We start from the raw sequence: 70,399 nt of genomic DNA, 5'->3' as shown, positions 1-70,399 counted from the left end.
GACACATTGAAAATAGATATCTTGAAACTGGTTCAGTCCTGAGAATTTGTTCCAATTGGATACGCCTTGCGAACTCGGCGGCTATAATTCGTAGATTGAAATATGTGCCGTGAACTAATTAATTAAAAAGTTAATTAGCGTAATTGTGTTATTTATTCAATTAGGTGTTTTGGTTTCTCGTGGAAGTAATGGCTGCCTCGTTGAGTAGTTTGGATCAAGGATTATAATTGTGCTATCTGCCACAGGCAATTTTTTAAAAATTTGGTGCAGCTAAAATGCTTCCTGCAAAGAAGCATAAATGCGCTAGCGCCTCTTTCCTCTGTGCAACCTCTTCTCTCTCTCTCTCTTTCTTCGAAAAAAAAAAGAAGGAAATAGCAAGAACAACAATTAAACAGCGTATCAAGCCCTATTTGTATTTTCATTTTTCGTTTCTCCTTGTCGCTGTTTTATCTGGTGAATGCACACATGTCAAAATGTCAGAACAAAATTCGGTTCTCTAAATTCCAAGGATTTCATAAAATTTCCGAGCGATGAGTTTCAGAAATCCTGAATTTATGGATAAGTTGTCAAAACCCTAGTTATAGATTGTACGCAAACCGTTTCTGACCAATTAGTAAGGAGGGCATGTCTGAGCTAGTAGAGCCGGCTGAGCCTGCTCTCCTATTTCTACAGGATGCAAGACGCAGACGTCTTAGTGAAAGTAAGGTCTTGGTATACTGCAAGGTTGCGCCGCCGCGATAAGAATCAAGACACACGGACGCTGTCACAGGCCAACTCACGAGGCCTGCGCCGAACGCATTCGCTCGGGACAAAACGTGCAACGCAAATTATACATCTCGTAGCGCCATCTGTCGAGGCGCGTGGAAAACACTCAACAGCTTGCTTCCATGTGCGCATGCGCTGAGTGGCGGAGACCGGCGGCGACGGCGGCGACGGCGGCGCAGAACGGACAGCGCGGCACCCGCTGAGCGTGTCGTCTGCTACAAACGTGGACCGTCGGCCGTCTCAATTTGACAGCAATCAAACACAAAAAATATATGCGTACAAATAATAAAAGCGCAAATAAACACGCGGTAGCGCTTTTATGCACGCATACGAAACATTTTTAGATGTCTTTAGAGGGAACAGACGATAAATGATGCTGTACAAAAAGACACAACACAGAAGTACTTGTTTTTCACTCCTCTACGTCTGCGCGGAAGCGAAGGTGCGAAATTTTCGTCTTCCTTGCTTTGTTTACCATGTCTGCAGTATGTTTATTCATGCCTGACGGAACAAGGTATCTTGATACTTGTGCGTGAAGAGACTGAGCAACAGGACAGTGTTTTGTTCCCGGCTGTAAATCTGGTTATGGCAAAGGACGCGATAAGTTTTCGCTCTTCGCTTCGCCATCTGATCTTCAACTACTCCACCAGTGGCGTCAAAAAATGCCTCAAATAAGCGAGCACTCAAAGCATTGGACAAAATATGTGCGCGACACTTCGAGAAGCAGCTTATTTTGATAGTTACTTCAGCAAAGACAAAGGTGATGTCCTACTAGATGTAAAGAAAGTGCCTCGACTTCGAAGCGGAGCAGTTCCTTCAATTTGTTTAGGGAAGCCTGGCGTAGCTCAATGATGCTGAATGCCAGGAGGAACCAGAAGACGCCAATGCGGAAGGACGGGAGGAGCTAAATTTAAATTTCTCTTCAACTAAACACAGTGCAGGTGCCTTTCCTTGCCCAGAGACATGCCGTAATGTAGAGAGAGAGAGAGAAAGGGAAAGAAAGCCAAGGAGGTTAGCCAGTGTAAATACCGGCTGGCTACCCTGTAAATTCTCAGCCTTGCCTTCGAGATGATTCCCCCAGTTATGCAGACACATAATCAGAGCTTCTCTTGTGAAATAATAAGCAGGAAACACTGGCAGGAATTCCCAATTATTATGTTTATAGAGAATGGCGATTCTGCTCGCAAGAGAACCAGACGACACGAAAAGCACCTCGAGAAGCAAAGAAGCAAGCGAAGCATCTTAGCACTTGATGCGTGCTCAGATAAAAAGAGCGATAAACGTCAGCTTTTGCGTAAAAACTTCTTTCGCTGTCGTCTTTCATTGCTTGAGACCACCCGAACTGCCGTTATATCGCCTTACCATTTGCTATAGTTTTTCTTTCCATCTTTGTTTATTTTCTGTTCCTGTGCCTTGTAAAGTTCCATGTAGGCCACCTGACAAATGCCCTGCATTTGGCTGGAAATAAAATGATAATGACTTGCTCTCCTGATCACTTCGTGAACCACAACAGATGCGCGCTACACAGACGCGGATAGGCAAGCAGACGCCGCGACAGACTGCCAACTGCCAGGAGCCGGCGTTGCGTCGGAGTCGGCGCTCCTGCGTGCTTTACCTTCGCTCGCTGGCGTCTGCTGGCGTTGGCGGACTCGAAGCACCCGCGTTCGGTATGGAGTTATGGGATGGCAGGGCGCGTTGCCGCAAGCGATGTGGCGACAGCGCTTTTGCGGAGTGCCGGTAGTATTGAGAGAGAAAATTTCAAAACAGAAATTTATGCCGGGAAGAACCTGTGCGTTTTGGACGTCGCCTAGCGCATATGTGTAAGCGTATAAGGAGACGATAAGCTCAAACGCGGGCACGCTGTAACGCGAGCACAGTCCAGCGCGGCCGTCATCAGAAAAATCAAACGTCGTGCTGAAAGTTGAACACAATATGTGGCGGCCCGTGATAAAAACGATTTGTATAGGCACATTTACAAGCGTGTGGGGTGAATTATTTGCGTCGGAACTGTCAGTGTGTTAGTAATTGCTTGCCCCGGGCCTGCCAGCTGAACTACTGTAGTTCAGTAGCTGTAGCCCCCGTGCCTCGCGCGTGGCAGAAGACGGTGCGCTTCCGCCCCGTCTTCCTCCTTCGCGCTCGCGAGATTCAGCCGCGATCGTCGGCTATCTGACATTCGCAAGCTTTCACTCGCACATATATACAGCGTACTGCGCGCGGCGACGGTGCCATCGTGTTTGGACTTTATACGGAACGTCACGGAGACGGCAGAAATGCGCTTGGAGTGTTCATATAGTTGATATCGCAATAAAATGTTAGTCGTTACGTTGAGAGACAGGAAAACCTGTAATGTAATTTAATATAAAGCTGCATATTACTCAGCCCCATAGAATGCTGTTCATGTGTTACAACCGCAAAATATGTGTATATGAGTTACGTATAGACCTTTTCACTGATTACAAACATAGGCCCTGCACGGCTTCCGGTTTTGCCCACTGACGTAGCTGCTAAATGTAGCTGGCAAAGAAGCAACCATGCGTTAAAACATAACCCCTCAGATTTGCAACACTTTTACCCTCTACATACATAACCATAGTTTACAAGTTCAGTTTCCAGTGAGCTATAGCACGCAAAAAAAAAAAAAGTAAGTATTAGCCTTGAGACATTATGCGTCATTCTTTTATTTGAAAACGTAAAAAGGGACTTTCCGTAGACTGAAACAGCTTGGCAACATGTTTTTTTGTTGCCGCGTACGGCAGCCCACATGTCATACGTGACCGAAAGTGGGGCGGCACAGCTCGCTGGTAGAGCATGACCTATAGATATATACATAGCTTTACTATATATATATAAATATATGCTATGTTTATCTTCTGCGTTTAACGCCAAGAACTCTTACTCGAAAGTCCTAAACTTGGCGAAGAAGATTGATAGCAGCTTTCTTTGGTATATGGATGCTAGATTTGTTCAGGACTCTTTAACAAATATTTTGGGTCCCGGAGAGTGTCTAAGGTGCATTGTACTGTTCAGGAAAGTCTACAATCTGCGATAAAATTCCAAGTCCCACTGTGCAAGTGTGGGCACTATCAACTTTGCAATTTTCAAACACTCATTGAAGATTAGTGGTCCATCTGTTTGCACCAATTCATGAGTTGTCGCTCTGTGACATGTTTTGCGACGCGCGTAATGTAATATAGGATCGAGGACAGTTTATTTACTGTATAAAATTCGACTGTACAACGTACGTGCTTGCACGTCGTTCTATTTCCTTCCGCTAATTACATGCTGCTCGCTTTTGGAACGGCAGGTGCCGCCCGTGCACCTAGGGTACAATGGATAGAAGTATTGAAAGCAGTACATCTTGCCTTCAGTCTTTATGTCATATTCTGGCCTAAAACTATCTCAAGTGAAGTAAAAGCTAAATCCTTGCAATCTAAACTTCATTGTAGGGATTTAGGGCCATTAAACGAGAAGAATAAATAATGAGAACGTACGCGATAAGCCACCAACGGTAATACAGTTTTTTTTGTGTGTGGCACAACTTATTTGCAGGAATGTTGGTTGCAAAAATATTTCGTGCGACCCTTGCCTCGCATGCTCGCAATGCAAATTTGATAACGGTGGCGAAGGTATTCGGGAAATACCACTACGTGATAATAAATGTACGGGCACATCTCTTTATTCATAAGACACCTACTTATAACAAGTTAAGGTATGTAGCTGCATTTTCGGCACACCAAATAACACAAGGGCAGTGCGACCGTGATTTACACAAAGTCACGTAGCACTGCGGCATTATTGATGATTTTATTTAATAAACGTAATTTTGCTCATTTTCTGAGTCGTACAAGGTGCATACCCACGCAAACATCCCGGCTTGGCGCGAGCAGACGGCAGCAAAAGTGCGGTGCAGATGGGGTAACTAGTAGCGCCATAAGGCTCGTAGTGGCAGAAATATGAGCTAGAGCAGGCGCGCTGGCGTTCCTCTCGCTGGTCAGGTCAGTAGTACAGTAGGTCGTGGTTGTCGCACCCGTTGTCTGAGCCAATTAGTAAAGGAGGCATTGTCTGAGCTAGTAGACTCGCCTGAGGCCTGGAAGCTCTCCGATTTCTACCGGACTGCCAAGACGCCGACGGTCTTTGGTTGAAAGTAGCTGCTTGGGTAGTTCTGCAAGTCCTGTGCGGTCGCCGCGATAAGAAATCGAAGACACCAACGGTGACGCCGTCAACAGGCCAACTGCCAACGCTGGCCAACGTCACGCTTTACCTTCGCTCGCTGGCGTCTGCTGGCGTTGGCGGACTCGAAGCACCCGCGTTCGGTATGGAGTTATGGGGTAGCAGGGCGCGTTGCCGCAAGCGATGTGGCGACAGCGCTTTTGCGGAGGGCCGGTAGTATTGAGAGAGAAAATTTCATAACAGAAATTTATGCCGGGAAGAACATGTGGCGCGTTTTGGACGTCGCCTAGCGCATATGTGTAAGCGTATAAGGAGACGATAAGCTCAAACGCGGGCACGCTGTAACGCGAGCACAGTCCAGCCAACACCACCTAGACTAGGAGACTAGGTGGTGTTGGTCCAGCGCGGCCGTCATCAGAAAAATCAAACGTCGTGCTGAAAGTTGAACACAATATGTGGCGGCCCGTGATAAAAACGATTTGTATAGGCACATTTACAAGCGTGTGGGGTGAATTATTTGCGTCGGAACTGTCAGTGTGTTGGTAATTGCTTGCCCCGGGCCTGCCAGCTGAACTAGTGTAGTTCAGTAGCTGTAGCCCCCGTGCCTCGCGCGTGACGGAAGACGGTGCGCTTCCGCCCCGCCTTCCTCCCTCGCGCTCGCGAGATTGAGCCAGATTGAGCGAGACAGCGGCTAGATCGTCGGCTAGCTGACATTCGCAAGCTTTCACTCGCATATATATATATATATATATATATATATATATATATATATATATATATATATATACAGCGTACTGCGCGCGGCGACGGTGTCATCGTGTTTGGACTTTATACGGAACGTCACGGAGACGGCAGAAATGCACTTGGAGTGTTCATATAGTTGATATCGCAATAAAATGTTAGGCGTTACGTTGAGAGACAGGAAAACCTCTAATGTAATTTAATATAAAGCTGCATATTACTCAGCCCATAGAATGCTGTTCATGTGTTACAACCGCAAAATATAAGCAAACCACCGCATACGCGGTGGTTATGCTTATATTTTCGTGAATTCGGCTATCTCGAAACTCTGCTTATCTCGAAATTCTTTCCAGCTTTTACTACTTCGAGTTAACGGGGTATGTGTGTATGTATGTATGTATGTAGTATGTATGTATGTATGTATGTATGTATGTATGTATGTATGTATGTATGTATGTATGTATGTATGTATGTATGTATGTATGTATGTATGTATGTATCTATGTATGTATGTATGTATGTATGTATGCATGCAATTTACGAATTTTAGCCGGCGTGTTTTCCAGACGCATCCACTTGAAATGAATTTCCAGAATGACACCAGTTTCGACATATGGTTTCCCAAAGTGCGGGACGAAATACGTGGGCGTTACAGTTACTTTTGTGCTTCAATGTATAAAACAGAATTTTGGCAAAAAAGAAAGTGGAACAACAGTGCATTTTTACGACGAGTTTGATGGCGCATATCTCCAAACTGGTGTCATTCTGGAAATTCATTCCAAGTCGATACGCCTGACAAGTTGACCGGCTACAATTCGTAAATTGCAATGTGTCGTAAAGTAATTAACTAAGAAGTTAATTAGTGAATTTTCGTTAATTAGTTGAATATGTGTTTCGATTTCTCGTGCTACTAACGTCCGCATCATCGAATAACCCAGCTCACCTGGCGCAGGCGATTCCTAAAAATTTCGCAAAACTTAAAAATGAACACCCTGCATAATATATTAGGCTGCGATTCTGCAAGGTCGCACAAGTCTTTTTCAAGCAAAGCTTGTGTTGCCTCATTCGTGTCGGCGTCGATGTTGGCGTACGGTGTTGATGTTGGCGTGCGAAAAAAACCCAAGCCACGCGAAAATAAAAATTGCTCGTCGGGCTACGGAATCGAACCACTGACCTCCGGGTTGCGAGACCACCTCGCTAACCGATTCAGCCGTTGTCGGGTTTTTTTTTCTTTTTTCTTTTTTTTTTTTTCTTGATTGCCTGTGGTGTAACACCATGTCAAACAACAACTAGCAGCTGGGAAAACAAGATATGATAGTAAATTTTCAACACCAATTAAGTGTTCAAATTCCAGGCCTGACTATTTTAGAATTCTTTGAGCGCGTTCAAGGGTTCCACCCTCGACAGCCACGCAGGTACAGATTCTTGTGCTTTCTGAATTTATACAAATCTGGACATGCATCCTCGAAAACACATTCGTGTGGGCCGAGCACCCAGCTCGCAATGATACCCCGCCATACAGGAGCGCCATAGGCAGTGAAGGCTACTTAGCATAATAAGGTCAAACGGCAGTCCATCTTCGTTTTCTATAGGTAAGTATCTAATACCCTGTGGATCTAACGGAAGAAAAAAAACTTAATTGAAAGAGCCGACAGTTTGGCTTTGGTGGCACCCTCCCAACAATGTAGAAATCAATGTACAGATCAATGTACAGATCAAGCAATGTGACCCCCAGGGTAAGAAAAAACCACGATCTTCTAAAAAGGTTTTGACAGGTAATGTGCCAGTGCGAAGATTAAAAAAGAAAGATTTGGTCCCTTGTGTTACTTGCATTCTTTTCATCCGCTTAAGCACCTCTTGCCCTCGGCCTCGACTGTATATATGTCCCTGTACATTGAAACAGCGAGAACTACATCACATACATCGTTGTACAGTTTTTTGTTTTTTTACGTTTCACTGAAAAAAAGTATTCATTCGAAAATCTAACGGACGAGAACCGTCCGTACACTTAAAATAACTTTCCTTAAGAAAACCGCAAACAGAACCGGACATATTCTCTGTACAAACTGCATAGCTAGGTAATGCGCTCCTTAGCCTCACTTGGCAAACCGTGCGCAAGAAAGGATCGCTTAAGTCTCGGAAAAATAAGAGCCGGTTTATGACCTGTCGTATGAGCAGGTGCGTCATTCCCAAACCTCCGTCCTTAACTCGTCTGAAATTCGTGCGACTGCCTCGTTCCCAATTCGAAGCCCACACAAATACTGCGAAGACTCGGTGCAGCTTCTGTATATTTACCCTTGAACAATGCAATACCTGCAGTTTTGCGACGAAAAAAGATTTCAAACTGTAGCTCTTGCAAACATGGACAGATTACAAACGGCACCTTTCCACCTGTTCGATTTTAGCCGTGTTTCTCTTGTTTACTCTTGCCAATACTCATCGTTATTTGCGCCCTTTAAAGCGGGGTTTTATTGACCCTTTTCGCGACGATCCCGTGGGTGCTGCCATGTTTGATCATGTGGTGACGCGTCCATTGCTTGCCTCAACTGCCTCCGTTGCCTCCTTGTTTACAATGGAAGTGTATGATGCCGGCGCGGCTTAGAAAACTTCTGTTTCGAGAAATATCGTAGACAGTGACTGGGTGGACGACAGGAAGCTTTGATCACAGTTTCAGAGAACATGCAAAATCGCTTTCGGAGCTGATTAAGCTATGTCCAAACGGCGCAAGCAGCGTATATTGAGCTTGTTCTAAAAGCGGGGCTAAATATGTATTCCAAGCTATCCAAACATTCCGCTCATGAATTGAATGAGGATTAGTGTGTTTTGTTTTGTTCTTTATTTGGCAAATATTTTGAAGCAGCGGCTTGTCAGTTTCTGACTCAGTGAAGTTCCTTCCGAGTATTGTCTGCCTAATCGCTCGCGGATGTGCTCAGTTCCGATAGATTTGTTCTTGCTGCGCACGAGGCTTGAAACATATATACCTGTTTTGTACATTGTAATACCTTGTAGCAAATATATATTACCGCTAGTAACTCGCTTACTCTTGTGGACCGTCACGAAACATTCAGCTTCGACCATTCGTGCGCCATCGGTGTAGTCCGTCATTTATTGTGCGTATATAGTGCGCCTATATTTGTGCGCCCATTCACTCATTCTTGATACGTCGGGCGTTGGACTGGGCGTAAGTTTTCCTGCCATTTGGGATAGATGTGTATAGATAACGTGCGCGAAACTTACTATATATATGACATGAAACGGCACTACTCCCTTTGTCATTGTTTAATGAGTGCCCCAGAACGTCGGCACTCTTGCCGACGTTCTGGGGCAGAAGCCCTTTCTTTGAAGGTTAGCGATACAGTGCTGGCGGATGAGCAAATTTCTGTATCCTCGAGGAAAGCCGTACATCTCGAAGTCCCGGTAACACGTTCGGACAGTTGCAGCAGCAGTCCGCGAACTTGGCCACACAGATTCATTCCATTCCTTAACATGCCAGTCACTATTTTTGCAGCCAACTACTGCACACGTCTTCAATCCACATGATTCAATCTAGCATGATTGGAACACAGTGCGTGAGCGAAAACTCAGTTGCATTTCCGAAAGCTGATCGCACAGAAGCAAGGTAGGAGCGGTAATAGTTTCGTATTCGTGCGCGGTCGCTGAGCAGACGTGGGAGGGGGGGGGGGGGGGGGTGTTTGGTTCTTTCTGCCGAAGAGCAGGCTGCGTTGAAGGAACGGCAGCGGGCCCGGGAAAATGTCAAACGCTCAAAAAGCTAACCAACCTCTTCCCTAGGGTTGGACAAGCTTCGCGTGCACCCCTGTTCCCGGTAGAGGGGTATTAAGCTTTTTTTTTTTTTTTTTTTTTCATGGCATTCATTTTCGAGGGCTATGGATACGACTGAGTGACGTCTACCAGCCTCCCTTCATGTCACTCGCCAACGCGTGCTTCCTATCACTCACCAATCAGCCTCGGTGACGATTCTAGGAGAAAAATCTTTGTTGGCGTTTTCTTTTCTTTTTTTTTTTTATTACAACTGGTTGAGGCGGATATAACCGCCGAGGCGTCACTCGAAATCCCCGCGGGAATGCCTTCTCAGCACGATGGGTGGCAGTTGCGGTGGCCTGTGGTACGTGGGGTTCCTCCGCGGCTGCTGCAGCTCGGGTGCTCTGTTCAAGCGAGGCGACGGCAGCTCCTGCGAACAGATCGAATTATGCAGATGCGTTTTCTGGGTCACGAAGATGAAAACGATGTATGATGATCGTAGAGGGTAGAATTGAGAGGGGTACATGTAAAACAATATTATCGTCAGCTGTTATTGTCAGCTGATTGGGCCCGCGCACGCTAAACTACGAACACCAGCTGACGACCTCAATTCTCTGGTGGTATAAGGGCACTGCGTAACACTAACGCTACAACCTGTCAGCGCACTATGAAAATAAAAGTAGCGAGCGAAAGAGAGCTTGCCCAACTCTGACCGTCGATGTGCACTCACCCTGCGCAGCACCGTGTTGGCGAGGATGAGCACGATGGACACGATCGCGGACACCGCCGGTATGGCCACAAAGACGAAGACTGGTATGAAGCCTGCAGTGACACGAAGAAAGAATGACCCTGAGCACCAGAGTTTAAATTGCATTGGAAGCGCTTGCAGTTAGAGCTTACGCACAACTGCGTGCGCACGCACGCACGCACGCACGCACGCACGCACGCACGCACGCACGCACGCACGCACGCACGCACGCACGCACGCACACACACACACACACACACACACACACACACACACACACGCACGCACGCACGCACGCACGCACGCACGCACGCACGCACGCACGCACACACACACACACACACACACACACACACACACACACGCACGCACGCACGCACGCACGCACGCACGCACGCACGCTCTAACCTGGTGAATTTCGGTATAACTGAACAGCCAAAAGAAACAGAATCTGTTTTGCGTGACAAAGTTATTAAAAAAACCTCTTTGAAACAAAATTAGGATTGAGCTGCACGTCAGTGGCTCGAATTCATAGGCTCGGTAAACCTTCCTCAAAGCGACCAATTATCCTTTATTTTCAGGATTTTAACGAAAAAGAAGCAGTCCTTAGAAATGCCAAGCTTAAAGGGACGGACATAAGTATTCAAAATGATTACTGCACAGACACACTGCGAAAGAGAAAACTGCTATGGGATTGCGCGAGGGAAGATAAAGTCATTGACTATAGTACATGATAAGATCCGTATTGACGACAAGATGTGCACGTGGGACGACACTTCTAATTCCCGTAAATCATTACTTTTCACAGATTCTAAGAATTTCGAATGGCGTCCCTTAGGTTAGCATTTTAGGGCCAATCCTGTTCAATATATACATAAATGATATCCCTAGCATCAATGCAAAATACGTTACATATATGCAGACGACACCGGTCTATTCTTCTCTTCCAATGACATATTTACAACGCTTATAGGAGATACCGCAAACCGCGCGCGCTCATCACTTGCCACATGGTCGTCAGTTAATTCACTAAAGAGAAACAAAAAGAAAACTAAAGCAGTATACTCTTTCTCCCTAAAAGAAAACAGGTATTTTACCGCCCTTCTTTATACCTGAGTGGCACTGTGATCGAGTCCGCAGACACTTTCAAATCATTGGGAGTAACATTCAGCAGCAGTACGATGACATGGGATGCCATGTTAATAATATTTCAACACTTTCTAGAATCATCGGAAAGACTTCGCGTAACAGGTGTATTTTACCTACCAAAACTAAGATTACTTCGTATTATGCATTTTTTTTATTCCCACCTAAGCTATATATTGTCTCCTTGTCTGGGGTAACACAACGGTTAACGTTATAAAACTGCAAACCTTGCAAAAGAAAATGCTCCGCGCAATTGTCAACGGGTCGTATGATTCGTCCACTAGGCAAGTTTACCTACTTTTAATATTGTACCTGTCAACAAATTAGTTGACTACAGATTTGCATGCTTCCATAAAACAATAATAATTTAAAAAATAATTCATTTATTTCTCAAATTGTTCCATGTCTCATCCACTTACATGTCGCCACTCATCGTATGACATCAGAGTAGAGAGTAATTTTGTATTACCAAAGTGTAGAACTAACTATGGGTTTTCTAAGCTACCGTGATGCCAAGTTTTTGCATGTTAACTTACTGTACCACTCTGTGTTATAGCTTTACAATTACTTGCATTACTTATCGTTGCCGACTACGAGACATACAAGTGTACATAGACTTGTACACTTTTTTTTGTGTGTGCAGTGGTTGCTTTTTGCCTTGTGCCTATACTGCTGACTTGTAGGGGTGGTGATCGAGGCCCGTCAAGCGGTGTATAATTCGCTGCTTCTTTCTCGCCATCCTCTGTTTGTATGTACAAACTGAAATAAAGATTTACTTATATGTGTAAGAAAACCCTTTCTAAGGAGTGCGTACAAACACCTCGCATAAAGGGAGTTTGAAGGGCGCAACAGCGGGTGTATACGTAAAACACCCATTTAACACACTTACGGGCACGAACATGCTACTGCTGTACACTCTAAAAACAGTTTACACCCTTCGGTGCGTGTCTTTGTCCCCCAACGATAATCGTCATCTTTCTTGCTTGCGTTCCTTTTCTTGAAAACTCTGCGCTCGCTACTTTTCTGGCAAGAATGATATGTTATGCTGAAAACGCGCAAGCCGTTCGTGACCTTAAACTGCGGGGTGCGCAGCGTTAAAGAAAGGAAAGATACGCAAGGTGGGTGACGATTACTCGTATTACACTCTAGAAAATGTTTCACCCTTGTCTGTCTTCTTTCCTTAATTCTTTCAACGCTCGGATGCATCGACGCTCGGACGTGGCAAATCGGTTTTATACATATTTCACAAATCCTTAACGCTTACTACACGCGTTAGCTTCTCATGATGCTTTAGTGGCAAGTGTGACAAGCCTGCATGTCCTCCGTCAGGAGCGACGGCTACATAGACGACAAATAATTCAACACAGCGATTTAGGTTGAATCGCCAGATAAAGCGTATGGCTGACAATCCATTGGGACCTTCCAAAAGAGCAAGGTTTGCTGCGACCGGCATTAGGTGGCTAAAACTATGCAAATCTGCGGCCACACGCTAATACACAACTCAATGCGATATACTTGTAAACCTAGTTGTGACTACTTTCACTGTTCCGATGGTATACTCAGCCGCGGCTTCTGTGGTAATCCGATTTGGTACAGAAACCGAATAGTCGTAAATTTACTTTAACCATCATTATTCTCCGTCTACCTAAATTTTTCTACATTGAAGCAAAAATAAAAATATTGTAGTTCTATTGATAACGGAAGCCCGTATTTTTTTAATATTTGTATTTGAATTGATTACAAGATCTCATTGTTCGAGCACTCCTGCTATGCACTACCAACATAAATTAAACGCGAAAAATTCTGAAACTACTTCAATGCGTAGTTCCATTTCCAGATTCATCATCTGTATTTGTAACAGTGGCTTGTTACAGAGTCCAAAACGTGCGCTCAGTATTATATACTCCATACTTATAAACTGGCTCCAGAGCGATTACGCGTTGTACTTACATGTATAACTACGCGTAAAACGCGTTACGATCAGTTATTCGATTCCTGCTTGTGTTTCAATTTATGCACTTCTACATGAGTCTCTGTACGTGATCTGGAACTTTAGGCAAATTTTCTACCTGTGCTGATTCATTCGCTGAAAGGCATCCAAATTCAAAACTATACAGTCAACTCCCGGTTAGGGAGCGTATACATGCACAGCGCTTGCATGCAGGCTCTCTACTCCTGGTAATTTGAAGCGGCCATCTAGAGTCCATCGTCATCTTTACCGGCCGCTTTTTATTTATGGCGCGCTCAGGTGCATGTGCATGCGAATGTACCTCATCCCTCGTGCTGCATGCTGCGAGGTTAGAAAAATAGAAGAAAAAAAAAGTTTCTTCTGCTCCTGCCATCGGCCTGAACGGTCCTTAGTTCTTTCGCTCGCTGGCTCACGCATTGTTATAGTGGACCTAACCTCGGTTCCTATATGAGCAATTTATTTATTGACCTCTATGGGACAGCGCTGTGATTGCCAGGCGACATCATGCTGAGCAGACGAAGCAGACTACTGAATACGCATGGGCCGTAACATGAAACAAAACAAGAGGGAACGGATGGCTTCACGGGCAGGAGCGTCAGCCACTAAAGGATAAAAATAAGACAGCTTCACTCCTGCGGAAGCAATAGCGCCGTCTGCTGAATTTCTTTTGTTTTCAAGATTCTTGTAGCGCTAGAAGGGGGCGCGGGTGGGGGTCGTAATAACTGAAACGACATGCTTTCTCGTTTAAACTTAAACGAGTTTTTCTTCCATAACCAATTTATTGTTTCTCACCAGGGCTTTAAGTGCATTCGAATTAAACAGAAAGCCGAATTAACCGAAGTCTAATTAACCAGAGTCGACTGCGCAGTGATATATGAAACACGTACGAAAGGGGTATGGCTATATACCGTGGAATCTCGTTCATACACGATTCTGCATAATACGTCTTTCGGGATAATACGTTTCCTTTTCTTTTCCCGATAATATGATTTGGCTGGATAATACGTTTCCTTTTCTTTTCCCGATAATATGATTTGGCTGGATAATACGTTGGATGATACGATTTTCGGATGATACCCTTTATTTTCCGGTTTCCGTGAAGATCATATCAAAGAGATTCTAGTGCAAATAGGTATGCAAATATGCGTCCTCTTACTCGGGTTTATGAGCACGATGGGCTGCGACTTGAGGGGGCGGCTGAAGAGCCTCTCGGTCTTGTTGGCATCCAACCAGCGGTAGGCGCGCATGCTGAACACGTACTTGGTGAACGCCTGCAGGTGTCGAAGAGCAACCGAGGAACCACTCACGTCCGTCGAGCAGTTCTCGGGCGGCAGCGCGGCTGCACCAGCAGCGCCGGCAACTGCGGCGTGGTGGCTGCCTTCGGCGGAGCCGCACCAGCTGACCACGTAGCCGTCGCTCGTGTCATCCTGGGGCCACCAGTAGAGCCATATCTCCGACCAGCTTTTCACCACGCCCGTCGAGAAGCAAGGCCGGTCGGGTGCTGCGATTTTTAGAGCCGTAGCTCTACTATACTTCAGGTACAAACCCAGAAAACGCCTCGTTCCGTACATCTGACCTTCAAGCTCAGCCAAGGTCAAACTCGGACTTAGCCTGCCACTACCGGCGGCTGCTGCGTCCTTCGCGTGGGCACCCATATCTTGAAAGCGATCTGCGATGTGGACGAAGTGTGCGGTGGTGCGGACCTCATCTTAAAAGCTATCTGCGATGTGTACAAAGTGCGCCGAGTGTTGGTAGCTTCGTATGCGCTGTGCTTTCGACGCTTAGTTCGCGTTGAAGCGAGATGCAGCTGCAAGGTCAATTCGCTCGCTGCTGCTGACGCGCCGAGCAGCGTCTGCATGTGTGTTGTCTTGTGGTGCAATTGTAGACGTGTAGTTGCTGACGGCGCCGAACAGCGTGTGTATACTTCCTTTCCCAAAGCAAGTAAAACCGTGCTATCGCTCGAAAAACTTGGTTTAACCGTGTTCAACCACGGCCAATTTTTTGTTCAGTGACGACGGACACAGACCGAACTCTAAAATAAGGCTTCCTTACTGGTTTCCGGCAGTGCCGTATGTGCATGTACGCGTGCTCTGACGCGTAGCCTTATACGTAGCAGTTTGCGTGCTGGAGTTACAATGTTCCTTAAGTCAATGTATACGTTTAAGGTCAGGGATCAAATACACAAAGTTGTTCGTTCATATAATACATCTGTTTGCAATTTGTCGGCCGCATTCGTTATTAACATGACCCTACTTAACGATTGGCTAACACTTGCTCTCGCGAAGTTTCTTTTTTTTTTTTTTCGATACAGGCCCTCATAAACTCTGATGGACAATGGACTGGCAAGGTGACAGGAGGAGGAGTGGAGGAGGTTTCTTGAAGCTCAGGCTTCGTAAACTTGGTCTATGTAGTTTAAGTGCTTCGGTCGGGGACGCCTCGGCATCAGGCTTTAGCCGCAGCCATGCGACTCAAATGTGGATGTTGTTTGAATCTGTGAGTGATTTCCTTCAAGCAACAAAACGTTTGGCATGGTAATTCATACTTTCTCCATTGTCCCTGTAGTGTTTCGTCACAATGATTTTTATTTAATCGTTCAGTGAATCTCATTTCCGCATCTTTTAAGTCTAATTGTCCGTTCATCTAGCCTAAATACTGAATTTCACGTATACACTCCTCTTGCTGGTTTGTAAATTTTACTAGCTCTTTCTTTCACACATGTAGTTATAATAATGTGTGCGCTTTCTACAACTAGCACATTTTTGGCCCATGTACCGTAATCTGGGAATACGTGTCATTAATGTTTAACGTTCATCATCATCATTATCATCATAATCTTCATGATAAGACGAAGAAAACGCCTGCGGCGTGTGTTGTAATTTTTCGCTTCATGTACTTCCCGTGTGTTACCGAGGCTGACGATGCACTGCGGAATCATCTATTCCGAGATATGCGGCGCCATCAAACTCGCCATAAAAGTTCACTGTTGTTCCACTTACTTTGTTTTAACAAAACGCTCTTTTATGCATTGAAGCACAAAAGTAACTGGAACGCCAATACATTTCGTCCCACACTGTGGGAAATATCTCGAAACTAGTATACATGTCGTAAAGTGATTAATTAAGAAGTGAATTTCCGTTAATTCGTTGAATGTGTGTTTTGATTTTTCGTGCAATAGCAGTGTGTGCCTTTTGGAACAATATAGCTCAGGGACAAGAATGATACTATCTGCCACAGGTGATTAAAAAAAATTCTTATAATTTAATAATGACCACCCCGTGTAGTGTCCTTTGAACGTTACCAGTGTCACAACGCTACACCTCTGCCCCCATTAGGTATAGATGCTCCCGTCAGTTGCACTTAACACGTCTCAATCATTATGTTTGGTCGTTTTCTGTTCCGCAAGCTCTGCACCCCGTGTACAGTACACAACAGCAACTGAAACAGCGCACGCACCGAGCCTCTTGCTGCGAAAGTTTTTCTGGTAGAGCGTGGTGCCGTCGTGGCGGCGCATGTAGATGGCGATGCGGAAGCGCCACAGGTCGGTGGGCACCAGGAACTGGCCGCTGTCCCCGCGCACCTGCTCCTCGAAGCACTCCATGTAGCAGTTGCCCTCCGAGGCGCACACCTTGGCCGTGAACGACTGGTCGGTGGCCCGCGCACCACGCCAGCGGACGCCCACCGCGAAGTCCGACTGGGCCACCGGCTCGAACTTCAACACTGCGCGTGTACGCGTGTGGCGGCGACACAAGGAAGTGAATGAAACTTTAACTTAAGGAGATGCTGGTTACAAGCGGTGCCACGGGACATTTTAGCGGGGAAGGGGAAATCTGGGCTAATTTCGACCACGCGGGTTTCTTTTAACTAAATATACTCAAAGCGAACGGTTCGTGAGCGTTTTAACGGCGGAGCTGCTTAAGCCGGCCGTAAGTTGTGCTGCGAGCCGCAACACATCGCCGAGCTATGACGTCACTGCGATGCCTAGCAACCACCTCGGGGAGCGGCGTGTGCTTTGCCCCCTCTCCGTGCCGTGCCAACACCACCTAGATTCTAGGTGGCGTTGGCCGTACACGTGTTGCCGTACACAGAGCATGCGCGCGGCGCGCGCATGCTCGGGAGAGAGAAAGAGAAAATGAGAGTGAGAGAGAGAGAAATAAATTGTAGCAGCATCAACGAGGCAACGCGCAGAGCTGCTGCTGACGCCGTCCGCGTTTCCCCGCGTTCGCGCCGAACGCGCGCGGTGTCCGTGACTGCAGCAGGCGCCTCTGGCGGCGGCTCGGCAGGTTTCGACCAGCCACGCCCCGGCAAGTGTGGAGGCGCAGCTTGGCCGTGACGTCACCGGGGAGATAAAGCTCGGAGCCGCCGCTACGGCGGCAGAACTCTCGTTGACTTTGTGGCGAGTACATGTATAGCCTTGACATTGGACGACCAAAGAAGATCTGGACACCCGAAGAAGAAGCCGCTCATCTTGAAGCGCGTCGCGCGGCCAAGCGAGAATCTGCGCGTCGGCGGCGAGCCGATTCGGAATACCGTGCCCAGCAGCACTTAGCATTTCCTAGCAAAACTTAGCCAAGCCTAGCAAAACCTGGAAGAAGCTAGGTCGATCACCAGCTCCGCTGTTTACTCCAGCCTTGCACTACTAGTGCAAGTTACCCACGTTTTTTTTTTTTTTTTTTTGCGTTTGATTGACCTTCATCGGAAAGCGGCCGTCGCGTCCGCTCAGCAACGGAACGCTATATACATGTATATACAGTCAAACGTCTCTATAATTAAGTGCTTGGGACCTCCAAAATCCTTCGTTATACAGGTCACTTCGTTGTAAAGGTCGGGCACCGTACTGCTCACGCTTGAGCATGACTAAGCACGTTCACCAAAAGAAAACCTTAATTTAAAATGCATTCAATAGATATTAAGTCAAATAAGTCACTATTTTTTTTGTGTGTACACACATTATCTGGCAGAATGTGCGACTGCAGCTAACCTTATTGCACAGAGGCTCACAGAATATATGCTCCGCGGCGAAACGCGGGAGTTGCGCAGAGTAAAGCTGCAGATCGTCGAATGCCGCTATCGCCTTCCCTGCCGTCAAAATTCTTGGTTGAGTAAAGGATCTTCATCACTCTTACCTTCAGTGACATTCGCGTCCTTTCCCTGCTAACTGACTTTGAAGACGTCATCGGTAATTTACGGTTACATCATCACGTCGTCATTAACTGCGACGCATTGGTCAGTCGTCGCACCCGCGGATGTGCTACAACAAACTGCGTACGAGTTTAGCGATTCCCGAAACGGTGCGGCAGGACTACTACTGTCATCGGCGCGCTATCAAGTTCGTCGCTATAGCGCTGCCGTTAGCGCTAGCGCTCAGCCTACCTTGGTGACGTCTGCGGAGGGCAGTGGCGGCACCGCTATACGTGGCGTTCGTTGTAATTAATGCAACAGATCAGCCGTCGGGGACGCCTAACTTTCTTCGTTGTACAAGCAGATTCGTTGTCGTGGTCATTGTTGTAGAGGGGTTCGCAATACATATGAGAGATAGAAATTCGGCCGGGACATAATGAATTGTTCTTTATACATCTAATTTCGCTGTAGACGTTCGTTGTAGAAAGGTTCGACTGTGTTGCTACTGGGCCACCGCGGCGGGTGTGTTTTGATGGAAGCAGAAGGTATACTGCAGGCGCTGTGCAAGCCCAGTAACAATATTCTCACTTAAATAAATCTCTTCAACACGAAGGCCTACAATATACTCTAGGCACCGTTCATACATGAACTTGGGTAAGTTTTTTTTTAAAACATATGTCTTTCTCCGAAACCAACCTCGGAACAATTTGGGGCAATGAGTATACACACCGGGTATATGTGCCGCTCTTCAATGAACCTTTTTTGACTTCAACTTGGGTTTTCGGTGCTGCGCGGAATCTCCCGTGCTGGGAGAAATCAAACCTGCTTGTTGTACATTCAGACAATTTTAATTGTCTGAATATATTCACACACGAGCCACGTGGGGACTTCCCGGCGGCGCCGCTATAGATGCCGCCAGAGGGAAGCGCGAGAGATGAGCACGGCTGTATACAAGCCTCACACGTGACGCGTTTCGGCGGTGCATGGGGATACGGTGCGTCGCTACATTGCTTCAATGCTAATCGAATTAACGTTATCGTAAGATGGGTTCTGCGAGAATTTTTCGCAGTACCGGAGCCTTATGCCATATTGGCGAGGTTGTGAACGATGCAAATGACGACGGCGGGAGATTGGGTACAGACGTTCACTAAAGAGAAAAAATAAAAAAAAATCCACCCGTGGGGCTAATCTTTTCTTCCAACAATGATCGTCATCTACCTTGCATGCCTTCCCTTTCTTCAACGCTACACGCCCGGAACTTTCAGGCAACGAATGACTTGCGAGTACAGCGTGACATGTAGCGTCCCCGACAAAGAAGCAGCGAACGCAGTTAAATTACTGTATTCTAATACATTATAGCTAAATAAACGAAGTGTACGCATTAATGATGACGATTATCATTGGGAAGGGGGGGGGGGGGCAAAATAAGCCGTAAAGTTCGTAAAATCTCTTTAGCGTGCTGATATATAGCACGCGCTCACAGGGGTCTCTAGTCCAGAGCGACGTGCAGAATGTCCTGTTGCTGAAGCCACCCACGCAGCGTCGGCACACGTCCACCCCGCAGAAAGTCAGGTTCGTGTTGCCGGGGAAGTCGCCCAGCACGTCCGCCGTCGTGTTGTCGATCAGTCGGCATCGGATGGTGGCCGCCGCCGCCGCCGCCGATCCAGCAGGGGGCAGCGACGGAAGCCGCGCGGGGATCACGAAGGCGCTGCGCCGCTGTGGCGACGCCTGCGCGCAACATCGTGTACTGGTCAGGTATGTAGTACGCGACATCCAACATTAGTAGCATGCTTTATTTGCACAAAACAAAATACAGTATTGCGGAGGGAAAGTGGGGAAAAAGCTGCTCGCGGCAGTTTTACCATGCCCCAAATGCCCGTAAAACAACCCTAAACAAAAGCATTGCCTACGAGATTTCGATGGCCGTATACATCTAATGAGACTCTCAGGAGCAGTTGAAAAGTCAACATATATGCGTTACAATCCACACGATCTTAAAATTCACACATCGCGTGCGTGCGTGCGTGTTCGTGTGTGTGCTACGAAGTATACATTGGCGTTCCAGTTAACAGTTTTCAGTTAACAGTATTATAAAAACGCGCCTCTAACCGTTGGCGACGACCTTGACTGGAACGCCGACGCATTGTTTAGCAGATTTCGGTGCTCATAAGTGGTGCTAGTCTTAAAATTTATGCTAAGCGGACATGCCTTCACTACTCCTGGGCTTCAATTTCGAATTTACATTATATGCCCTAAAGCTAGTAATTAATAAGTTAATTAAAATATGTTCGTCAATTAACAATATTACCGTCTTTTTTTTTCTGATGTTCGCGTGCTATGAAGCCTCTGCAAAAGCGGCAGGGTCCTAGATATAACAGTTTCCTTAAAAAAAAAGAAAAAAAAAAAGGACTTCACATAATATCTTCTTGTAGACGCGTATACGCTAGTATACGTCTCCACTACGCTAAAGTTTAAGTCACGCAGGCTGTCTTGCGTACAAATGCTGCAGTTATTTTAAATTAATTTGCAGAACTCGTATATCTTCGTGATAGCCTTCCCCTTTCTATTATATCCTCTTTACATACTCTTCCTCCTTGCCCTTTACTCCCATACCGGCCCCTACCCACCTCTGCTAGCCGGAGTTTAGCAGCCAGCTACACAAGCTACAGACCGTTGCAGTGCTGTGAGCAGCTATTTCCTTGCTTCCTCTTTTCACAGCTATGAAATGAAATAAACCACCGACTACTATACTTGGTCTCGAGTTACTTTACGTTCTATATAAGCAGAACCTACATGCGCATTGCAGTTGCCATCGCGTACCTGCGCTAGCTCGGCATTGCCGAAGCAACCGGCGAAAGAGTCGCGCACGTGGCACAGCGCTCCCCTGCGGCTGGCGCTGCAGTTGAAGGCGCCGAAGTGGCGGCTCATGGCCGCCGACGGGCCATAGCAGAGGCAGAATCTGTCGGCCTTCGGGTTACTGCGTCGCTTCCAGAGGTACAAGATCGACTTATTCATGAACAGGAATTCGTGGACTTCGAAAAGGTTGGAAGAAGTCCCCGGTCCCGGTAACTGCGGCAGAGAGAGACGGGGTGAGAGATGGACTCTGCTGCGACACACGTCACTCAGTTTGTGAAAGCATAACTTTTCGTGACGAGTATTCCTAATAAGACAGCTAAAAAAAAAAAAAACACACACACAAAAAAACGCGAGCGACAATTTACACAAGGTACAGCCGAGAAGACGACAGCTAACTCTTCGTCAGTGCCTCTATCATTCACGGCCGGATAGATGATGGGCGTCGACGTTAGTGTTGTTCATTGCGTCATTCTCGGACAGAAAAGTGCAGTTGCCTACGAAAGAAAGTAAGCTATTGAGACGAAGATACCGCTGAGATAACTGTCATTAGAGAGACAATTAAACGAAGAGGGAAAGGTAGGGAGGTTAAACAAGAAAGTGCCCGGTTGGCAACCCTACACCTGAGGAGGGGGAAGGAGACGAATAGATAAGAAGAGAAAATAAAAATAATAGAGCCAGTCATTCGAACTGGCGGGCACCTAGCTTTCGCTAGGTGTATGCCCACCAGTTAAAACCGGACACAACTCTTTTGGCGAAACTTTTGATGAAACGGTATCCAAGCTCGCGAAATTAGGGTAAATTACCGAGAGAAATGCCATCGCCATTTTTCAGTAGCACACGCAAAAAAAAAAAAAAAAGAGTACCGTTGTTTGGCACCCGCTCGTTGTTTATTTGGCAAAAGATTTGTCAAACGAAAACCACACGTGTCCAATGCTTTAGTCTTGCCATACGTGACTCGTCGATGGAACTATAAAAGAACGTGCTGGCCTGGTTACTCACCGAGGAGAGGTAAAGCAGCAAAGTTGTGAGACCGGTGCGCATCTCACTAGAAACAGGAAGAGAGAAACGCGACACACAGAGGGATTAGGGCAAGCGTAAACAGTCGAGCGAGACAAGGAGAATAAAGACACAATCTAACCTGCAGTTCTTGCTGGCAAACGGAGGAAAAATACCTCGAGCGACCTTGGATCGCGCAGCGAGTAGGCTTCTTCTGCCTCTTCGTCACCTCTTTCGCTGCGCACGTGCCCAAAGTAGAAGCGGCGATGGATCGCTACTGCTCGCGTGATTCTATGAGTAAACTTCGGCGTTTTCACGTGAAACCTAGAAAAGCAAATGGAAAATTCAGTTTTGCCAGAAAAGGAGCGCAGCATCTCAAAAGGCGCCCATTCCGCAGTATCTAAGGTATATGCATGCGCAGTACGCATTCGAAACTCCCGCTTTCACTTCCACGTCATGAGGCTCCGTCTGCCAGCCGCTGTACAGGATGTCTTTTTTTTTTTTTTTTTAGCTGCACCAAATTTTAAAAAAAATTGCCTGTGGCAGTTAGCAACAATTCTAACCCTCGATATAAATTACATGATGAGGTGGTCATTACTTCTACAATACATTGAAATGCTTAATTGAATAATTAACATAATAGCACTAATGATATTTTTAATTATTTATTTTACGGCACGTATTTTAATCTACGGATTGTAGCCGGTGAGTTCGCATGGCATATACACTTGGAACGAATTCTCACGACTCCACCAGTTTCGACATATTAGTTTTCAAATTGTTCTACGAAATGCAATGGTGTTTCAGTTAATTTATTGCTTCAGTGTATAAAAGAGCCGTTCTCACAAAAAAAGTAAGTGGAACAACAGTGCATTTTTTTTACCGCAACTTTGACGGCGCATATCTCGAAACCAGTGCTATCCTCAGAATTCGTTCCTAATCGATATGCCTTGCAAACTCATTAGCTACAATTCGGAGATTGAAATATGTGCGCTGAAGTAATAAATTATAAAAGTTTATTAGCGTGATTATGTAAATTATTCTATTAAGGATTTAGCTTTCTCGTAGAAGTAGTGGTCGCCTCATATCGAGTTATTTAAAAGATCAAGGGTTAGAATTGCGCTATTTGTCACAGGCATATTTTAAAATTTGGTGCAGCTAAGAAAAAGACACCCTATATATCAGTTGCACACAACTTGTAGTTACTGTAAGTTTTGAATTCCTGCTGCAAATACCCATTGGTTCGCTAAGCATCGCACAGGGTGCACACGGCTGCACGAAGAACCCCCTACCTGAGCGAAAAGGAGTGCAGTTTACGGAAGCGGCAAAATATGTGCGACTGTATTTCGCGAAAGGAATGTCTAACATGCGTCAGCCTTTTAAAGCGAAGATGTCTTAGCGAACCCTCCCGGACTTTGCTGACCATGGATGTTAAGTGCTGCAGCTGTCTTGCCGAATAGTTCATACAAAGAAAATAAGACAAATACGTGGCTGAATGTGGGATCGAACCTGTCTTCCTTACAACCATGCGCTAGGCTTCTTTAAATGCGTAAGCATTTCTTTGGATACCCAACGAGAAAACTGTCCGAGCGTCCGTCCGTCATGCGCGTAAGACGATCGCTTTCAAGCCAGCTGTGGAAGAAGACGACGACGAACGCGAGGGGCAGTATGGGAACGCAGGCAACAACAACAACAACAACAACAACAACAACAACAACAACAACAACAACAACAACAACAACAACAACAACAACAACAACAACAACAACAACAACAACGCTGGCACGATAAGTGCACCGGAACCAGCTGTGGCAGAAGACGCGAACGCGCGAGCAGTGGCACGAGGGGCAGTATGGGAACGCTGGCATAGGGTGTGCTCCAATTCTGGCTAGCATCGGAGACTGTCTACGTAGGCAGCTGAGGAGGCAGCCGAGACAGCTTGGAGGCCATGTAATGGAACGCGTTTCGAGCCGTCTGGATGACGTATCGAAGACGCGTCTGCAACGAGGCGCCACCTCGCGGCGACAAGAAAAAGTTGAAAAGAGCACGCATTATTTCTGTATTTGAAGTCCTTGCGCCTGCGAACCTATGAAAAACACGATGTGACTTACATTAAGGGCGTAGGAAAGCACGTCTACGTTTTGTTGTGCGCAGACGACCTTCCTGTCGGCTTTCCATGCATCCTGTTCAGCCGCCATCTTGTTTGGACAGGAAAGTAGCCTGTATCGTTTCCGATTTCGATGCTGTCTTCGCGAAGCTGTCTACTTTGACGCCTTCGTGAGAATTGGAACGAGACTTAAGATGGCCGCTGTCCACTTAGCCGTCTACTTTGCCGCCTTAGGCGAGTATTGGAACACAGCTGCACTAGAGCCAGCTGTGGCAGAAGACGACGACGACGACGAAGGCGCGGGCATTGGCACGAGCGTGTCTCTGTGACCACGTGACGAGTGCAATCGGGCACGCTCTAAGCACACCTTTAGTAAGCCAGAACAATGCATCCTATATTGGCCAGAACTGTGAAACAGCCGTGGCTTCCGATCGGAACGTCATAAGCGCACCTGGCGACACCACCTGCAGTAGTTTGCTTGCCTCACGGCATTTGACAAACGCATTTGACCAGGCAAGCTGCCAACAACCGCGCTCGTCGTTCGTTCGACCGCACCGTCGCTTATCCCCACACGGCTCTGACCTTTATGCGCCGTGCATTCGCCGCTCAGTTTCCGTTGAAGCGATAGACCGCACGTACCTTCGCCCGCTGCGCGGCGTATGCGCTCGCTGCCAGCGTTTTGACAGTCGTTGGCTGCAGTCATTCAGTGTGATCTATTCATGTTTGTTTGTGCGCGCTCACACCACGCTTGTTCATTCACTTAGTAATAGCCGGGCCACATTTTCCAACGCACGCTACACATGCAATGCTGCCCAGATCGGCAGTGCAGCACTACAGGTGTGTCCCTTCGCACGCGCTGCCCACGGTAAGCGCTTCTCATCAACACCACCGTTTCACACGCGCCTTCTCGTGGTCATCGAGTCTCTCTTCATGTCGGTCTACTTACGCCGCAGCACACCTGCTTACTTAATCAGCTCATGTTTACTACAATTCATATTGCTACCAAGGCCGCTCACCTTACTTCGTATGACATTGCTGTGTTGCTATCGCATTCATTGCTTCGCCCTTAGGGCGAAACTGTGACATTTTTATCTCTCTCTTCCACAACAGTATGCATACTTCTCCTGTGCCAACGCCAAGTATCATGCTTGCGAAAAAGCACACGGGTGCGCGCCAGTGTTTTCATTTGTCCACAGACGCTGGAATGAAACGGGCGAATGATAGTCAAACTTACCACTGTCTTTGGCGTCACCTCTCCTCAACATGATTCCATGGACAAACATCGCTTTCGTCCTCGTCACTTTACTTCGTCGGCGTTGCTAGTGTGCATTCGCATGAACAGCTGTCAGCGTTCCGGCACTAACTTGTGAACTATGTAGTCAGTACACATAAACATTGCATGACATTACTAAAGTAGCTAACTGTGCGGGGCGCGAGCTTAAACATTGCGAGGTACGGGGCTTACTCTGCAGTTGGCCGAACAAGAGCCCACGCTGGCTTCAAATCGTCGTTTTCTTCACACCATTGGCCTCTTCGTCATCACTGACACTGGTCGTTAGTCATATTACTAGACGCATATAGTACGGCAATGCAGTTGTACACATCGCAACTTTTGTAACATTTCATTAAGCACTTCACGAAAGCTTCGCGTCACATGGATTCCAACATGTGCGTTAAATCTGCACACTATTTCTTTCTTTTAATGATTAGAAAAGTGTGACGTCACGTAGAATGGAGCCAAATGTCGTAAGCTGGCGATTTTAAACATTGATTAGGCATTTATTGAGGAATAACTTTGCAGGCGAACTTTCCCTTCGTGTGTGCATGCGCGCTTAGCCCGCCGCAAAGCGTCCTAGGAAAGCTGGCTTCTTCACAATAACGGACTTTGTAAGGAGAAGCCTACCTTTCTTGAAATCATGTTGCTGCAGTTTTTGAGGAATAATCGATGCTATTGGAAGTCCCTCGGAAAATGACCGGACAATTCAGTGGTGGTCAAGCGGCCGTCGTTCATCAGACTGTCCCTGTCTTCCAAGCGTCCGACAGATGACAAGGACAAGGGCAATCTCATGCTCCTTCTGCGAGGATCATACCGTGTTGCTGTCTGCGGCGCCGGGTGCCACATTTGCCATCGTATGGCCACGAATATTTGGCCGGTTGACCGAATATTCTTAAAGCGAAACTTTATTTGCCTACAACGGTTAACACAAGCGGTTGCTAACTAGAAAATAATTCCGTCTCCGATGGTGGGTCTCGAACCCGGGTCCCGTGCAGTAGGCCGACGCTGTACCGTAGGAATGGGCTAATTTTATGGAGTGTTGGTACCGCGCCGTATAGTAAGCGTCCTTTATTCGATCTACGGCAGCTGAAAAAAAAAAAAAAAAAAAAAAAACAGAAGAGTTAAGAAAGAAAGGCACCTCAACAACGTTTTTCTTTCTTTCTTGTTTTTTTTTTTTTTTAATGGTGAGCACCAGTTGTTTATCCAGTATTCTAGTTTTAGGAAAGGGGGGGGGGGGAGGGGTGCTACCAAAATGTCGAGTGTGTATGTGTGTGTGCGTGCGTGCGTGTGCATATGTGTGTGTGTGCGCGCGCGTGTGTGTGGAAAGAGAGAGGGGAGAGAGCGTTTATTAAGGCTCATTCACGCTAGGCCAACACGACACCAATTTTGGTCTGCCGACTGTTGGCGATAGCAGTTTACAGGCTGGAAAACGGTGTAGCCAACAGTTTAAAGGAAGGAAAAACGCTTTCGCCAACAGTCGGCAGACCAAAATCGGTGTCGTGTTGGCCTAGTGTGAATGAGCCTTTATGCGCTTCTTCGTTATCCTGCATTTTATCATCAGCCACATATATGTCATCTCCTCTTAATCGCCGATGTATGTGATCACCGTCATCGTGGAGGTGCTGTGCCTTCGCCGAGTCTTTCGGTCCGAGTAAAAAGCTGTACGCACTCCTGCCCCAAATATACGGGGCGACCATTTTGACGAACATTAGCGCGAACGAACAATTGGGACGAGAAAGAAATACGATACAAGCACTGTTTCTTTCTCGTCCCTTGTTTTTTTCGCGCTATTTTTTGTCAGTATGGAATACCAACTCGCCCAGAATTCATTACTTCTGTGACCATTTTTAAGTTTTACGGAATATTTAAAGATTACCTGTTGCAGATAACATAGTTCTAGTCCTTGACCGAGCTGGATTATTCAGAGAGGCGGACATTACTTGCACGAGAAATCGAAATACATGTTCAACTAAATAAAGAAAATTACCCAATTTAAGTTTTTAATTAATTACCTAACGGTGCATATTCAATTTACGAATTGTAGCCGGTGAGTTTGCAAGGCGTATCCACTTGGAATGAATTTCCAGAATGACACCGGTTTCGAGATGTACGCCATCAAACTTGCCGTAAAAGTGCACAGTTGTTCCACTTACTTTTTTGACAAAACGTTTTTATGCATTGAAGCACAAAGGTAACTGAACCGCCCATACGTATTTCGCCCCACACTTTGGGAAATGATATCTCGAAAGGGGTGTCATCCTTGAGATTCGATCACTTCAGGTCTTGCAAACTCACCGGCTACAATTCGTAAATTGCAATATGTGCCGTAAAGTAATTAATAATAAGTTATTTAGAAAATTTGTTCATTTATTTAAATATGTGTTTCAATTTCTCGTGCAAGTAATGTCCGCCTCTCTGAATAATCTAGCTAAAGGACTGCAATGGGCATCTGCAATGGGCTATTTTTAAAATTACGGCAAACTGAAACATGATCACCTCATATATGTTGTGGTAGAAATGGCTGTACGGGGTTAATTAACGTGAAAGCATCCGCTATACAGTTGGTTATGCATTTTCCGGCGGCGACAGCGCTATATAGACATGAACACAGGTGAAGGCACATGGAAAACGACCAGTTGTGCTGTCTATCAAATGACTTATTATTGCGACAGAAAAGCAAATGCGCTAGAGTGAGTCGTCAAATGGATATATTGCACGACAAACATAAATAGAAGCATTATTACCAGGGTCACTTGGTTGCCGTTTTTTTGCTAACACTTTACACTTTTCGAATTAAAGTAGGCAATCGCATCCTTACAGTGTACGACCACTGACTGCTTCTGTCACGTCTTTACGGTTATCCCACTGAGTATGTGCCTATCCCACTGGGTATGCGCCCCTTGGGGCACTGCGCATTCGCCACTAGGTTTTAGTTTGCTTTCATTCTTATATCTCAACACTAGAAACATTCTATCTTACTTATCGTAAAGATAAACACCTCGTTCTCTTCAGAACAGTTACATTATTACGTAACTGTGGGCAGTTACGAACATGTGGGCATTACGTAAACGTGTTCAACTACAGTTGAGTCATGGCTCCACCTGGGTGGGTGTTAAGGCGGGAGGTGGGTGTTGTATAAACCACTACCCAGATGCAAATAGCTGACAGCTACGAAAATATACTTTGTGCACCCGCGCGTTGCTGCCAGCATCTTTCACCGTTGCGCAAATGTGGCATCTGCAGGCCCTTCCGCCATAGAGTTCCCTACGAAAATCACGTGACGGAACTCTGGCGCCGTTCAGATGCCATGGCAATGATCAGTTGCACATGGATTTGTACAATCTTCGTGATTTTGTGGCTCCAGCCGTTCTTGTCGCGTTATTTATATTATTCCCCATCTTTCTAAATCTCCTAAAAATCATACTTTCAAGATTTTTAAAAATCACAGCAAGGTAATATACATGCGTTTTCACTGCAAGATGTTGCATTTATCAAGCAGTATTTTGGGGAGAATGCTCAATTCGCAAATCTACAGACCTGTATGATGCCAGAAGGACAAAGCTTAGGCAAATCCATGTACGTATATATCCATCATCCCCATGGTTATAGTACCGGATGCCAGAGTGGCAAACGACAACGGTCCCAGGCCACTTCCAGAGTGTGGCTTTGCCAGGAGGGAAAGCGCAACGTTACTTCGACTGCGCATGGGCTGTGTCTGGACGGCGGCGCGGCTGCACGCCAAGGGACGCTATACATCACCGGCCTGCGAACGTTGCGGCGACCCCGAGACCCTCGAGCACCTTCTCTGTGCTTGTCCAGCGCTGGCACAGGACCGCTCAAGGGTCATCACTGCCTACAGGCCTAGGCAACAGGGTCTACCTGCTGCGACAACCAGCGACCTCGCGTTCCCGTCGCCTTCCCCACCTCCGAGCTTTCCATAGCCTTTCGGAGTTAGTGGAATTGAACGGGATCACCGCCCATCGCTAAGCGCTCTCCCCCAGCAGGCCACCGCCTCCATCACCAGCCTCCTCCATGATCAGATGAGACTCTTGCTGCTTCTCCTTCTCTTCCCTTCCTTTCAACATATTTATCTCCTTGTTCCTCTTCCCCTGACGCTGCGCCGTGCTCCCTATTGGGCAGCAGAAATAAGCGTCATTTTCTTCTTTCAATAAAATCACTACTACTACTACTTTAGATCTTGGTGGACGGATGGATGCTATGAGCGTCCCCTTTGGAACGGGGTGGTGGGTTGCGCCACCAAGCTCTTGTTATTATATTGCCTAATGTCCTACCTGCCATTAAAAAAATAAAGAAAAAAAAAACACGAAGAATTCTTATTACCAACTTTCTGAACCCCTATTGGGTACTTTGTATTTGTACACCTCCTATTGTCTGTCGTTTCCCTACTTTTTTTCCACCAATCTTCCAATCGCCCCCTATTAATCTGTATTGCATGTATACATGTTTACTTTCCCCCTGCTCTCGCTGAACCCCGGGCTTCAAGGAGGCCAGAGGTGCCTAAATCGACCGCTTGGCAGATATCTTCACATTCTAATAGAACATGCTCCATCGTTTCCCTAGTTTGTTGTTGTTGTTGTTGCCTCAAAACATGGCTCGTAACTTTACCGCAGCAAGCACATATGCTTCTTCTTATAAGTGCGCGTTCTTATTAAGGCATCCTGATCTCGCTTTGAAAAGGAGCTTCCCTTTGAGCTATCGTAAATTGTTTCTTTCCCGATTTAGTTTTTTCCTCTTGAGTAGTTTCTCATAGAAGGCTTCCTTTCCATTGCCGCCACCCATGGTATTGTCAGCCTCTCTGACTTTGCGCTTGACATTCTTTGTTGCCATGTTACTATAGTATACCGGTCGCTACTTGCTGGTAAGCTTCCTGGTTCTTTTCCTCCACTGTGAATCAATGTTCTTCCTGTACAAATATCTGAACACTCTCCCAGCCCATTTACTTTATTCCATATATATACCTCAGTCGTTGTTCATAATAAATTTTACTCCGCGCTTCCCTCATTTCAAAACTTGTCCAGCTCATATCATCGTGCACAGCTTCATTTGTAGTCTTCCCGTGAGCGCCCAGTGCGAGGCGTCCCACTGACATTTAGTTGCCATCGAGTCCTGATTGTACCCCGCATTTCCAAAATGTAAGTCCTGTAACCATTACACCTTCCCACATACCCGGACAACCACGTACCTATTGTATCACCATAGCGCTCTGTGTTTCATTATGGCCGCCTTTCTCTTCCCCATTGCTGTTATTGTTTTTCCTGTGTTTCCATATATCGATTGCTTTCGTTTATCCGTGTACCAAGGTGCCACTTATGATTGACACCGGGGCGGCGGTGTCAATCATACACACCATAACACCTTATATTTAATGGTAAATTTCAGACCTAAATTCTCCCCTTCCTGTCCACAGATATTAGACAGACGTTGCATATAAATTAGGTTTTTAGCTAGCAACACAATGTTGTCAGCATAAAACAAACCTGGAAGCTGCTGCTCTACTATTGTACTCACCTGTTTGCATGAGAGATTAAACTCGATAAGACTTCTCTTAGGGAGCCTACATGCCTTCTCTGGACTCAATGCGCCAGCGCCGCCGCCGCGATGTCCGCCATTGGCGCGTTCCTGATTGTTTCATCATCATCATATAACAATCAGGCACGCGACAATCAGGCACGCGCCAACGGCGGACGTCGGCCTGATTGTTTATTCAGGCAAAATTATCTCAAGTGTTTGATTCGACCAAGGACCGGTTAAATTTGAAAGGATATTTAAAAATTTAATAGCGACACACAACCAGTGGCACATATCCAGTGAGACCAGTTGGATCAATCAATCAATCAATCAATCAATCAATCAATCAATCAATCAATCAATCAATCAATCAATCAATGGCTCATTGCAGTTAATTCTAACATCACTGCAGTTCAATCTCAAACGTGATGACACCAATCGATTGAGCTTTTTCAGGTTTCTATGGGGTCCCCAGCAACATTTGATTCTGTGAACATTCTGCATATGCACGATGATGGATGGATGGATGTAAACAGGCACGATGATGCCTGTTTTAATTCTAATTGCGACTGAATGAAAAAGACGACATAATCCGTGTAAAACTGCTACCTAAACTCACTCTCCTTTGCTTTCCTCACTTTTGAAGACACTGCAGTTACGGCATAGAGTAACATAGTACACGATTATGTACTCTATGGTTACGGTATCAGAAGGTATCAAATGGCATTCCTGAACGCGAGCGATGGTTACGGTATCAGAAGGTATCAAATGACATTCCTGAACGCGAGCGCGCATCCGCAAAAGACCGGGCATCCTGTTTCTAAACACTGCACGGAAAACTCTGTCAACAAGTCAGCAAGCGCATTAACCAATGCGCTGGGGTAGAAGTCATGTGACATTTTGTGGGTTGTGGTTGAAGCAATTAACCAAACAGCAAAAAGCGCGTATTTAAAAACAAAACCAGAACTAATGCTTTTCTTTTCTAAAGTGATTACAAATATGTACAAAATAGTTATTGTTTCTAATATATTATACTTATTTAGAGTGTTTATTGCTTAGCACTAATTTTTTTTTTACGACCCCACCAGCGCAGCACCAGCGTGTAATAGAGGGGCTTTACGAGCGTGTAACTTACAGCGCCCTCTCACTGGACAATTGGACTTTTCGTGCTTGACGAGGTCTGGAATGAGAATGTGAACTTTGACTTCCAGGTGATTGAAGTAACATCGAAAACTTTTGCTTGACTGTGTTGGTCAGTGTGAAGAAAGTGTGTTGCCTTTTTATTGGAGGCTCAAGCGGATAATGTAGCATACATGCGCGATAGCAGTGGACACAGTATAAACGACTGTGTTTCTGCGTGAAAAGTGCTATGCTGCGCAAAAAGTTTCCACTAGCCAGCGCCTACAACTCGTGAAGCAGAAGACTCGTGTCAATGTAAGTTCCGCGCACTAATTTTACATTTAATCTTACAACGTCTATTACTAGACATGCTTCTAAAAGGAGCGATGGTCCACGTATTTTCCATGTGTTGCGCACTTTTTCTTAAGTGGGCGTGTAAAACGCGTGAGCTGTGATTATCTCATGCATATGCCACTAACCGGCTGTCGAGAAGATAAACAATCGCCGTGTTGACTTTCCCGTTGTCTGATGAATGTTACGAAAAAACTAGATGGTGAGTACAAGCTGCTCTGCAGAACATCCCTGATGTAATTATGCGGAGACGTGTAATTGTTCATGTCGCAGAAAAGACAGTTTCGCTTTTGGCGTTTCGTGTAAACTCCGACATGTCCCTTGTGTATTTCGTTATCGGCGTCTAACTTGGAAAAATAAAGAGCGCTTATTTTTGCACGTCCTTAGTGTGACGATTACTCGGTGAGGGAGTTTTAGAGTCAGTGCATGCACCTGTCATAGCGGCCACACTCATCCGAAAAGAAACGAATACGCTCGAGACACGCACAAAAAAAGGAAACCGTGAAGGAAGTTCTCAAATATTAGAACTGGTTTTTGGAGCGGGCGCGCGGGTCATCTCTGGCCGAGCACATCGGCTTTATTTTGTTGCTCGAAACGTCGCATTTCGTTATCTTTTTATTCTTTTTCGTTAGGCCGCACGCCGTTGCGAGCCCTCTGCACCCATGCGCCGTCGCGAGCAAAACAGACAGCTCGGACGAAACCTGCCGGCACTCGTCACTCGGAGAGCTACGGTAGCAATTATGAGTGCCGTGCACGCAACGGATAGCGACCCACATAGCCAAGCGGTGACGTGATCTCACGTGTGCGATGGCGCCGGTAAAAATACTTGCGTTAATTGAACATCGGTTGTTTACGCATTTCTCAGTGTGGAACATGACACTCCTAGCTGAGTTTGATGGGGGCGCATAGGGACTCGACTATTTCGCAGCGTTATTGTGACCATTTGACATGAGCAACGAAAAAAAAAAAAAAAAAAATTGCACCACTGTGCCAGTGTTTACTGCGTTTGCTTTCGTTTTCGGAAGCTATGGGACTCATTTGTGTATAAATATAAACGTCCCGAGGCGCCTTCTGCAGCAAGTTGTGGTGCCTGTAGAGTTAATTTGGTGTAGATATAGCGTCATATTTATTTATCGATGTGTGTAGGCGTCGTGTGCAATTGCTGAGCCATTACTGAGTCCTAATTATTCAGTGCAACTTCCTATATGTTTTCATTGAACAAGCATAGAAATCGCTACCCTAATCTTTTCTCATCAAAAATTGTGCAATGAGAGATATTTTCATCACCTTAGTTAAGTGGCCAAAAATGCAGTCACTGTTGGGAAAACATCTCTTAGGGGAAGTTATAATGCCAGCTATATATAATTACTAATTTATTGAGTGCGCATTGCTGCATATTGCTGCATGAAGAATTTTATATGAAGTTGTAATGGTATATATATATATATAATTATTTTCATCTCTAATTTATTAAGTGCACTTCTAACTTCAAACATGTCTTATGCACATTTGATATAATTTTGCTTGTGCCATTTAAATCATATGATTATTCACATTAGAGTTTAACATTGTGGGTGTGACAGAGGTACACCAGTGTATGATGCATGGCACTCCCATGTATGACACAAGCAGCAATGTCATACAATACAGAAGAAGAAAGTACTTTTACAGAAATTTGGAGCTGTTTACCAACTGACCTCACCCACTGTAGTGGCCACATTCTGATTGGGGTGGAATGCAAGAACACTTGTGTACCGTACATTAAACGCATGTTAATAGGTGGTCAAAATTAATTTGGAGCATTCCACTGTGGCATCTCTCATAGCCTCCATGTTTCTTTTGGATGTTAAACACATATAAGTAAATAGATGAATCTATCGATCAATTAACCATTCCTTCAGTCTGCATGTTTGAAACCAGAAGTAATTGCACAATGGCAACTTAGTTATTGCACATTGCATATGTTGGCCATTAAAAGGACCCTCACCAGGCCCTATTGCAAATTTTAGTTATACATTCGAAGTTCTGAAACATTATCTAGGGGTCGTTTTACAGAAACAAGTTTTCAAATCATTTTATTATTGTAGAAGATAGAATAAATTAACTGTCCTGTTATCATACCACCAGGAGCTGAACATGACTGCCAACACACTCTCTCACTCTGCCTCCAGTAGCGTCTAAAGTGACGATCCTTCCCTGTCTTCTCCCATACCGGAGCCGAGGGACCGCATTGAGTTCATGTGATGATGAACCCCACAGCCTTTTTCTTTCTTCTCCTCCTTCTTTGCGGAGTGACAGATTTTCGGTGTTGGTGTTGCGTGTTCTGCATTGTATGATTTACCGGAGTAACGTGCCATGTTGAGTAACGTATTGGACTGTGTGCGTCATGGCATTTGTGCGTGTTATCTTGACTATCTGACTAGGAATGGTGCTTCATTGAGAGGGAGGTTGCGTGGCGTTTGGTTTGAAATTTCAGCTGTTTTTGTGGCACACAGTGCTGTTGTACTTTGCAGACATAATCGTCAGTGTGTGTAGTTTCATTGTGCTTGTCTTTAAAGTCACCAAACCTGGTGAAGGACCCTGACACTTTCTGAGCTACTGCAGGATTATATCTGCAGACCTTGTTAGGCTAGTTGGTGAAACGTAGCTAATTAGAAGAGGGGCACATGCAAATCGGGTCCCATCCTGTCTATTTCATCTGTGTACATGTGATAATTTTTACCCCTGTTCTAACATCTGCAGTCCATTAAAAAAAGACAGCTGGCTTCAAGGGCGTTTATGTGGTTTGAATGCAGGACCATGGGCGAACGCCAAGACAGCCTCGATGGATGGGTGGCCATCCGAGAGAACCTCTTTGACCCTGTGGATGTTCCGATGCACAGCTCGTCACGGTTCATTGTCGCCTTCAACCGTGTGGAGTGTCAGTTCGCAGTCAGCTACTCGGAGGGCGAGCGTCATGCTTGTGACAGGGACAACTGTGCCGCACGTGCTGCGCTGCTTTCCTCAGATGCCCTGCGCGACATTCACAGACAGCTCTTGCTCATGTGTCCTGCACTTGAGAATGCTTTCCCACTGAGTATATCACAGACCAAAGGGTCTCGGAGCTTCTTAGGGTTTTTCTCAACAAAGAACGGGGTGCTTGAAACACTGGATCCATCTGTTGAAGACAAAGTGTGCAGGGGGCTGGAGTACTATTTTAAGCAGGCGCTTGATGCAACAGGGAAGAGGTTGCTCTTCGCTGTGGTGTTTGGTGAAGAAGACTACTTGACTGATTATGAGGAAGATGTTCAGGTAAGTGAATGATAGTGAAAAGCTCTGAGATAAGAGTCCTATATTCTAGAATGTTTCTTTACTCACCATTTTACCTTGACTGAAGAGAGTGGATGGCAGCACCACCCCTTGACTAAAGTGGTTACTGCTTTTCAATGACACTCCATTAAGCAATGACACTCTTGAGCAATATTTTTGTAGCCAGGTGCCCATGGCAACTACACTAGTGCACCGTACCAGAGGTGCTTTTCTCAAGCAACTTGACATCAATAGATTTACCGCCACAAATTAATTCTGCTCCTTTATTCTGTAGAAATCTCTGAGGAGCGTTATTTAAGTACAGAATATTCTTCAGTTGAAGGGTTGCGCTGCGCTTCACTCGGTGGAGTCGAGAAAGAGCATTGAGTTGTGGCTTGCTTGAGAGTCTGAGGGCTAGTGTAAAAAAATTTTACATTTCGCCTTATTTGTTTGGAATGATAGAAATTGTGGAGTCACTATTAATGAAATATTCCAGTAAAAGAAAAAAATCCACACTTCTTTTGAGTACTTTCAGTTCCAGCACTCTAAGGTGCACATTCACATTACGAGCCAGTGGTGGCAGAATCTGACACATGTTGCTGTACATTTCCAGATAGCTCCCACTGCATGCTGTTTCATATTGACTGTGTTCTGTCGAGGACGGAATCTAAATCTCTATTAACTTAGGCTTGGGCGCCAGCTAGAGGATAAGGGGTGGTCAGAATTATTCTGAAGCCCGTCACCATTGCTTGCTGTGCAGCTTTTGGACGTAACACCCTGTCAGTTATTACATACCTAATCTGCTGACGTATGGGTTGTCACAAAGTATCTAAATAAGTTGGAGCAAAAGAATGTGTTCGTTGTTGATCTGGATGCAGGAGTTGAGACTACGGGGTCTGGAGCGTACCCTGGAGCGCTCCTATGGTGACCTGATTGAGATACTGTCTCTCCGGTCACGTTCTGAGACTATGTTGGAGCTGTCAACGGTGTATGCTCTGGAGGACCAGGTGGTGGCCAACATTTCCATTGCTTTGGCTGAGCTCTACAACTTCCAGGTGAGTGTTGCTGCACAACTTAGTGTACCAAGTGCTTGGTTGCTTAGAATAATTGTGCGAAATTGTTTACAGTTGTAGGTCCAAAAGTGGGCAGCGACTATTGGCAGCTGTTTTGAGTCCCATGAGCACCCGAATTGAGGCATGCACATGCCTTCTAACATTTATGATTTTATCATAAATTGCTCAAATTTTTAAGCTTCTTTACAATTGTCATAATAACAGCAGTAATCTTATATTTTTGCTTTCATTCCACTTAAGAAAATGCAGGTCTGAAAGAAAGTTGCTGTTTTGCCCGAAAGGCGAAGCATTGATTGTGAGAGCAAATTAGTAGACAGCTGTATGAAGTAAGGATAGTAGTTTTATCGGCCCTATAAACTTGTAAACATTTTCTTACTGACTAAATTAACAAGCCTGGTGTCGTGCGCACACGAGCAAATATGTACAAATCTTACTTGATGACCACGGAAACTCGCTGCCAACATGATGGAGTAGGAAGCACAGTAGAAGCAGCAAGCGAATTGACCTTTGTGCTGCCTCTCGCTTCAACGCGAAGTAAGCAGCGAAAACATGGCGCACACAATGCCGTGCCATACGCAGCAGCTGTCGGAGTAGAGCGAATAAAGTCCAAAGGTGACGATGTATCGCCCTTGGACTTTATACGGAACATCACGGTGATGGCATAAATGTGCCTGGAGCGTCTATATAATTGCTATTACACTAATAATAAAAATGTTTCCCTCCTATGAAATAATTTTAGCACGTTTACATTTCAGTGCAGGCAACCATTGCGCTCGTTCACCTCCGGACTTCATATTGTCATAGACATTGCTCTCTCTGGGTGCTATGCATGGTGTCATGTGTGCGTTTTTATAGTTTTGTGCTGCGCTTCTTTGTCCGTGAGGTGCGTCATGTGCTGCGGTGCGGTCACGGAACTTCGTACAGATGTTGGAGACGGCTGTTTCAAGTGTTTATTCCAAGTTATGCTAGAGATTTCCCACGGATTTAGAAGTTTCACAAGGGGGAGAAGTATGCATTTTGCAGTCTGTGCTGTTGCAACATTATTATTTCCCATGCCGGTCATTTGGATATCTTGGTTCATCTAAATACGAGGAAACACAAGTATTTTGCCAAAGTTGTTGAAAGCAACAAAAAAAAAAGTTGGGTGGCATTCTTTCTTCAAAGGCAGATCATTCTGCAGCTAAAGCCAAGTGCCTCTTCAAGGCATTCTTTATAGAACATAACATTTCCTTTGCTGCGACTGACCGTGCCAGGAATTTGTTCTGGAAAATGTTCTCCAGGTAAAGAGAATCATAGAACTATGCCTGTGCCCACATTAAGACTGTTGCTATTGTGAAGGCAATGGTTGATCAAGTTACAAGCCAGTTGTCTCCATGTTAGACCGTTTTCCATTGGTGTGGATGGTATTAATGATACTGGCAGTGATGCCAAACTTTATCTAATTAATAATGTTCCCCGACAGAATTGCTCGCACAACACTGTTCACAATGCCCGCTTTTGAACATTACTCATCTTTGCGTTCACCTACCACCTCTGCAATGTCTGCTTAAAACATTTATTTTCTGTTGAGACAGTTTTGAATGAAGAGTGTAGTATTTGCTCCAATTAATTGACCTTTAGTATTTTTCATCAAATTGTACTTTTATTACCTACCATTCTAGTATATATACAGCTTTTCAGGGTTGGCAGGTATGCTTGTGCCTTCCTGCCTCCCTACTGTTTCTGTGCTCTTTCACTTTTCATGCTAGTATACTTTGAGGTCTTATTGTTATTTCTGTGTAAGAAACACAGTGCAACAATTTGGTCAGTTGGAAGATGTCAGTCAGGAAGATGTCTGGAAAGGCATGGCTCCTGCACTCATAATTGTATTTGCATCTGTGGGATAAGGACATTGAGATCACCTCGCATGTTCTTCAGACTTATTGGATTTCAATAAAGGGTTGCATGTAGGCTAGTTTGTTCTTGATCACGGATGCGAAGCTGCGCAGCATAGTTCTAACAGGACACACAGGAAGAAAACTCAATCATACCTGATACGATGCACAAGCTAACAACTGTTTTATTTACCTTCAGAAGCCAAAATACTATATACTATGTCTGCAAAGGACAAGCAAAAAATGTTAAGCATGTATGCTCATTTACAATATGTGCCACTTATTGGTTTTGGATTTCGCTAAGGATGAAAGGTTCCACCTTGTAGGTTCTGTATTGAAAAGACGGAAGGGGGGGGGGGGGGAGGAAGAGGCAAACAGCAGTTTCATAACCACACTTTATCATTACTTGCTATAGGGGGCTTCTTAGAGAACTCTTTGCTACTGGAATTGCATTGTTTATTGTGCATATTATAAAAATGTGAAAAACCTGGTGAGCTATTGCTTTGAGAATCACTTTTAAATTAATTGCAGCTGCATTTTTACTCAGTGGCATTGTATCTGCTTATTTTACTAGTTGATCTTCATTGTTTGGACTGCTAATTATGTCTGAAACCCACACTTCTAACTCATATTCAGGTCACTACTCGATTAGCATCAGTTCCATTCATGAAGAACCATTATCTAATGCAGGCTGCCTCTTGCACTTGTCATAATTGACCCTCGCAGCTGAACCTTTTTATATTTTCCTGACTACTTTTGCTTTTGAAGCCCTGCCTGTGGTGTAACCTTAACTTGTGCTGTGTTTATTTGCTAGTGGCTTGTGCGCATCTGTCAGCCTTGTGGCATTTTTGGATGGTTGTTTTCGAGCGCTTCAAAGTGCTTCCAAAAGATGGATATTGTTTGAATGGTTGAAAAGGAGTGCTCTGGCTACATTCGGATGGTCTTTCACAATGGCCTGTATCCAGATCAGAGCACCTAGAGGCACTTCCATTTTTGCTGTCGTAGCTGCTCAGAAATCTGGTCGGTTTTCGGTCATATGACCCCACTTGTTCACATGATTGTGCTGGTGAAGGGGGCTCTCGCTTTGTTCACGGTGACAACCATTATCATCCACATATGCCTCCCATCACTGCCATGTTTCAAATCTAAATGAAGCTGGTGGTGGCAGACCTGGAACTTATCTGGAAATTCACCTCATCTTTTGCTTCCTTCTCTCTCACTGCTCTTAAAAGCAGCTGGCTGTTCGATTGGTGTAAGACATCTACTTGGACCCAATGTGCCTCCGGAAATAGTCTGCTCCGATTTGAAGGATCGCTGCAACCATCCAAAGATGTCATTAGTTGTTCCTGCTGACATTGCAGCGGATCAGCTTCATTTTGATTAATGACAACTTACCTGGGCCTTAAACAGCGGCATTGCCACGCAGTGTGTGAAACTTTATTCCCGAAACACATTGGAATTCTTCGTGGTTTGTCGGTGTGCCTGTGGCTATTTGAGCACGGTAACCTCTTTGAACTTATCGATATGATGCAATTAATTAGTGTCAAATGAATCCATGAATGCACAACATTTGGTGTGCCATGCTGCTTGTCATCACCATGAGTTCACCTTGCAGTTGGGGCCCTTCTTAGAACTGCGTGAGCTGGCAGCTGAACGCAGTCGTGCATCGCGCCTTAGGGCTGACGATGGCCGGCTTGGGCCTCGTGTCAGAGCTGAGGCAACGAAGGAGCTCGAAGAGTGGGAAGCTCGAGCGCAGTCTGCCAATGAAGCCACTCAACACCTTTACCAGGAGTACTATCGGCGTACCGTGGAGCTAGTTTCAGGTCAGGTTATTTTCAGGGCATTGTTGCGGTCAATTCACAAAATGGACCAAACATCTAATTTGAAGTGCGGATGTATTGTGGCGCAAAAATATTTTCTGCTATTTGACATGTGTCAGTAAAACTAATAAAAACATGCAAAACAGGGATTCATGTGTGATTGCAATCACTTTCAGGTGGTGGTGTAGTGCTGTTTGTAAACCCTCAAATGGCTGTTTTTTTGTTTTTGTTTTGTGAGCTCCTGGTTGCATCCTGCAAGATTTTTCTTCGCTTTGTGTAAAGGGACCCTGAAACGATTTTGTACAAACGTAGTGAGTTGTTAGGTTGGCCCTTCTCATCATTAAGTGATGCATTTAAGCGCTTCATGTAAAGCATGTAATTTATTATAAGATTTTAAAAATATACATTGCTACTGATTGCAGTGGCATCGCTCCCCTGAGTTTGCAGCCGCCCCTGACCAAGGGACGCGTGGTCACCGTATAACGTCAGTAGGGCAAGCTATCTGACTGGCTGCCCAGGGCGCGTCATTGATAATTTTTCTAACTTTATGGTGACACATAATAGTTCGAATTTTAGTTAATTTGTTTCTGTAAAAAAAAATGCACAAGGACAATTAATCACTACATTCAAGCACTTCTGGCACACAGCAAGTGTCGTTTTCTTGTGTTACAACGCTGATGTGAGCTGCGTGGTCTGTGTTGATCTCGATCTGTCTTTTCGCGAGCACCATGGTTCGCTCTTGCATTGTGGGCTGTAAACGTAGCGATCGGCGACATATCAAGCTGCAGACATCATGTCCCTCTGCAAGGCAGATACGTGAGTGGAGTGGCTGCAGTGCTGGTTGTCGGTATCCGATCGGCACCAGCATCCATGCGTTTGCGGCCGTCACTTCACGCCGAAGGATTACTACCACAATAGTATTTCGTGTGTCCGGTATTCGGGCAAATGCAAGCGCAAGTGTACTGGGCCTGGGCGTTTTACGGGATGAGTGGAGGTGAAAGTGTGAATGGCCTGCACGTGCAGCCACCTGGTGGCACAGAGCTCAACCAAACGCAGAGCTTATATAGCAGTAACGAAGTGTATTCTACTTTGCTGCTGGGGTAAATTTTTCGCAGATGAGTAATCATGAACACATTGTTTTTCTACATGTTTAAAATGTTTTATACAAGGTTACAACAATATTGGCTCTTTGTTTGGCTGGTTAAGCTCTGCGCCACCAGGTGGCTGGACTGTGCAGACCGATCTGGCTGCTTGCGTACGTCTACGCTAAAGCTCCTTCATCACAGCTATAGCAGTATGGAGGGGCTTTAGCTAATGCCTCCACCCATCCGTCAAAATGCCCAGCTTGCCTGTGGTCACCGGAATACCGGACACGCTCGGCGCTGCGACAGAATGCTTGCAATGCACGCTGCTTCGATTGCTATTGCTTGGGATCCACTGCCAGGCGGAGAGGTTGGAGAGACTTCGCGTGCTGGCTCCAAGCCACCCCCCCCCCCCCCCCTCCGGCAGTGCTGATGAAGCTGGATCACACGACGGACGTGATTGCGTACGAATCAGTCACGTGACATGTGACCTGAATCAGATAACTTTGCAGCGCGGACAGAGCAGCCCTCGAACGGGCAACAGCGATGGAGCAGATGAGACTGAACTGAAAATCCCAACAATGATTTGGCTCTCTGCCGTATCGCAAAGCAGGTCCGCGCAGACTGAGGAAGCGCTGCGGGCATGGGTGACGTATGAGCACGTGATACACTACCGCAATCTTAAATTGCAGTCTTCTCCGCCATGTGAATACAACTTTATCTTCAGATTCTGCTGGTGCTAGGATGGCTATTGGGCGCAGCTTATCACGATCTGGGTTCTAGTTTGTGGGCGCCGCGGGCACTTTTCGCTAACTACTAAGAGCAATATGGTGCCCAGTAGAGAGAGAGGAGAATGGGCAACCGTGAAGGAGGGGAGGAGGGAGCTTCAACACGCAGGGGTGGAGAGAGGGTGGGGTTCCTTATTTTTTTATACATAGGAGATAATGAAACATTGAATGCAGAGTACCTTGCCTTGTTGTGTGGCTGCACGGCAGCGTGCACCGCACTGCGGTGAAGCCACACCGTGAAGGCAAAAATCGCATATACCCTGCGCCCAAACTTCATTGCTAAATTTTTTAAATTTTCAGTGCGGCTTATACGTGCAAAACTACGGTACATATGACACTTCGTCCCTGAAGCTTTCCCCTAATTGTGACAGAAAGTGGTCTGTGAGCATAGTGTCACACACTGCCAGATTTCATCTTAACTGGTGCTAAATGATCAGTAAATCTTCATTAGGAACTAAATAAGGGTCCTTTATATTCATTTATAAACACTTTTGCTCAGTAAAAAACGAAATTTTAAATAAATGTGTTTGTTTGGGAATTTCAAGGGAAATTGCAATTACTTTGTTATATCTATTAGTTCATTATAACCTTTTTCAGTATAACAAGGTTTGACAGCGTGTATATTTACTGTATTCATCATAGGTTAATGACCATATTATATTTCGATCTCGGAGTTGAGTTTTATATTTGCTTGCCTGCCAGATGGCTGCTTTGTGGAATGATGAAAAAAGAGAAAAGGGTTAGTATTTGGGGCTGCGAAATTGCCACAAAGTTCTTGTCGCAACACAGTTCAAGTTGTCCGAGTTTTGCTTGAAGTGTGTTTCGTGCAGCTCTCTTTCATCACTCTTGAACAGCTGGCTATGGCGAACCTGTGCAGGTCAAAGAAACAGGATGCTTGAGGACCAGTCAAAGTTTGGTCGGTCGACATTTGAGCTGCATGGTATGCAGCGCCTTCAGAAGCTGGAAGTGTTTGTCTGCCAGGAGCGGCTGAAGTTGCTGGGTGCCATCAAGAGCACCCGAGAACTACAGCATGGCAAGATCACCCAAATGGTGAGCTGCAGAGGAAAAAGCTGTTTTGTAGTCAGGCTAGGAAGAGGGATGTTGCATGCCCCGTTTTCCATGTGGGAGCACCTTTCAAGTTGCCGCTGTATCCGTGATAGCAAGTCATAATGTTTACAAAGCAACTGAAACCTGTCAGGTATACCGGGTGCTAACATGGATGAAGGAAAAGAAAGAAACAGAAAGGCATAGTTTTTTGTGCAGATGAAAGCAACTCTGTGTCATTAGCAACCTCCTGGAGAAGCCACCAGTATTTGTTGGTGTCAATATTAAAATAATTAATGATTAACTAACCAGCTTTTTAATTAGTAAATTTAAAGCTACAACAGTTAGTAAAAGGGTTGTTGAACACATTTGAGCTTTCGACTGTTTGTGATGTGTTACCTTCCATGTAGCCCTTTTTTTCGCATTTAAAGGAAAGCTGCTGTGGTACACAAGTGGCAGGTCACGACAATTTTTGAAATATCTTGCAGGCTTTCTTTTAAGCATGGAAAAGAAAGCTGCATGAACAGTAATGTGTCGTAAGCAAATGAAAAGGATGTTTTGAAATGTGCTTTACAAACCTTGTATATTGACGTTGGGGTTGTAAAGTCAGTAATTAAAATTTTTAAATTGTGTAATTGGTACTGATTACTCAAGAACAACAAATAAGCACTGGGGGCTTCTTCAGGAGGTTGCCAACAACATGCATTGTTGTTGTTGGAAGGCATTGCTTTGTTTTTAAGCTTGTTCCATATCAGCTGGGACACTGAATGGTAACAGCATGCAATAGCTCATTGCTGGCGTGCAAGAAGCGCAGTATAGTGGACGTGCAGTGCTCCATCACTTGGTGGAATGCGCAGCTTGACATGTTGTTCTGTCTTTGTGCTGCAGCTGGAGCAGCAAGCTCTGCGAGGTCAGTGCACACTATTGGAAATGGAGGAAGAAGTGTACAGCTCTCAGTTGGGCATATATGACGTGAGCTTGGAGATGCTCAAGGAGGAGGAGGACATGTTGCGAAGGCAGAAAGACATCCTCGACCGTGCTTGGCAAGGTGAGGCACCACATCTCGGAAGGGCATTGTGACTGTCATTCCTAACAGGTCGCATTGTTATTGATAAGATACAGTCACACCTCGATATATCTAAGTCGGTAAAATCAGCACCTTCACTTTGTCATGCTGGAATGTCATTATATAGAAATTTTGTTGTGTTGAAATTCTATCATTTATGCAGTTGCCAATGGACTTTTCTTATCCGTAAGGGGCTGTCGAGATTTTTGAATTATTGGGCAATTGGAAAAAAATGAATTTCAATGGTAGAAAAGTCGCTGTTCTGCCCAAAAGGCGAAAATTGATAGCGATAGCAATGTATTACACATATACATAATATACGTGTAAATTGTAGTAAACATTTGCTTACTATTTAAATTAGCAAGCATGGTTCCATGCACACACAGGCAAGCGTGAGCAGATTCACTTGATGACCTCAGGCACTCGCTATCACAACGCTGGCATGATGAAGAGCGGTGGTCTCTGTGAGTGAATACTTCGTGCTGTCCTCTCGCTCCAACGTGTCTCCGAAACTTGAGATTACGCTACTTCCAGCACTAGGTGCATGCGAAGACAGCGCATGGGCGTGATCGTGTAGTGAAAACAGCCTGTGTAGAGAAGACATGTGAAGACGTGTGTGGTCTGTGTATCCGCAGCCACGGCAACACGCGTGCTTTATCACGTTACCGCGTTGAAATGTTGAGTTTCAATATAACGAAATTTTGATATGGGGAAGTAAACTGTTGATTTTATTGACTTTTTATATCGAGGTTGAACTGTAAATGTATAAATTTCAACATTTTTCCTCGGGTTATGAACTTTTGATTACAAATGTTCTCCTGCGTGTGTATCATTACACAGTAGTCTGTCAAGTGATTTCATTTTATATAAGAGCGTCAGCTCAACTGTACAAAGCTATTATTCTGTCCAATTTCCAGAATTAACATTGACTTGCACCGACCTAGAGTTAAAAGTTGTTATTGTATCTGTTCATCTAACTGCACTATCTCATTTTATATCTTTGACAATACTGTCTTTTCGGGCTTTGTTGTGCAGAGGAGCTGGATGAGGGCATCTTTTATGATGCTGTGGAGGAGCGAGACCAGTTTGAAGACGAGCTCGAGATGGAAGGCAGTGGCCCCATGTCAAGGCGAGACCGACTCAAGCTTCGACTCAACAGGCTCTACAGGAAGCGAGCCATCCTCAGAAACAAGCGGGTGGGCGCTCGTGTTTGCTTCTTGGTTATTATATACCCTGTATTGTGCTTAACAGGCAACACTGTGGAAGCTGTGCGAATAGGGCAATCATAGAAGTCTCAATCAATGTGTTTTGCAGTGCTTTTGTTTTCAATTTACAGAGCTTTCTATGAAGTAACTACTTCATATATTGCTACTACAACTTGTGGACATAAAGTCATATCAAATCATATATTATTTGTGCACCTTTGTGCTTCAAATGCGCGGCACACTATGTTCTGGTTACGGGTGCAAGTGGTGCTCTATGGCTGCTGGTCGCAAAACGTGTTACTTCGGTTGTTTGGTGGCAAATAGGTTCATATCTGCAGCACATTCTGTGTAATAAATATGTTGGATGTTGATACATAAAAGTATAAGATTTAATGTTATGTCAGACTACATGACGCATACCTAATCTTTCTTTCTCATGCGATGCAATATTTCTTGGTTGCGAATGTGAGCTGTGCGAGGAGCCTCTGTAGCCTTCATAGCATTGCCTGCTATGTATAAAACGGAGTACAGTCACCGGCTGAGAATTTGGACATGCTTGATTATTCAGACAGCTCCGCAGAACTGCAGCACCACCACTGGTCCCGTAGATTTAATACCTAGTTTATAAAGATGATCAAAATTTAGGGCACCTTACGGCATGCTGTGGGATAATTTGTACTCCAACTGGGTGATTGTGAGCAGAAATAGTGATATTTTTATTTTGATATGTCGCCTGCACCTCCTTGAAACAGAAACTAGCGAAGCCTAGTCGATCTAGTAGGCGCCAATGAAAATTTTGGGCATGCATTGACAGTAGTTTCATCTATCTGTAGTGACAGCATGATAATGGTAGAGGTGCGGGTCATGAATTCGTAGCAACGCCTTGCACTTGATGGCATGCTGGTCCTGTTGATAATGTCCAAGTGTTGCTTAGGCCACTGACGAAACGTGAAAAGGAATAGCATAAAAGACATTGCTAGAAAATTCTGTCCGCAGGCTGTCTAGGTCAAAGGCAAACGTATGTGTGCACACCACTGCATTGACAAACTTTGGCCATATGCTTGGACGATCACTCTTGAAGATACTTTCATTTTCGTGATATTTCATGTGACGAGCACCAAACGCATCGACAGGCGGCAGTGTTTCTGCACTGTGATAAGATATCGAACTTGGCACTGTGTCAAGAATGCCGTCACTCGTAGACGCCGATGCTTCTTGCAGTGGTCGTGCGAAAGGTAGTGTGCTTGGCACAGTGCCAAGAATGCTATCTCTCGTAGACACCAATGCCTCTTGTGTTGGTTACGCAAAAGATAAAGTGCTTGGCAGAATGCCAATTGCTCGTAGACACCAATGCATCTTGTGCTGGTCACGTGAAAAATATCCGTGCTTGGCACTTAGCCAAGACATGATGCGTTTTGCTGTGATAATGTGAAAAATAGCGTGTTTGGTACTGTGCCAAGAATGCGGTCACTCATAGCAATGTGAGAGATCGGGCTAGTTGGTAATTCATGATAGAACTTTTTAATGAAAGAACTTGAACGAGAGGTGACACGGGAAGGACATACACAGGTGTTCATAGACTCCGCTGTGTCTTGCGCTAGTCATGCGAAGGACTCCGCTGTGTCTTGTGCTAGTCATGCGCTTGTCATGCGAAGGGGAGCACCAACTGCGCATTGCGCAGCCGTGCGCACCTTATCTTGAAAGTGATCTGCATCGGAGGCTGAGTCTAGCTGTGTGACGGCGGCTTATACCTTTGTGCGTGCTCCTTTCTCGCCGCTCATATGCATTCAAGCGATACACAGCACTGAGATCACTTTGCTCGCTGATGCTGCCGCGCTTCCTCACGCCAATGTTTTGACAGCGAGTGTCCGTGGTCATCGAGTGTGATGTGTTCATGTTTGCCTGTGCGCGCAGACACCGTGCTTGTTAATTTACATTGTTAGCAAATGTTTACAACTTTATTAGGTCGATAAAACTATTATAAAAAGTCACTAAAAATTTTACCCCGCATAATGAACACACCCCCAAGTTTGCACATATTTTTCGGGAAAACAAGTGCGTTTATTATGCGAGTAAATACGGTACTTGTTTAGCGACAGTGTGCGGACTGCTTCTTTAGGCGAGCTGCTGCTTAGGACAGCCTTTCTAGGAACCTGGCCAATAGACTCTGAGACGTTTTCGAAAGGACTGAGTTGTGCATTGGGAATGGTGGTAACTGCTTTACAGATGTGCCATGGGCGGCAAGCTAAGCTTTTTTTGTGCTAGAGAACAATGTGCATGGCGAGACTTCTGTGATGACTTGTACGAGTCAGGGTGTGTTCTCTGGATAAATAGCAGGCTTCCAGGCCACGTCTATAAATTCCTGTGTCAGCTGCACAAACAGCTGCAATGTCAGTGGCCCTTGCCTTAGCCTCTTAGATTCTCCAGGCAAGCTCAGTAATGTGCGCTGGCATGTGGCAGACAACAGAACAACCTTGTTTATGACGGGGCCTTTGACATCGTGTGCACTCTCCCAATCTCAGAGACCAAGCAGCACATGACCTCTCTTCATTGTCTGATGCGTGACTGTGAGTGTACTAAAGGTTATTGGGAGGTGCTGATGTCTGAGGCTATGTCGCATGTGACCTCCCTCCCTTCCTTATCTGCCATGTGGCCGCACACGTTACAGATTTCGCTGAAGACGACTCTTTTCAGAAAAGGCAAGCACACCAAATTGGCAGGCCACATGCTTGAGACTTTTGCTCTGGGGAAGTTCTCTATGTGACAGCCAGACAAACAGGCAGTAAACCAGAACAAGTGTGGGCTGTTTTTATTCTTACACCCGCTAACATTAGTTCAGTAAGGTAGACCGATCACCTTCATTGGTTACTTGTGGTAGATGGGTGTGAAGGCCCATTGTAAAGGTTTTGTGGCACCCACAAGCTTACTGTGTTATCTCATAAGCAGTTCAAAAACTCTAGCTTTAATTTAAATGTTTTCTTCACATTATACTTGGTGGCAGATTTTAAACCACATCCGAAACGGACACCATGTTGTTTTGTTTGATGGCTAAGGACATCCCGGATTGCGAAATTTTGGAACTGCACAATGTACTACCAGAGCAACCAAGTAGAACACAAAACAAATGTTTTCTGCAACAACTACAGTGTGTACCTGTGCTTCACCCCTTTCTCTCTCTCTCTTTTTTGAGGTCTGGACATATATTTGTGTGGTTTGAAACAACTTTGCAAAAAATTTTGTATTTGATAAAAGAAATTCTGCATTAGTAATGAAGGTTGTTTTGAAATGTACATCATTGCCGATTTGTTTAGCTTCGTTTTTGCACGTTACAAAACCCCAGGTGGTCTAAATTAATGCAAAGTCCTCTGCTACAGCTTGCCTCATGGTCAGATTGTGGTTTTGGCACGTAAAACCCCAGAATTAAATTTAGCTTTGTATTTATGTATAGCGTAATAATCTAAACATAACTGTTTCTCCAGAAAAATACTTTCATTAATAGACTTGTAAGCAGGAACTTTCCCCATGAGCAGGGCACAGTGCGACACAGCTGAGTGTGTGTTCTGTGTTTGTGGCCTGGTGCTTAACATGAGCTTGAGTGATTGACTTTGCTTCTAATTTTCTTATCTTTCTCCCCATTGTCTTTCTCTTTAAATGCAGAAAGCCTGCATCGCTGAACACCAAAAGAAGGTGAAGAGAAAGGAAGAAAAGAAGAATCGTATTAAACAGCATCACGCTGTCCAAATGGTAAGTTTGAAACACATCTAATGTACAGTGCTCAGCAGTTGAAAGGCAATACTGGAACAACATGGTGGCCGGCACTTTTTTTGCGCCACCGGTGTGACACTGAGATAATGCTTGTGGACTGTGGTTGATACATCGTAGCAGCATTCGACCTCCTAAGCGATCACCCAGCAATCACCAGTGGCGCAAAAAGCGCCGGCCATTATGCTGTCTGAGTATCGCGTTTCAGTCGCTGAGCACTGTACGTGAACCATGCTGTTTTCAGTAGAGCAGAACATTGATTACTGTGCCTATACTGTCTCTTGCTTTCCGCTTGCACATACGCATGCCACTTTGACTAAAGCATTAATTCAAACAAATTTATTTTGTTGAAATGAAAGTTCCCTATGCATGCATTATTCTGACTTAGCTTTATTTATTTTCAGCTGTATGTTTTCTTGAAAGGGTGTACACCAATTTGTTACGCAGTTATCATGCAACTGTTTGTGTGTGTGTTCACTTCAAATGTGTTTAAATTCTAGTTTATTTTAGCCATGTGTGAGGAGTCTTCTGCTGCTTGTCGAGGACTGACATGATGTGGTATTTTGCAGAAACGAGAAGAAATACACAAGGTATTGGACATGAATCGTGAACGCATCGACAGTGAGCGTAAGAAGACGCTGGAAAGGCTCAGGGAATACAAAAAGGTATGTCTGATGGGTTTGAAAGGAGGTAGGTGCATGTGTTCAGAGCTGCAAGTACAGGTAGAATATTTTTTCTATTTAATTCATAATTCATTTGAGAATTTGATGTTTAGTATTTCTGAATAATTCCTTATATAGGCGTATAATATATGCAGGACATACCACAATTACTAGAGCATGCGTAGAGTGACCAGCACAAATTATTAAGGAAAGAATGTAGAAATGTTCATATACTCTAAAAGACAAGAACGAGAAATATATTAAGTTAAACTAAATTTGTAACTTAAACTTCTGGGACATTCAAAAATGTCTGTCTTACTGTGTGTGGAGAGTTGGAAAGCCAGTAAAGACGCAAAAGCTGAAAGACAGGTTGGTGATGCCACCTTGGGAGTTCCTGCACTATCTGCCTGTGATTCCATGGATTAGGACATTCGCTTGGAACATTCAAATTTTTTCGATAAAAAGTATTATGTAGCATTCTAGAGGAACCAAAGACGCAACTTAGCAAGTTTTGAGAAGTGTCCTTGCGCAGAAATGGCTCAAGCACGTGAAATCACTTCGAAATCCATGACAACGCTGATGTATTGACACGGTGTTTTTTGTGCGAAATTAGAAAAGGTGAAAGTTGGCCTTAATTTGCTCAGCTGTTGTTCAAATGTTTCCTACCAAATAACCAAAAGCAGAGTCTCGAAAAAAAATGTTTAAAAATACTTAGCGACTCGGAACTGATTGAGCATTGCCATTGCTTAGATACAGCTGCGTGCATGTTAAGCCCAGTTGATCAAAATTAATCTTCAGCCCCCCCATTACTGTGTCTTTCATAGCCCAGGTGTCACTTCTGGGTGTTAAACGTTTCTGGTCTAATGAATTGTAATGTTTTATAGCTAATATCTGACATCGAGAAAATCAAACAGCAAAACTAATAAATGTGAGTGTCAGCAATGCTAATCACATAATTTGTAGACGAAATACCGCTTTCCCTGGAATTTCACAAATGCCCGTTCGTACTGTCTCGCTGAGGTTAGGCATCTGTGCTCTATTTTTGGAGCCTGTTGCCTAATGCATATAACCTGCCTTGGGTAGCACAACATTGCTCTTCAAATAATCTATGAGCATATTTCACTCCATTATGATTGCAAATTAAATCTGAACTATTGCTGCTTACAACACATCAAGTTTTTCGCAGTTCATTAGAGAAACCTCCAATGAATTGCCAAAAACTACAGTGGGAATTCTTTCTTATTTTTCACTGACTTCTGTCATTTCACTAAAAAATTTGGACCAGAAAGGTTTGAAACCCATCAATCAAGTCTCTCTTTTAGTTGCTTTAACCACGCACAGATTCAATTAGAAATAATCGGCTGTTCCTGCAAGCCCCGACCAGAAGTTCAGTGTCGCGGCGTCAAAAGGGCTCGTCACGGCACCCTGTGGCAGCTGCGATAGACTACACTACACAGCACGCAGCTGCCATCTTGGAGGCCACGCACAGTTGACACAGCTATGCGCAGTACAAAAACGAAATTATCTTTCTGTCTCTTTGAGAATGCAGATGTACATCTTTCATTTAAAATTATCAATTATGTATTACTGAGAATGCTCTCGCAATCACGAAATCAGCCAAGAGCGTTGGTGGACTAGCTGCTTTTTATGACAGAAGGAAAACACAGTACGGTCATTATAAAGGTTAGAGTTTGAGGTAATCAGTAAGCAGCTGTTTAAAGATAATGTGGTTACGCTCGCTGACAACTCTATCTGGTAATTTGTTCCACTCTGCGATAGCGCTAGGCAAAAACGATTGATTAAAGGAAGATGTTGAACCATGCAAGCGCTGGATGCTGCAAGAGTTAAAAAGGCGACGAGATGTACGGGTTGGTGGAATAAGAAGCTTTCCATGCAGGTGTGGGAAGTTATAATATAGTCGATGGAAAAGGCACAGCTTTGCAATTTTAAGACGCAACAACAATGGTTCGAGTCCTAAAGATGATTTAATCGTACTGACGCTTTCTTGGCGGCTGTACCTGGAAGTGATGAATCTAGTGGCACGATTTTGCATTGATTCTAAAGTGTTGATTAAGTAAGCTTGGTGCGGGCTCCAAATAGCTGAGGCGTATTCAAGTTTACTTCGAATGAAAGTTTGATAGGCTAGTTTTCGTGTCGATGGGGGGCACAGGGCAAGGTTGCGTCTGACGTAACCAAGTGATTTAGTAGTGTCGGTAGCCAATTTTGTGATGTGGTCGGTCCAGGTCAACTTGCTGTTAATGGTGATACTGAGATAACGATATGATTCAACGGTGGATAGGTTTGTCGAGTTTGAAGAATACTGGTATTCCTTGTTAGAGTGCTTACGGGAGATCCGCATAACTTTACATTTGGAGATGTTAAGTTTCATAAGAGAATTGGAACACCTGGTTTCTATTAAATGTAAGTCTTGTTGAAGTATTGCGTGGTCGGTTTGGTCCTTGATGCGACAATAAAGTACGCAGACGTCTGATGGCATTGCGGAAGCGAGAGCAAGCAATGTTTTGCTGTTTTGGCACAAGATTATTATTTCCCTGTGGTTTGCAGTGTTGGAATGCTTAGCTCACGTGTTCACAGCACCCTCTGCGACAGATTGGCAACATTTTAACGTGATAGCTTTAAGGGCCCCATGCCGCAGAAAATCCGGCATCTACGTAAATTCCGGCATCCGCGGCGGAGAAAATCATCGCCAACCACCCCGACCATGCAGGCCCTCCACATGGTGCAAGGTTTTGGTGAACAAAAATTGAATTTCTCAGAGTGAAATCCGTCACAAAAATGGTAAAGTACGACTTAACCACAACCTACAGACATGGGTGGCGTCGGATTGTAATTTGAATGTACCAGAAAACATAATTCTGTTACGAGGAAACTCAAACACAAACCCCTTTTCCAGCATTTCTACCATACTAACATCGACGCGCTCAGGTATGGTACTTGCGAAAATCATATCCAGATGGTGCTCGCATCCTTGGCAGGTCAAATTGGGACTTCGCCTGCCTAAAGCGTTTTGGACACACGCGCGTCGGGGCAATAGAAAAAAATTATAAAATAATAAAAAAGTTGCTAAGGCTTTCGCATTTTAATGTAAGACGACTTATATTGCCTCTGGAAAAACTTCTTCCCAGCAATGCATTTTTGTTTAAAAATGAAACCGACTTTAAGGGGCAGTGGCGCACCGAAGGGGGGGGGGGGGGGATTCGGGGGTTGTAACCCCCCCTGAGGCCGACTTAACCCCCCCTTTTGTTTCACCCCTTTTCTTTCCTTACGCATTTGAGTACTGCAACTAAGATGCAAGACGCGCAATCGTCTGCACAGTTGCAAAAAGCGCATTTTTTTGACAATTTCCCGTGAAGAAATCGAAATTAGTGCTGTTTAGATGGTATTGGCAAACTGTCAACCCCCCCCCCCCCCCCCCCTGGCAGAGATCCTGGGTGCGCTACTGTTAAGGGGATTGGTTTAAGCTTGGTCTTTGTAAGCTGGCTTTCCCACGTTCTGTGCTGCAGTGAAGCCCACTGAAAGAAAAATGCGATGCGAACGGGGGCCGATAATGCTATCGCGTTCCACTCTTAAAGCCGAAGCTTAAGCGTCCTCCAATTTTTCTTTCTGTGTTCAAAGAATGTTTCTGGACCTCTTTAAAGCTCGTAAACAAAGTAGAAATCGAGGCGCACCCGATTTTGTAGCAGCAAAAGTGGGCAAGGACCTTGTGTATGTTGCACAGGGGGGGGGGGGGGGGGTCAGTTTCCCAAGATCAGCTTTGCCTCGTGGCTTTAAATTAATCTTCACCGCAATATAGCCGTGTTGTGCAGTAATGCATACGGCAGTTGCACATGTAGTTTGTTTTGTATTCGATTGCACCGTACAGGCAATTTTTAGCCTAATTTACTTGTAAAAAAAAGGGTCTATTAGGGCCAGGCACGTGCATGCTCACAGGTCAAGTTCTAATTATTCGGTGAAGGCCAATCTTAGGACCAAAATAATGAAAGTTTGGGCTCATAGAAACGCATGGGCGTTGAGTGGGACCTTCGGTCGAGATTGAATTACTGTATTTACCGGTGTAAAGACGCGTTTTTTTCCTGAATTTTTTCGTCGGTGGGTCTTATAGAACAGTGCGACTTATGTACATTTTTTTCCCCCCCGTAAAAACTGCCATCAAAATCGGATTCGTTGGTATGGCCATGCGAGACGTGCTGGTTGATTTAATTGCTATGAGTTCTGTGCGCGCGCTATCGAGGTGCCGGGTTCTTCTCGTGATAGAGTTCCCGAGCGCTGTGCGAGAAGGACGGAGCAGCTACGTAGTGCAAGTGGCGGCAGGCCGACCACGAGTTGAGCGACCCCGTAGTAGTCGCATCTGCAGACCACCGTCAAGATACGGCGCGCGCTGCTGCGCAAACTACGCACTGGCTAACCGAGCACAAGCCCCCCCCTCTCCCTAACTCCCGCGGTGCCTTCCTGCTTTCCTCCATTATGCGCGATTCGGCTCACCATTGCACGCTTTCACTCGCACATACAGCATACAGCGCGTGGGACGATGTTATCGCCCTTAGACTTTACATGCAACATCGTGGCAACCACGATGGCAGAAATGTCCGTATCATTGCTATCGCATTAAATATATGGCACCCATACACTTGTGCGTGACCTGCGTTCACGGAGTGAAAGGTCGCCAATTTTTTCTAAGTCGCTTACCGAATGAGCAGGTGCGTCTTATACACCGGTCCGACTTATATACGTTTTGTTTCGGAAAAACTGCCGTTTTGAGGGGGGTGCGTCTTATACAAAGGTGTCAATTATAGGCCAGAAAATGCGGTAACTGAATAATAGAATTAACCATAGTCGAATTAAGAGAAGTCTATTGTATTCGAGTACTTTTGATTGTTTATTTATATGCAATCAAGTGGCGCAAGTTTTACTTTCATGACTTGTAAAATGCATTACAAATTTTGAAGGCTATGAGTTAGCTTTGAGTAACCCCTTCAAGATGAACAAGTTTCTTCTGTGTGATTAAGAAAGGATACCTACATTAAAACATATATGCCCTTTTACTGTCGCATTGTTTTCATGCAGCATAGCAAAAGTAACATAGTGTTGCATAGGTGTAACATCACATCTGTTTACGGCACTGATGTACCGCCATCCCTAGTTTACTGGTGTCCTGTACCTGAAGCATTGCCTTCTAGTTCTGTAGAACTGTAGTGCTGTAATAGTTGCTGTTTGTATAGTTACTGTTCTGGTATCTGTTACATTCATTGCCTGTAACCGCCGTCATGCTTCCACCAATGCAGAAGTCTAAAAAGTTTCAAAAGTAGCAGTGATAGTGTGATGATGAAATTATTTTTGGTGGTTGCTATGGCAAGTGTTTTAATGTGTGAGCATAAGGAGTGTCAAAGTGTAAAAAAGTATGTGTATGAAGTATGGGAAGCCAGGCACATGGTAGAGGTAGAGAGGGGATGGGAGAGCTTAGAAGAGCGTGCATGTGTGTATGGTATGCGTGTATGGTGATTGTGCTTGTATGATGAGCATGTATGAGGTGAACCCGGCTTAAATAACAGAACCGTGACCTCAAAGAGGCGTGATGTAATGCCCTAACATATTTCTCTCGCATTTACTGCTATATCGCCACAGAATTTTTTATGACAATAATTACACGTAACTGCACACGCTCTTCCACCATTGCAGAAATATCATAATGGCAAAAAGAGTGGTGATGGCACGATGCTGGAGCCCGTTGAGGACGAGCTATCAAGGACACCGTCTCCAAGGAGCCCAAAGCCCAGTTTAAGGCTCCAGAATGGCACTGCAGCAGTCAGAGCGAAAGCAGTCAGAATCTCTCCGGAGAGTACCAAGGATAAGGAGGACGTCCCATTGCCTGTCCTACCTTCACCACCTCCACCGCCTGCTGTACTACACCAGCCGCCACCTCTGCCTCCTCCTCCTCCTCCACCTCCTCCACCGCCTCCGCCACCACCATTGATGCCAGCCTTGATGGTGAGTTGGTCTTCCATTGTGTGTGTATTGGGAAGAAGCGACAGCAGTGTTAGCCAGTAATTGGCACTTGCATTCACCTTTTTGCATCTACACTAATGTAAAGCTGCAGCTTTGAGATAGGTTGAGATGATGTGAGAGAGAGGTAGTCAGAGATTTCTGATATTGCCATTGGACTTCATACGGAACATCACAGCGACACTGAGGATGACAGCAGAAATGCACCTGGAGTGTCCATATAATTGCTATCGCAACAATATATAATTGAAGTGGCGAAGTTGCACAGAAGTTTTTTTTCAGCAGATATGGTTGAATATGGCCCCAATAACTTGGCAAATGTAACAAAGGCTTTCAACTTTCCAGTTCTAAGTGAATAATATCAAAAAGTTATCTGCCTCAAAATTTTGCATATCTTGGTTAACCTGGAGACAGTAGTTCCTGCTGATCTTGTCCTATTTAATGCCTCTCAATTTTATTTACTTAAGTTACGGGTGTAAGGCCCGCACTTCTTCTTTTTTTTATTGTTTACAGATTCCGTGCCTTACAGGAAGCAGACTTATGGCTACTCACTGTAGATTTAAACCGTGTGCAGACTGCTATGCACAATAACGCAACCACTAGTGATCGACTATGAACACTTTTATCCAGTTGTCTTTGTTGGCTTCTCTGCGCTCGTTTGCGAACTTGCATTATCGGTGCGCTTTGAAAGCTGGTCATCCTCTGTGCAGTCCATACTGTTTGAGATTTCTGTCACATTGCACTCTTGACAACTGTCTCGTATGAAACGGCACGCTATGCATTCAATTTCCACGGGCACACCTTTTGCGGTGATGCTCTCTCCATGCACACGTTGGCAGTCTTCTTGCGATCACCAGCAGTCATCCACTCGCAATAACAGCACCAAAATACTGCTGCAAATTTGGCTGTTCTGTGCATGCAATCACCTGGAGCTTGAAGGCTGCAGTACTGTCAACATCTGATTTTTTTTTTGACCCCCTAGGGACTGCGAAAACGTCAGAAAAATCGGGCTCCGAAAAAACCAATGCATGCCTTTAACTGCCCTCAAAGGCTAAATTGCCACAGCCACGGCCGGAATAGCTTTAAAGTTCGGCCAGTACATAGAGTACAGTTATTAGGCATCTCAGTGTTCAACTGTGACAGGAGACAGTGAGTGCATGCGTGTGTAATTAATGAACAAATTTTATGTCCTGTGACAGTGGCTCCTTTGCACTCTTGCTATGCTTCACCGCAATACATTGCGTATGCTTGACCACGTAACACAGCTGTATTGCGGCGAAGCTAACTTTCGGGAACTGGCATTATGCAGTACTTTGGTGGGCGTCTTGGTGCTCGTAGTTTGACAGGAGACGGCGGGTGCACACTATGTTCCGTAACAGTAGCCTCTTTGCTCTCTTGGTATGCTTCACTACGTAACACCGCGGCATTACGGTGAAGCTGAATTTTGGGAACCGGCATTATGCAATGCTTTAGACTCTTGCCGTGGTTTCAGCGCCAACGGCGAGGATGACGGGAGAGAAGTCGGTGCCACTGCTGACAGCGGTGGATCTTCTAAAAAAAAAACAAAAAAAAACATGACCCTTGGACAGCAAGAAGCTTGAAAGCTAACGTCAAAGCAGCTGGGCCTAACGACAGCACAAAGCTACTACCACGGCTGGCAGCGTATCAGCTTGCGAGAATGCTGTTTCAAGGCTTGGTGGCGGGGGCTTCAATTAATGCTGTTTTGGACCAGCAGTTCACGATAAAATGTCCAAAATATTGGACGGCAAAGCGTTTCAGCATCTGAAGCTTCAGACGTCCTTTGGGGTATGTGGCAGTGCTGCAAAGGTGTCTGAATTATCAGCCATGTCTGAAAAAACTCAGTCGTTCACCTGTATATGTAGTCAGGTGCTTCCTCATCGTCTCCAGCGGAAAGCGCTCGAAAGCATGATGCAGCTAAACAATGCTCTGCAGCACAGCTGATACTGTTAAAGCGTGCTGGATCAATCTGGCAGGATACGGTGATGATTGATGATGCCATTGCCTGCAAATCATTAACTATGATACCATCTAGTAGCAGCTTGAGGATTTTAAACAGGATGGAGTCCTGCGTTTGACGCTTACTGAAACTTTCCCAATATTTTCTCGCTCCAAGTTTCAGGTGTGGGCCTTACGCGAGGGTGTGCCTTACACACACAAGTAAATACCATCTGTATACACAAGAAATGTAACAGTCACATATTGAAGTTCAGACATACTTCAGGAACACAAGATATTTTAGTTAGCTTTTAATGTGAAGCATTCCTTGCCTCAGTTATACTTTCTGATATGTAGCTTATCTGTCATTGCACTGCCTTTTGGGATTGGCCTATAGTATACCCTATATATCTTCTAGCCTAACTATTTCTGAGATCGACCCCAGTAAAAACCGTCCCCTACTTGCTGTCATGGTTACACTAAAGCATCTGTGCAGTGAAGCAATCTTTACCTCAAATCCTGCACTTTGCTAATGGCTGCCTGCCTCACCTCGATTTCCAATGCATTGCCCTTGAAATTGGCTGCCATCATGTTGCCTTCATTGTGCTATAGTCTTGTTGTTGGTCATTGTCATTATCTAGGTGTCATAGTTGTCATGCCACTGTCGTTGATTGTGTCATCGTCAAGCTACAGTGGTTGCCGTTGTCATTGTGCCGTTGTCTTGTCATTGCTGTCACAGATGCACACTTATGTCACATACACAATTGCTTGCCTTATATGGACATGATGTGCCTTCTGGTAACACTGCATCACACTTCGGTAACACTTTGTGGAAACTCAAACGAGGCTTTAAATAACCTTAATTCCTACAATGCATGGGATCCTCACAATTTTTAATGCTTTAATTTCGTGTTGTGTACTCTAATGCATATAGCTAGCAAGCTGTACACAGTTTGCAGACTGTTTTATATTCAGAGATTGACATGGTCTGAATTTTTACTGCAGCCGGCTGTCTCAAACATCATCCCACTGACAGCACTCAAAAAACCTGGACCGAAGCAAGATCCACCAAAGCCTAACCAAGGGGAACCTAACAAAACCATCAACCTATCAGAAATTCTTGCTGCTCGCACCAAGCTCAGGAAAGCAGCTGTTTCAACTGACGACGACAAAAATAAAAACTCAGGTAAACGTTCTCACCCCAGTTTTACTTGAAGCATGCACCTCAGCTGTCCTTGAAGTACACTTCTTTGACTGTTATTCATTCATATTTTTCTGCTTATTTTCAGCCACTGGCTCTCAGTCCAAGGACTTCAATGCAGTTCTTAAAGCAGCCCTTACAAAAATTAACATTGCCTCACATGGACCTGACATTTCTGACCATGAGAGTGAAAACAGTGACTTTGAGTAATTGCTTCTTATAAAAATCAACAATGGCTGATGTTTGCACTCTCTGTTTCCGTCCGTGACCAGTGTTGCGTGTGCTGCTATGCAGAAAATGTTCTGCTCTCATACTCGTAAAACCTTTGGTGCTACAATGCTCATGCAACACACACACACACAAAAAAAAAGTGTGAAGTAGTCAAACCTTTGCTGTCCTCCTTGTATTATATTATCTGCAGAATCTTACTCCATTAGGCGGAGTGGTGTGCTGCAAAGCTGTACTTGTGACGCTTCACAAAAGGTTCCTTTGTCCCAAAAATGCTGCATGGAGTGTGTGAAGCTAACTGTAAAGATCTCCTTTTTTTTTTTTCTTTGGGAACAAAGTTCTGATTTTATAGTTTCGTTAGTGTGATCAGCACTTTAAATGTGGGCAGACTTAGGACTGCTCAAGCTTATGCAAGAAGTTGTGCTTTTAATGGTAAAAAAAGTTGAAATAAATGAAAACCTACTGAAAAGCGCTTTTTAAGAAAAAAAAAGCTATTCTGTTTCCCCGTGTTGTGTGACATTTCAATGTGTTATGCTAATAACAAACATAAACAGGCTATGCAGTCTCATGTCGGCAGCTTTGCTAGGTGAGAGTGGTCATCGGTCGGTCGCTTCTCACACATCAGTTCTGGGATTCAGGAATGCATCTCATCAATGTTTGATGCAAAGGAAATGGTTATGCGCAAAAACAAAAAACACGGACACAGAAATAGACGGGGACGAGCGCAAACTTTCAACTCTTGGAAGTTGAAAGTTTGCGCTCGTCCCCGTCTATTTCTGTGTCCGTGTTTTTTGTTTTTGCGCATAACCATTTCCTTTGCAAGTATGAACCAACTCGCCCAGCAGAAAGTTTTACTGAGCAATGTTTGATGCCTCTCATCGATGTTCCGATTTTTTTTTTTTTCAATTCTGCACATTGGAGTATAGCTAGCTTAACCACTGGCTCGTTGTGCTTCCCAGGAAGCTAATTTCTACTTGTCTTGAAAAATGGTAAGGGGTAGGGGAGTGAGAATAATGAGTGTTCAGGTGATGTTGTGGACACCGTGTTGTCTTTACAGCTTACACAGAGCTGCTGGAGATAAACAGATAGGGATAATGCACTGCTTTTCACCATGCTATATGTACACCAAAATAGTGGCTGCAATGACTTCAGTGCATGCTGTCTTATACAAATGTGCATGAAGTACAGGTCTGTGAACAAGAGAGTGTACAATGAATAAAAAAAATTGAGTGACAGCCCAATCTGCAACCATGATGTGTGCCTGTGCAGTTGCATCTACAGGCAACTGTGCATTAGTGCATGCACATCTGGACCCTCGGGCCAGCGCATTGTGGTCCTGTTAAATGTTTAACATAATGCGATGGGCAATCTGTTACCAAAGCCTGCACCTGTGCCTGGGACCCTTCACATTCCTGGATTTTTTTGCACAGGTATGGCATGACTGTAGCAGATTGCGTATATGCCACTGTTGTCAAATGTTGTTGAAAGCTCTGCCCTAGTGGTGCTGTGTTTACGCAAATATGGTGGAATAGCACCATTGCATGTTTGTAATTGTATCAGGCACAAAGTGCTCGTTTTCACGTAGAAAGTGCGAGATTGTGGTTTAGCCCGGTCAGTAGTGCTTTCTTTACGATGTTGACTGGTTTTATATGATGAGGGTTCCTCCTTTGCTCAAAGAGAAATGCTAGTTATAGTTGATTTGTAATGGCAAGACGTTATGTGTAGTGAGATCATTAATCTGTTTCATGTATAGCTTGATTAAGTAATTTAGAATCAAAGTATTTATGTGAAAGTGGCAGGAGTCATGCTTAATTTTTTGTGTAGCTGTTTTTCAGACATTTCTTTTAACAAAATGAATTACATGTAGGTACCTTTGTGTATTGCATCATACTCAACCAGTGTCAAGATACTTGCATGTATTGCATGAAATAATTAGTGTGCATAGAGTCCCAGGGTCTCACTGCCTTTGCTTAGCTTGAGTTTTCAGAGGCATTTCTGGGAGAGTAATCGACTGCCACCAAAAGTTCGGGGCAAGTTTCATGTTGCCTTTTGTCATGTATGAATTTGAAGCCTTTGTGCTGCCTCTACTTGCAGCTGACTCAATCTCAAGCACTCTCATCACGTTCCATTACATAAGTGCTCTGGTATGCGGGGAGCTTCAGCTGAGGTACCTGAATATCCCTAAAATTAGGTAGGCTAGATGTGCAAATGGTTCCCCAGTCATTTGATGGTGACATTCAGTTGATGGTGACACTGCCTCATGTTGCCTTTGGGGGAGAGCATTAGTTGGCCACACTGAAAACCACCGAGCCATGGTGATAGCAGGGTATGGCATTTATTTTTTCTCTTTCACCTTGGCATGTCAAATATGGAGTAATTTATTGTGTCAAAAGTGACTATACTCGTGGACAACTTTCTGTGACATTGAAAGGAAAGCAATGACAGGTGACAGGTTCAGGTGACAGGTGTGAGAGGCTCGCGTTTGCTCAGACATGAAAGGGAAAAGCTGCAAAATAAGCTTCAACACACAGTAGTGTGTTTTGTCTTATTTAGCTGGTAAATAAGGTGTTTATGTTTTTTCTTCCCCAGCTTAAACTAATGCGGATGAAAATGTTGGACTTTTTTTCAGAAGCGCTTTCGCTTGTGAGCACTATGACTCCTTAGCTTTCCCTTCATTTCCACTGAAGTTCTCTATGCGTATAGTAGCATAACTGTTTTGTAAATCTAAAAATGGTTATGGAGTATGCTCAGGGAGAGCCACAAATATCTGACAATGAAATACTAGCACATATCTTGCTCAGCCAAAAGGCTAATTTGCAATAAAATGCAATATGTAGTACACTCAAGACAGGTTCACAGGAAGATGGAGATTTGAAGTAATCAACATTGGTAGAGCAATTAATGTTTCAAGCTGAAGCAAAGGTGACAAGTGGACTTGTCTTTGTTAGTGTCTGTTAGTTACCTCAGTGTGTATTACAAGGTTTTGTTCCAACATGCTGGCACATAAAATTTGCTTTGTAAATTACTATATTTGGGTACCAAAGCTTTTTGAGTGTGTCTTAAGGGTTTCACTGTTAAAATCAAATGCTTTGTTTCACTCGTATGCTGAGATTCTTTTCCTATTTGATGACCCCAAAATTGCTCCCCTCACTCGTGTTATTTTTAGGTTCATATTATACGCAAGGTTTCACAGTACTTAGCTAACTGTGGATGTTGCTAATTTTTTCATTCTTGGCAGCGTGCCTTGAGGCATCTAGGAATGTATAACTGAAATAGTATCTCACCTGCTCTAATTCTGGGCATTTCAGATACCTCAGCTGACATATGAATCACACTGTGAAGCACTGTGAAGCATGTTGTATTTGATAGCTTTTGGTTGTGATGTTCACGGCCCAATGTCCATTTGTTTTCGACCGTTTGAGGAGTTCGTCTTGACTATATCTGTACTCATTGTTTTCGTAGCAATTGATTTGTATGCAGTGCTGCTAACAGTGCTCCAGTTTGCAAAGAGATGCTGAGTCAATGTGCGCAGCAGCTGTTCCACCTCTGACATTTACGAACCCGCATGGTACACTTTTTGAATGTTGAGTATTAACACACTACTATATACTCTGTTGGTTCACAAGATTGCACTGTTTTATTGTCTGAGATAACAATGTGTACCCTGCCATGGCTAGCAGGATATTAATAATTTGCCATTGCTGTGTGGCACAAACTACCTGAGCGTGCTTGGAGTTGTCGCCTAATAAGAATTGTACAGTGTTGGGAGACTATGTACTCGTGCAATAAGTTTGTCCTCTTGAGGGCAGTGGTGCAGGCCTTTTAGGCCTTTTGCGAAAAGCCAGGCTGCTTGCTGAAATTAACGAACAGGCTTGGTCACAATTCAATTGAGAACGGAGCATAAATACTTGCAGAAAGTTGTGATCAGTTAGCACTAAACACAACCCATACGATATGCAACCCATGTATCACATGCATTTTTAGGTTATGTTGTGCTAACACTAGCAACTTGCACACTTGTCCTCTTGCTTTATATATATGTACCTATACCTATATACACAAGCTAGTGAGCTAGTCTATGAGTTGTGTGGCTATGTCTAGACGGTAACTTGCAAATTTGTTAAAAATGATCTGTTGGAGAGCCTGTTGACAGGTGTATGTTCCTTCTGCTCGCAGTCATTGTTCAATTGCAAGATATTGGTGCAAGCTAGCACCTGCTGTTTTTGTAGGTCGGTGCTAATATTTACCTTTTGTTCAGATAGGATGTTTGTACTTCTGTGTGTTGCACACTTTTGTGTAACCAGTTATTGTTTTGAAAAATTCTTAGTATCGATGAGCTTACATGTCTCTAGAATTTTCTTTTCTTTCATTACAGTACTTGTGTGCATTGAAAACCAAATTGTTCTGCACTTTCACAGGGATGTTTATGATAGGCAGGGCTTGTGGTGTTCACAACGAAACTTCAGTTATGTGTATCGTCAACATTTTTGTATGCCTGGCTGTATGTGTGCTCTTTTCGGTTTCCATTGAAGTTTCTGTGAATCCGCATGATTGAAGAGAAGAACAAGATTCATAATACATCAACCAGTACATGACACAAAAAAACACTTTAGCTGCTCGGTACAGCTGCAGTGAATGATGAAGGTTTGTGACATCTTAATGAGCAGGAGCAACAGCAGATATAAGGGCACTATTTGCATTGACAAACAAGAGGAATATCAATTTGCCAACTTGATAGGCATAACCTTAGGTAACTATGCTCTTTTTTTGTTTGTTTGGTAACACAGCTGTTAGGCTGTTTTTACTGGCATGCCCATACTATACCTATGTGAGTGTTCGATTGCATGTGCTGGCATTCTTGTCAAGGTGGTGCTTTGAAGTACCAAATTACAAGGCTATGAAGGCTGTGATCCGAAACTGTGGCAGTGCTGACACTGTGCTCTGTTCTTACACTGGCTGCAGTGCACTTTATACCCTTTTAAAAAATATATGTGTTCGAAGAAACATATTTTTGCTTTTTTTTGTGGATAATAAAGCATGTTTCATTTATTGCCTGTATCTGCGCTGTGTATTCTTGCATCACATTATTGATGACAGTGTTGTAGCCGAATTCGAGCATGTAGAGATGACATGCTCCAATTCAAGTCTGGTCAAGCAGCTCACAAGTCTGGTAAAGCAGCTCCATGGGACCTAAGTAATTTTGCCCTACTAGGATCTAATAATTACTAGGACCTATAATTACAAATACCAGGGCCTAATATTGATGGTCAATTCCGGTGCCCAATATGATTGACCAATACCAGGACCTAATGATTTGATAGACAGACCAGTTGTGCTAGCGATTATAACGCCCATGACCTATGCAGTGAGCACATTAATTCTCGACAGCAGAGAAAGCGGAGCACTAGTGGCATGATAACACTGACAGCGTGGCAAAAGCGAATGATCAAAAGTATCGAAGCATAGCGCACCCACAGATCTTTTGGCAGCAGAAGCCAAGTATTCCAATAAAATGCGTTATTTCTGGTGGTCTTTCTGGCGTTATTTTTGCTACTGATGTGGTGAAGCAGGGACACACTGGGACTTTAATGGGATGACACCCTTTGCTTCCCAAGAACTTCAATGGTCAGAAACTATAGAAACGATTGAACACATCTTATGTGACTGTTCCCAGTATGATGTCGAGCGTGAGGGTCTCCCGACAGCATTGAACCCGCTGGACTCCAGAACATTTTCGAAGATGAAGATCCTTGGGCCATGGCTGTACGCGTCGATGGCACAGAAAGCCATGAAAGCGTTGTAGTACCGCAAGTCGACAGGTCTCGGTGACCGTTTGTAGACTCGATGCGAACCTTCAAATGTGTGTGAAACTGTGCTCTCTCTTTTTTCATCCCTATACACCCTTCCCCCAGTGCAGGATAGCAAACCGGACTTGCATCTGGTTAACCTGCCTGCATTTCCTCTCTTTTATTTATCCCTCCCTCTTTCTCTCTCTCCCAACGGTCAGCATGACCAATGCCCAAGATTCCTTGCTGTTTTCCAATGAACTATCTGGTACATGTGGATAGGCGGGCTTGATCGCCGCCGTTATTCACCTACCGAGTAAGCCATTTCTCTGGGAGGCGCATTTCTCCCAATATTTTCTCGCAGCACAGCAAACGTCAGCCTTCCAAAACTTTCTTGCGCCTTTGTCACATTATGCTAGCACCTTGAGTTATCCTTATCAGTGCTGGAAGGATTCCAGGAAGCTGCACGAAATGCAAATCACGTTGTCGAAAAAAAAAAAAAAACACGGCAACACGTTTATCTTCAATAGTGTTTTGCTCTTATGCGTGTAAGAGCAGCGAATCGTGCATTAGGACGATCAAACTGCCTTATCCGTCTAACCTTCGCCGACTGGGCGTCGTACTACAGTCCTGATGCTGCTTGATTTCCTGCCTGTCAACTGTCGCTACGACGTCTGCGTCGAGGAGCGGTGATCTGATGGCCGGGGAGGGGCTGCATGCTTACGCTTTTAGAATTAATGTCTGCCTTGTCACGTTTTGTTTTTAACTTGTCGAAATAAGCCGACATTCAGTCGTATATCGCCTACTGCGGGGAACAAACAAAACAAAAGCTAGGCGAAATTTCTTTCGCATACCCTAAGATCACGTCTGGGTGTCACGTTTTCTTGAGAACAGTATCGTGGTTTGGTTTGGAACGTGTTGACTGCCTGAAGGGTGGAAAGAGAAAAATAATTTCATGAAAGCTGAAGGTGTCAGCCCTGTTATATGCAGGGCTGTTCCGATGGGCTGTTTCAAATTACATGAAGCGTACAAGAAAATAAGTAAAAAGAAGAAATAAACAAACAACGGACACCAAGAAAATATAAAAAAGGTCTAGAAATACACAATAGTCACATAAGTGAACGCTTTTAGGAGCTTAGGAATTATTTGACTTCGAGACAGAGTAACAATATCAATTAGCCGCCGTGACTCAGTGGTTACGGTACTCTACGGCACTCGTACTCGAAGGTTCTATTCTCGGCCACGGCGACCGCATTCCGATAGGAATGGGGTGGATTTGGGAAAGAATGTAAAAACGTCTTTGCGTTTAGCTTTGGGCACACGTAGAGAAACCGAACAGATGTTCGGAAATCAATCCGGACTCTACACTGCGGCGTCCCTTATGTCCCCGAGTGCAGCTATGAGACGTAGAAACATCAATTTTTAAATGTCGTAATTCACCGCGACGTTATAGTGATAGGCGAGCGCGTTTTGGCGTTATTTTCTTAACTGTCGGGATTAGTATTATTGTACTGGCTCGGAGGTTGCGCGCGATTTTCCGGTCACTCGCAAGGTAATGCCGGCGTGTGCGGTGGCTGCAGTGAACAGATTTTTTCCCGCACGAGTTGCCACACGGCAATGTACTTGAGTGCGTGCAAGCCTTTTTCGTGAAGAAACTACAGCAGTGACTCGTGAAAATTAACAGCTTGTAGTATGTAGTCGGGTCTGTCTTAAGTACTGTTTTTTTTTCCCCCGTGTGGTCTTCGCCCCTGGAAACAGCCACAGCAGATGGCTGGCATCCGCTGCAGACGCGGAGCAGAACACTTTGGAAAATACACAGAGACTTCGGATGCGCAGTGTTTTGTGCCGTGGGCCGTGCTATGATCATTTGTGCACTCACCAAAGGCACTGCGTTGCAGGGAGATTCACGTTGCCTTGCCTTTGCACCTACGACCAGTCTAAAAGGACGGTTGGAGGCATTCTCAATCCTGCGATAAAAATTTGTTGCGACAGCTACGTACCTCTGGCTTCGCCCGTCTTATATAACTTAGTGCACAGACACGACATTTTCTTCTAAGCTCTATGTGGTTTAGGCTCAAGTTTTGTTCTTTCATATCGAATGGTAAATATTATGCGCTCACCGTCTGTTTCGTCTGCTATACAAATCCTATTTCTTTCCTTTAAAGGATGCTTCACTACATTGTAGGTTGCTATGCGGCGAAGCCTTCAAGAACGGTTAGTTAAGCGATGATTTTTGATTTTCCCGTCTTATTTAGCTTAGGGCACAGAATGAGCCTTGAACTCGTTATCGCCTACGTCAAAAGAAATTTATTTATTCGCATCAAGCGAGAATTGCTAAGCGTTACTTATCTGTTTAGTGCACCCACACTACCTCTGGAGCTAGGCTACCTCCCGCTCGAATAAAGCGATATATTTAGGTATTGGCACGGTATGGTCGCTAATTAATATTTCGTTACGCTTTACATAACTTGTACTTGCGTTCATTTGAATGCATTATGACGAAAGCTTATCTAACCTAACCTAATAATTTTTTCTGGACACGTTTAAATAATTTAGATTACGTAATCATTGCTTATAAGGTGGAATGAGGTGGCTTGAAAAAAAACATTTTTAATGCGAAAGCATTAAACGCTCATGTGGCGGAAAATCGGGCGTTGTCCGCGTGACCAAACGATGGTACAAAACGGCCTTCGAACCCACGACCTTTGGTGGGAGTCGAACCGATGACCATTGGTGCTTATTAAGAGGAAGTTAATTAAGGCACAGTTAATTAAGATACAGTCAAGGCACTCGAACCCATGACCTTTGGTGGGAGTCTAACCCACGGCCTTTGGTGTTAATTAGGGCGAAGTTTATTAAGGTACATGTAATTAATATAGAGTTAATTAAGGTACTCGAACCTACGACCTTTGGTGGGAGTCGAACCCTGCATCTTTGGTGGGAGCAGAACCCGCGACCTTTGGTGTTATAATTAAGGCACAGTGAATTAAGGTAAATATAAGGCACTCGAACCCTCGACCTTTGGTGGGAGTCGAACTCTCTACCTTGCGTTGTGGCAGAATGTCTAAGCATCGCGCGGTGGTCGCATTGCTATCGCGTTCATCCGTGTCGGGATAACTAGGTGCTACTTGAATGTTTTTTTTTTTTTTTGAAACCACCAATGAATTGTTTGTCCTAGACATCGGGCACGAATGAAAGCGAAATTATAAAATGCACAAACGTGTTCCAATTGGACATCTACATGCACTGCAGAGTGTCCACGTTACATTTGATAGTGCGTGACACCGTAAGAACAACTCGAGAAATTTAGGAGCTGCACATGGCCGCCGTGGTCAAAGATGGTGGGCGCAGGTTGGCATCCCTCTGTCTTGCTGCCCGAGTATCTTCGTGTTATCCTCTGGACCCTATGTGTGGAACGCGGGGGCGTCATAGCCGAGAAACCGTCAAATGAAAGACGTTTCTCGTCCATGCTCCAAATATGTTTTTGTGCAGTTTTGTGCTCAACCTCTGATGAGCTCGCCTCAATGCCTCAAACTCGGCTCTGACGAAGTCCGGGTTCTCGTCCGGGTTCTTGGTACGTTCAATGACATTTGCCCTTTCACTCTCTCTCATCATCTTAAGATCAAATATGGAAACAGTAGTCAGTTGGACACCAAAACCCGAACTTGTCGAATCGGCGCACTGCGCTGACATTGAGACCGACGTGTTCCAATTACTGTCTCCGGTAGAACGCCTCTGATATACACGTGCAGACAGATAGCGTGCAGATGGTTGCCGCCTAGCTGTCATATACTTCACGCCTCGCCGTCTCCGTGTCGGGCTGCTCGCAGGGCCGATCATCAATAGGCACGCCATGAACACGTCGTGTGTCGCCAGTGTCAGCTCGCTAGTTGTTTAGCAGCAACTTGGAATAATTGCGTGAGTACACCATTAGGCCGCATACAAACCTCGCGGTGCACTAATGCGAGTCAACACCTAAAGGAACAGAGAACAATATTTAACTAGAAATATGACTATAGTGGGAACACTCGTGTTGGGGGGGGGGGGGGGGGGGTATAGTCCAGATACGTAGTCCAGACAACGTGAACTTACCGTTGAAGATGACCCGCGTACAAAAACTACGGAGAAGTTGCCAAATGATAAATTAGTTTTCTATGCTTCGCGCTGCAACGCGCGAGCCATTTTACAAGAAAGAACCATCTTTGGAGCATTTTGGTATCCTTGGGTTGGCGTCTTAAACGGCAAACTTCTTCCTCTTGAATACCAGCAATGTGAATGACGGAATAGGTGTAGGATGAAAATTTTAATCATGTAGGTGAGAACAATCTTAGCAAAAGCTTGTATCTTTGAACGTGGTGTCTCCAATCCTAGGTGTAACGGATTCGAGTACGACGCACGAAGACGGTCACCTGCCGTGATCGATGGAATGTTTCATTCACACCACCTTGCAGACAGAGATTTTTGTGACACCAGAGGATTTGAATCTTTTCCGCTTGCTATGATGGCACGATGACACATTTGTTTTACCATCGAGCAACGACGCAATAATGAACAAGAATTTTGTAACTAACAGTTAAGGCATTGATTTAAATGCGAAACTTAATGGATAATTTCCTTTCCTCGCACTATCTGCGACTGGAATGTACTGCCTGAAGATGTGGTCACGTGTCCAACAATTGATGTATTTTTGAGTGCACTTAGAGGTTTTGAAATGTAAACTTTCTACTAATACTGCTTCACATGGTATTCAGTAAATCTATTACTACATAGCCTCGTGTTCTTGCACATGTTCTTGCGTTACTCCATTTGATCATTCCTATATGTAATACTCGTGTTGTTCGTACCTCCATTTTTATTTTACCTACATGGTTTATTCAATATTAAACCGCAATT

General features: G+C 44.7%; 2 protein-coding genes across 3 annotated transcripts; one reads left to right on the top strand and one right to left on the bottom strand.

The window, feature by feature from the left end:
- Positions 1–9,683: 9,683 nt before the first annotated feature.
- Positions 9,684–22,590, bottom strand: LOC119442573 (uncharacterized). Its single transcript, XM_037707496.2, has 8 exons — positions 22,411–22,590; positions 22,272–22,317; positions 21,237–21,485; positions 19,898–20,144; positions 16,752–17,015; positions 14,455–14,799; positions 10,166–10,257; positions 9,684–9,865 (listed from the first exon to the last, which is right to left on the bottom strand). Exons 2-8 carry the CDS (start codon positions 22,311–22,313, stop codon positions 9,737–9,739), a joined length of 1,368 nt encoding a protein of 455 aa, XP_037563424.1. The 5' UTR covers positions 22,314–22,317; positions 22,411–22,590; the 3' UTR covers positions 9,684–9,736.
- A 9,788-nt stretch (positions 22,591–32,378) lies between these two features.
- LOC119442572 (junction-mediating and -regulatory protein) lies at positions 32,379–64,778 on the top strand. Of its 2 annotated transcripts, XR_007465723.1 has the most exons (13): positions 32,379–32,614; positions 35,446–35,941; positions 36,817–36,993; positions 40,501–40,708; positions 43,453–43,625; positions 44,508–44,667; positions 45,721–45,881; positions 49,548–49,634; positions 50,222–50,317; positions 56,012–56,320; positions 59,297–59,477; positions 59,581–61,407; positions 61,446–64,778. XR_007465723.1 is itself a non-coding variant. In XM_037707495.2 (12 exons), coding segments are annotated over exons 1-12 (2,172 nt in total). In that variant the 5' UTR covers positions 32,379–32,612; the 3' UTR covers positions 59,703–64,778. The 2 variants fall into 2 exon arrangements, 1 of the variants encoding a protein (XP_037563423.1); XM_037707495.2 differs by having other exon boundaries at positions 59,581–64,778.
- Positions 64,779–70,399: the final 5,621 nt, after the last annotated feature.

This window comes from Dermacentor silvarum, chromosome 2 (genome assembly GCF_013339745.2).
Source record: "Dermacentor silvarum isolate Dsil-2018 chromosome 2, BIME_Dsil_1.4, whole genome shotgun sequence".
NCBI classification, from domain to species: Eukaryota; Metazoa; Arthropoda; class Arachnida; order Ixodida; family Ixodidae; genus Dermacentor; species Dermacentor silvarum.
This window is presented reverse-complemented; position numbering and strand designations above follow the sequence as displayed.

Excerpts from the sequence above, each read along its gene's own strand:
- LOC119442572 (XM_037707495.2), top strand. Across the intron at positions 35,942-36,816 it reads ATTATGAGGAAGATGTTCAG|GAGTTGAGACTACGGGGTCT; the intron begins GTAAGTGAATGA and ends ATCTGGATGCAG. Across the intron at positions 40,709-43,452 it reads TACCGTGGAGCTAGTTTCAG|GTCAAAGAAACAGGATGCTT; the intron begins GTCAGGTTATTT and ends GAACCTGTGCAG.
- LOC119442573 (XM_037707496.2), bottom strand. The coding sequence starts at position 22,313 with ATGCGCACCGGTCTCACAACTTTGCTGCTTTACCTCTCCTCG. Across the intron at positions 21,486-22,271 it reads TGCTGCTTTACCTCTCCTCG|TTACCGGGACCGGGGACTTC; the intron begins GTGAGTAACCAG and ends TCTCTGCCGCAG. Across the intron at positions 14,800-16,751 it reads CTTTCGCAGCAAGAGGCTCG|CACCCGACCGGCCTTGCTTC; the intron begins GTGCGTGCGCTG and ends TAAAAATCGCAG.